General features: G+C 38.5%; 4 protein-coding genes across 7 annotated transcripts in view; 1 reads left to right on the top strand and 3 right to left on the bottom strand.

The window, feature by feature from the left end:
- LOC109850136 (putative uridine kinase C227.14) overlaps positions 1-5,512 on the bottom strand; it is an 8,298-nt gene extending 2,786 nt beyond the window's left edge. Inside the window, exons 1-8 of one of the 4 annotated variants that reach the window (XM_020420068.1) lie at positions 5,357-5,512; positions 5,094-5,227; positions 4,968-5,011; positions 4,721-4,807; positions 2,735-2,912; positions 1,105-1,135; positions 965-1,023; positions 709-771 (exon numbers count right to left, since the gene is read on the bottom strand). In XM_020420068.1, the coding sequence (XP_020275657.1) occupies positions 709-771; positions 965-1,023; positions 1,105-1,135; positions 2,735-2,912; positions 4,721-4,807; positions 4,968-5,011; positions 5,094-5,227; positions 5,357-5,408 (648 nt within the window). In that variant the 5' untranslated portion in view covers positions 5,409-5,512. Of the gene's footprint in view, positions 1-697; positions 772-964; positions 1,024-1,104; positions 1,136-2,734; positions 2,913-4,720; positions 4,808-4,967; positions 5,012-5,093; positions 5,228-5,356 lie in introns of all 4 variants that reach the window. The other 3 variants (XM_020420067.1, XM_020420066.1, XM_020420065.1) reach the window with 3 other exon arrangements.
- LOC109847808 (protein CLP1 homolog) lies at positions 7,448-9,939 on the bottom strand. Its single transcript, XM_020417048.1, has 6 exons — positions 9,793-9,939; positions 9,035-9,415; positions 8,873-8,941; positions 8,523-8,618; positions 8,188-8,393; positions 7,448-7,642 (listed from the first exon to the last, which is right to left on the bottom strand). Exons 1-6 carry the CDS (start codon positions 9,937-9,939, stop codon positions 7,576-7,578), a joined length of 966 nt encoding a protein of 321 aa, XP_020272637.1. The 3' UTR covers positions 7,448-7,575.
- On the top strand, positions 32,033-32,791 carry LOC109847807. Its single transcript, XM_020417046.1, has one exon. It carries the CDS (start codon positions 32,033-32,035, stop codon positions 32,789-32,791), a length of 759 nt encoding a protein of 252 aa, XP_020272635.1.
- LOC109847806 (uncharacterized mitochondrial protein AtMg00810-like) lies at positions 37,733-38,540 on the bottom strand. Its single transcript, XM_020417045.1, has 3 exons — positions 38,425-38,540; positions 38,145-38,270; positions 37,733-38,090 (listed from the first exon to the last, which is right to left on the bottom strand). The coding sequence occupies exons 1-3, from the start codon at positions 38,538-38,540 to the stop codon at positions 37,733-37,735; spliced, it is 600 nt and encodes a 199-aa protein (XP_020272634.1).

Here is a 72,089-nt window from a genome sequence, read left to right as displayed (position 1 = left end):
TTTTGATAGATTTTGCTTGAAACAGAAGAGGTTGCAAGTTTGAGTCTCCCAACATATTTAGAGGGGTTCATTTTCAGATAATAGATGAGCTGAAAGGATCATGTAACTCATTATTCGAAAAATAAAAGTCCTTCAGTTATGTTTTATTCAACAAAATCCTCTGTACAAATGATATTATACAAGGTATCACATGAAAAACAGGTATAAAAATTTACTCATAAAAACATGCATAAAATCGAGATAATTAATGGCTTTTGATTCTTTCCAGTTAGGAAAGCCGTGGAAAGCCCAAAATTATGAAATTTAACAGTTCTCATAGAAAACATTTTCAAACATATAAAATAAAAACTGTGAGCAGCCAGTTTTATGGCAAACCAGTGACGCACCAGCAAGGGGGCTGGAAAATTTGCCTATCCTATTACCACAGATGTATGAATTTGTAAGTGTGTGTGTGTATTTAAGACTCATTATATTGGATTGAGAATCTATAAAGACTGACCCCCACATTAATAGTTAATAATTCATGTGTAAAAAATTGAATAATAAAACACGATAAGGTAAGCAAAGATTAGCTTGACAGTTTGTGTAAGATAATTATATTATATCATGTCAGAGCTCTGATACATAATAAAACATAGGAAGAAAATTTACAGGCTGAAGTTAAGAGAATACAGAAGAAAGTAATAAAGTTACCTACTTAAGACTCACAAATACATCGTTTTCAACAGGATCGCCGACACCATGATCAAATGATGGAGCATAAACTGATCCCTGATAAATCATTCAGCATTTCAGATAATACTTCAGATAAATCCAGTTTTGATCATGACTTCTAAATGTTGTTCCTGTAAATTTTGCTGAAGGGAAATTTTCTAGTTACACCATGAGCCCAAGACATGGATAAAATTTTGCACAGTAATCCCTATCGTACAGAAAATAAAAGCATGTATTAACAGAAAATCACCTCATTTCTGATGGAATGAAGACATTTTAGGAGCAGCTCAGGATTGAATGTCCAAGGTGCTACATGTATCAGTTGCAGCATGAGAACATCCGTCCATATAAGATCCTTAATTTTCAGTGGTTATTTTAAGAAACTCTCACCTCCTCTTCTAGCATGGGCTTCTTCCGGGTTCTAACAATAAGAAAACAACAATTCAACTGATTGAAAAGGTATAACAAACTTACATATAAAATAATTAAAACAATGAGTTTACAAAAACAATAAAGCTTTCGACTAGGCATGAGTGATCAAATAGAATAAAGCTCCTCGATAGGAACCTATACCCCAAAGCTAACATAGTATAACCCAATTGAGACATTGTAGAAAAAGCTAAACTTCTTTTAATGTCTCTTTGAGCAACAGTGAAAGTTGCTCCTATAGTACTTTTATTACGTCTATTAAAGAAATAAGATGCATTATGGAAGGTATAACTATGAAAAGAGGATGTAGCCTAACTACAAGAAAAATTCCCGCTGCTTCCATAGTAGCAGCATGTATAAGAGCCGAAATGGGAGTGGGTCCTTCCATAGCATCAGGTAACCATAGGTGAAGGGGGGTTCATAATCATGAGTGCCACTATAGTTAGTGAAAAGGCATCCTGCAGTCACCCAAGATGTCTGGAATTTTGATCTTTGCTGATAAAGAAAAAAGAGAGGGATGGAAACCAAAAAATGAGGAAAGAAGCAAGAAGAAGGAACTTTACGATCTACTAAACTTGTCCATTTCAGATGTATACTGCGTGTACTGGCTCTCTTAAGAAAAATCGTCCACTTGTTGAGAAGCTAAAAAGAACTAGTTCCTTTTTCCAAGCCATTATGCAATTAGGAGTTAGGACTCATCAAACATGAAGAACCGAGTTAACTGGTATAGCTAGTCCAATTATTGATTTACGTACAGCTACAGTGATAGCTCCAGATGTTCAGTTTCCACTTTGTTCTTAGAATTTGATATGCTTTTTTTAAAGAGTTATATGTTCCACATTTATCTAAGACAAGTCTTATACGTGTTGCCTTTGACCTGTTTGTTTATTTGTTTGTCGTCGCACATCTTCATACCCTCTCTTGTTTAGCACTATTTTTTTTGTCTATCAATTTTCATGAAGTATTTACACAATATTTAATTTACAGAATTTACTTACTTAAATTATCATATTAGACATAAGTCACATAACTACTAAAAAATTTATATGAAGCTGCAGAATTTATCTTATATAAAGCTTGGGATCAGAAAATCTCATAAAATTACGTACAGCTACAGTGACAGCTCCATATGTTCAGTTTCCACTTTGTTCTTATACTCTGATTGCTTTTTTTTAGACATATAGGTTCCACATATGTCTATAAAAAGATTTTTTTTAAGAGAGAAGTCGAAATGCTCCATCAATAAGTGTACGTTATCCTGTTTCTCGATGGAAGTTTAATTCTCTCTTAAAAGAGGTCAAGTTCCTTACTCGTGCCTTCCATATTTGAATTTTCATATTTATTTAGCTAAATCAGTAAATAATTTTCTCGACATATATTTAAGAATTATGGCGTATATGCTCTGTATATGATACTTTACATAAATCTAAAACTAAAATTCGATCCAATACAATCAATATTATCTTTCAACTATTAATAAAGTATTAAATGAATTTTAACAGTTCACCTTTATAGAGATAAATATTGAAACTGCCAAAAGTTAAAAACATTTATCACAACATTTGATAAAGGAATAGTAAAAAACACTAACCTCCATAACATCCAACTGGGAGCGATACAGATGAAAACCATCCATGGGAAGCACAGTAGCAATGTCATCAGATTGTGTGGAAGCTTTCAGGGCCCATAGTTTGTTCAAACGGAAGACTACTTCAGATGCTACTGTTGTCTTACCAGCACCTGGAGGACCAGCCAAACCAATGATGTACCTGCAAAAAGTCAAAAAAAAATTAGATATTGACCAAAAAAAAAGTAATATTGGTAGTAATTTTGTGCTATTTAAATCAAGATGTGGGTTCATTTGAGAAAAAAGATTAATTAGAAAAGATGAGGAAGAAGGGAAAAGTTTGGTAGGATTCAGGATTGTCTTTTATCCTCCTTTTTTCCTTTTTTCCCTTTTGAATATCCATATCCGCTAAGGGAAATAAAACAACAGTAACAGAGTCTCTATCCCGAATTTTGGGGATCAGTTAAGGCTAGTGTTTTTAAATATTCCTGGCCAACAATAATAAATTAGCAATGTATTTAACTGCTAAGATAAAAGGGGGTTTTGAACTTCTACTGCAACATAAGAAAACACAACAAAAACCAACCCCAAGAAGCATGGTTATTTACAGTAATGCAAGAAGGTTTTCAATATTTGAAATAGGCACAGCAAAGTTGTGTCTTTTTTAGGGAAAAGCAGCGTCATAGCCCTTATTAGTATAAAAGTGAAAGAACAACTTACTAACTACATGGTTGAAACTGAGAGATACGCAAGCAGAGCACAAAGTTTGAAGGGATAAAAAGGATTGGGACAAAAGCATTTACTTGCTACACACGTTATTGGAAACCATCACAAATTTCATTCCAAAATATTCATGTTTGCATCATTATCATTTGAAAAATAAAACACTAGTCTTCAGATGTGTTTGTGCATAGGGTGAATTTCAGATAGACCCCCTGTAGTATCGCCCAACTGCGGATAGACCCCTTGTAGTTCTATTGGTGGGGATAGACCTCCAGTACTATTTGCCCAAGTACGGATAGACGCCCAAGGCGCACTTTTTTTTGACTCGTTTAAGAGTAAATAAAACGGAAATAAAAAAAATAGCATATAGTTTTCACACACACCAAATCACAAAATTGTATGGGTGGATTTTTTGGTTGCAACCGGTGGGGATGGAGTGGGGCTGTCCTCTATCATCCTCTTCTGAACTTTTTTATTTTTACTCTTTTAAGAGTCAAAAATTTTTTCACTCAGGGGGTCTATCCACACAATAAGAACTATAGGGGGTCTATCTGCACTTAACCCGTGCGTTGGACAAATAAAATAATGGTAGCATCATGGCATTACAATTAGTCATATTTAGAGAAAGTCTAATAATGTAAATCAGCACGTATTGTGGCAAGCACTTCCATTACAAAATTCCTTCTGAGGGCTTCATACCATTCCAAAACTTCATACGTGATATTAGGGCCTGTTTGATTCAATAGAGGCTAGGAATAGGATTAGGAATCCTATTTTATTTATGGATTCCAACCTAATCCATATAAAATTTATAGACAAGTTTTAGTTTTATGGAATCCCATTTTTTTTGCATTCTATGTTTGTTTCACCCAAAGGATTAGGAATCTCACTTTTATAGAATTGGTCCAATTCCTAATACCATGTTTGGTTCAGAAAGAATTGGGAGAGGTGTCAGAAATCGGAATAAGAATTGGAATAAGAATTGGAATAAGAATTGGGAGAGGTGTCAGAAATCGGAATAAGAATTGGAATAAGAATTGGAATAAGAATTGGGAGAGGTGTCAGAAATCACGCCCAATTCCTCTCAAAAAGAACGGATTTGGGTTTCTTAAAATTACCACTGTTTGAGCCACTTTATAGAATAGCAATTCTATAAAAAAATTTTGAACCAAACTCAGGATTAGGATTCAGTTGGATTCCATTAATTACGAAAACGCCACTGTCAGGTCCAAATATCATTCCTATTCCATAAACTTGGTGAAACAAACAGGCCCTTAACAAACGTACTTGGACTTGAGATTGTCGGATTCCGCCAAAAGTGCCACCTTAGGAAGAAGGCGTTCAGCAAGAGAGTCGTATATTTCTTCAATGGACCTTAAAGAGCAAAGTGAAAAACAAATACATCAGCAATCTATCCAAGATCAAGGCCAAGTGTAATTTTTCACCTGATATTCTAAGTTTCTCAAATTAAATGAAATGCTCAACTCTTTGCAATATGTAACTTGCTCTTACAATATCAAAATCGACACGATACCTGGCTTCTAGCACTGGAATCTCTTGCTTCTGACTACACAAAACCTGACAAAAATATATACATATAAAAGAAAGTAGACAAACATTTTAGATACAAACGAAATAGAATCAAAATGAAAATATTCACCATCTGCTTGTTTTGCTTCTGCTTCGCATTTAGAGACCAAATATGACCTGAAAACGATTTGGTTGATTTTGTTGCCAAAGAGGAATACCATGGAGAGCACTTGCACTTGATTTGTTGCCTCAATCGATGTGAATCTATTAAAAAGATGGGATTTTTAGGGCAAAAGTTCAGAAATTGACTATAACCGATGATTAATTGGGCGATAGATAAAGGAATCGCTAGTTTCGCATTGGATTCGAAAGATTATAAATTAGAGAACCTACCAGAGGAATAGAGATTGGAGATTCCCTTCGAGTGTGTGAGTGACAGCTCCATTGATTTCACGCAGAGAGGAGAGAGAGAGAGAGAGAGAGAGAGAGAGAGATTTACTCTGACGCAGAAAAAAGAACGCCTATAATTTAGGGTGATTTTATAAACTTTTGATAGATGTGGAGGTTTCCGTGGTAAAACTCTAATGTTAGAGCATCTCCAATGGTATACTGTATAGTTAGAGTCTCCAATGGTATACTGTATAGTTAGAGGGTTTGACGAGAATATTCTTCAAGATTCCTTAAATATAGAGGGTTTATAAAAGTTGTGCTCCAATGGTATACTCTATATTTATATGAATTAATCTATCATTAACAAAATAATGATGTAAATAAAATAATTAAAACTTATCATTTTTTGTACAAAAATTATACCTTTAGAACCGTCTCGCCGAAACATTTTAAATGAGATTAATATTGAATATTTTTAGAGTCGTTTTTAAATTAGTTTATTTTAATAGAATAAAATAAAAATATTCATTAATAAAATAAATACGTGGGGATCTATATAACCCGCCCCAAAGGAACTACATTCAGAAATACAGAAATTACATTATATAACTAAGATAGGAACTACATTCAGAAATACATAAATTACATTATATAAGTAAGATACGGTAACAACAGTCTAAAATTCCGGTAGGTCATTTCCATAGCTACCGGTGCCGTACTGATACCCTGACGGACCCCAATATCCAGTTCCTCCTGAAACATGGGTTGAACTATCAAATTGAAAATCACCGCTATTTCTGCTAATGATTTGTTGTTTTTTCCTCTCAAAAAATGCACATTCCCTTACATCAACAATCTTACTCAAATCAATTGATAATATTTCTCTATCCTCACGATCACGCTCAAGAATCTTACTCAAATCAATTGATAATATTTCTCTATCCTCACGATCACGCTCAAGATGAAATTGTGCACGCTGTTGAGCCAATAGTTGATTGCGTTGTTCTAATTGTACAGCCCGTTGATCTAATTTTTTCTTATCATTTTCTAATTTCATCATCATTAGTTGTTGCATGGTTTCCCTTCCAAGCTCACGTTTTTCCTGCATTTCTTTGATATTCTTAAGAATATCAACATCACACTCAGATGGGGAGATGATCTTTCTCTTCGCCTTTTTCGTCTTTCTTCCAACGGGTCGACTTGATGAGGCGTTGGTAGGAGATTGTTCATCACCCATCAGATTAATGCAGTCCATTGAGTTCGACTCTGATCCTTCGGCATTTGACATGGTTCCAGACACAGTCATCTTTGAAGGTGTAGGGTCAGCCCACTTCTCAGCATCCTTTAGAATATGCCATATGTGTTCATATTGAAACTCTTTTTTATCTTTAGATTCTTGCTCATACAGAGCTTTAGCTTTAATAATCTAATATAAAAAAGTTAGAAATTTTCAGGATAACAAAATATGATAAATTTAAAGTTAGATACTTACTATATCCAATGATAACAAAATATGATAAATTTAAAGTTAGATACTTACTATATCCAATTCAGAAGCACCACTTGGATTAAGCCGCTCGATCTGTCGAATGCAACCCACTTACTATATCCAATTCAGAAGCACCACTTGGATTAAGCCGCTCGATCTGTCGAATGCAACCCCTGAACAAGAAACAGAACTTTTAGCGACGGACAAATCCGTCGCTAAAACTCGAAAATTCGTCACTAAAACCTTTAGCGACGGAAAAATTAAAATTTCGTCGCCAAAATACCGTAAGTACAGTGAGGGTAGCTAAAATGACCTTTGGCGACGGATTTTCCGTCGCTAAATTTCAACGACGGAACATTACCGACGGCTAATCCGTCGCTCTATTTTTTAAAAAAACAAAAAAACATTAGCGACGGATTTTCCGTCGCTAAAAACAACATTAGCGACGGATTTTCCGTCGCTAAAAACAACATTAGCGACGGAAAATCCGTCGCTATAACATTTTAAAAAAAAGAAAAATTATTTTTAAAAATTAAAAAAACATGTATTATAATATAATAAATTTAAAACCCTGTTCAATCAGCCGTATAATATTCATTCTCACGTATATATAACACAAATATTTTAATAAAAATATCCCAACATAATAAATATTGTTTATACATCACACCATGATAAGTATTATTTATACAGCACATACTCATTCATTGTTTTCAAAGGTAAAAAAAACAAATCAGTCCTCCTGATCATCATCATCATCATCCTCATCACCAGTTCCACCTGCAAATATAAGTCTCGGCCTGCAAATATAAATCAAACGTTAACAACATGGCATGACATGCAAGTATAGAATTAAGATAGAGTATCATGGCATATTCTTATGTATTACATGTTTCGGTTTGGTTTGCAGGGGTGGGTGGGTTTTTCACCAAACTATCATAAACTTCTTTAATTAGTGAAAATTAACATTTATTTTTTCCCACACTAAACTACCATGCCTTGACGGTAGTTAGGGTCCAGACATGTTTTAGAAATTTTGCTCTTATGTACTTTGTACTTTACCAAAAGAGTTTTTCGGGTTAGAGTAGATAGACATTATTAAGCTTATTTTAGACCTTTGTCCAAGACATAACGCTGCTAACAACAATTTCCAGTAATTCATGGTATTTTCCCACAATTGTGAAAGTGTATGATAGTTTGATTTAATAAAAACGTTTTATAGTAGTTTTGTGCAAACCCCTCAAAGTTCATGATAGTTCAGAGGGATTTACCCTATAAAATGCATCATATATACTGAGCAATATATACCGCGATAAAACAAACAAGTTAAAAGTTAAAACCTTACCTAGGAGTTGTGTGCCCATAGAAGTACACTAATGGCATTTCAATGGGAGTAGCAGCTATAAATCCAGGAATAGTGATCGACCCCTGACCAATATCCAAATCCACGAATGTTGGTTTCCAACCCTGCTTACTAGCCCAGCTCAAGAGCATCCTACACAGGCTACTCTTTCCTGAATCAGTCGGCCCTACAACAATCACCCTTGGACCCTGAAACACAAAAATTTAATCTTTGAAATCAATAACACAGATTTCACAAAATTGACCGAAGACTCCCAATCAGTTGACAGTCTTAAGTGTCCAAAAAAACAATTTCTGAGAAAAATTCGACTATAATACCTGTGAATTACCCACATCGCTGCTTGCTGCAGCCTTAGCCCTGGACCTTCGCACATCGAGTATCGCATGAACATTTACATAACTAACCATAGGAGTCTACAAAATTAGAGCAAACACAATAAATTCCAAGGAAAAAAAAGGAAAAAAGGCAAATTTTACAAAATCATGCTGAACTTCAGTGATGTTCCACGAAATGATATTACAGTTTCAGTTCCGTAACTCCAAAGTTCTTTTCAAAAGTTACAAGTTTATTTTTTCCTCTTTCTAAAGAACAACACCCCAAAGTTTAAGGCGGTTTTGTGAAATTAACCCAAACAAAAAACAAAAGATCAAATCTTTAAGCAAATCACCTCATCAGCAACATACTCAACATCACTGATGCCTTCCAATTCCACAGTCGCATCATTCCACGTAAAAACCTAGGGGGGAAATCCGAATTTATTTTTTTTCCCCTCAAGAAAAAGGGGGTAAACAAGCAAATAATAGAATTGAGAGGGTTTTTTTAACATTACAGCGAATTTGTGTCTGGGGGGTATGGAGAGCCAAGTATCGGGAGGGAGCTCGGTGCCGAAGATCTCGGCGGTGCCGGAGAGTAATCGGATCCGGATTTGGGTATCTGGTCCGACTTCGACCCGAAGTCCGATTTGACGCGAGATCTCGCAGCTTCTGGAACTCAGGGATGGAGTCTCGACCGGAGACGGGGAGATGGTTGATACTGGCGGAGAGAAAGAGAGAGGGAGGCAGCGGCGCGGCTCGTCGGTAGGGCGGCGGCGCGGGTCCGGCGCCGGCGAAGAGAATGAGAAGGGGGAGAGGGGGGGATGAAGAGAGAGAGAGAGAGTGGGAAATGGGAAATGAGAGAGGGATTTGGGATAAATCCCTCTCTCGGGCCCGGGCTGTCCAAATTTTTTGGGCACGCCCGCACCCAAATTTTTTTCCCAACAATTTTCTTTAGCGACGGAATTTCCGTCGCTAAAAAGCTTTTTAGCGACGGAAATTCCGTCGCTAAAGATCCGTTGGTAAAGTTAAGGAGACGGAAAAGTTCCGTCGCTAAACATGATTTTTCCGTTGGCAAAAAAGTTTTGCCGACGGAATAATAGCGACGGAATTTTCCGTCGCTATAACATGACTTATAGCGACGGAAATTTCTGTCGCTATTAGTCCGTCGGCAAAACCCCATATTCTAGCAGTGCTTATTTATGACTTTCTTAATTAAGTCCCAACGACTTTCAAGTGACCTTTGGCTCCTTTGATCTCCACCAAAATCTTTTACATTCTGATGATAAAGAGTTGTGATCCTCACCCACATTGTTTCCTTCCTCTGATTAGTACCTAAGATTGGATCTTGGGACACGTTAAGCCATGCTGAGCATAAGACTTGATCTTCTTTGTGGGAGAATGCCTTTCCTCGAGAAGCCATATGAGTTGTGAATGAGAAGAGTTGTTAATGAGAGAATAAGAATATGTGTGAATGCATTGCTTAAATAGAGGTGAATGAGATTGGAATCCAATACTGGGTAGTGGACAAAATGATTAAAGTTCAGATGAGATTGGAATCTAATGCTGGGTAGTGGACAAAGTGATTAAAGATGAGATGAGATTGGAATCCAATGCTGAGTAGTGGACAAAATAATTAAAGTTCAGATGAGATTGGAATCCAATGCTGGGTAGTGGACAAAATAATTAAAGTTCAGATGAGATTGGAATCCAATGCTGGGTAGTGGACAAAATGATTAAAGATGAGATGAGATTGGAATCCAATGCTGAGTAGTGGACAAAATAATTAAAGTTCAGAAGAGATTGGAATCCAATGCTGGGTAGTGGACAAGATGATTAAAGATGAGATGAGATTGGAATCCAATGATGAGTAGTGGACAAAATAATTAAAGTTCAGAAGAGATTGGAATCCAATGCTAGGTAGTGGATAACATGATTAAAGTTCAGATGAGATTGGAATCCGATGCTGGGTAGTGGACAAAAATGGTAAAGATGAGATAGGATTGGAATCCAATGTTAATAGTGAACAAGTTGATTATATATGAACTCTAAGTCTTCCCTAAATTATACAACACTTTTTTCTTAACATATCCAAAATGAATTTTGGTGCTGGACCATCTTCTAAAATTTGGGGCTCCTCATCTTCTTCTTCCGATGGTGAAACCCTTGATTTCTACTTTCAAGATTGGGAGCAGGAACTAGCAGAGATGAAGGAGGAGGAGGAAATCTTAAAACAATTGCATGCTCGTCTTCAAGCGAACGAGCGGCCAAAACAAAGAGGATCGATTCCTGGCCATGTGATGATCAATCGCGGAAGAGAAGAAGGTAACTCTAGACTTTGGAATGATTACTTTTTTGAGACTCCCACATATGGAGAATCTATTTTTCGTAGAAGATTCAGATGTCGTAGGAATCTATTCATTCGCATTGTCAATAGAGTAGCAGATCATGACAACTTCTTCATGCAGAAGAGAGATGCAACCGGTAATTAGGTTTATCTACCTTGCAAAAAGTAACAGCTGCACATCGTATGCTAGCATATGGAACATCGGCAGATGCAACCGATGAATATATTAGGATTGGTGAGTCAACAACAATAGAATGTCTGAAGAGATTTTGTTGAGCTGTTATAGAGGTTTTTGGAGAAGAATACCTAAGGCACCCTACTACGAGCGACATTACACGTTTGCTAAAGAAAGGTGAAGAGAGAGGGTTCCCAGGAATGTTAGGTAGTTTAGATTGTATGCACTGAAAATGGAAAAACTGTCCAACTGCTTGGGCAGGACAATACTCAGGACGTCAAGGAAAGCCAACAATTATTTTAGAAGCAGTAGCGTCATATGATTTATGGATATGGCATGCTTATTTTGGATTGCCAGGATCCAACAATGATATTAATGTGTTACAATCATCAAATTTATTTGATAAACTTGCACAGGGTACTGCTCCTCCGGCTAATTACACTATATTAGGAAAGATTATGATACAGGTTACTATTTGGCCGATGGAATATATCCTAAATGGTCCACTCTTGTACAAACTATATCCCAACCCCAAGGACCAAAGAAGCAGTACTTTGCAGCCATGCAAGAAGGATATCGAAAGGATGTGGAGCGGGCATTTGGAGTACTTCAAATACGCTTTGCCATCATCAAAGGATCAGCACGGTTTTGGGATAAACGGGTGCTACATGACATCATGACTGCTTGTGTAATACTACACAATATCATTGTGGAGGATGAACGTGAAGAAGAACTAGATAATGTTGATTCAACTCAACCTTCAAATGCTGACGAGATGGATGACAATGACGATGAAAGATTAAGACGATTCCTCGCTCGACATAGGAAAATCCAAGATCGGGAGGCTCACTTTGAACTTCGGAATGCACTCATTGAACATTTATGGCAAAGACATGGTAATGGAATGATGTAATTTTTTTAAGGAATGATGTAATTTTTTTAAGCTTGATGTATTTTAAATTCTCTGTACTTCAACTTTTCATAATGATAAATTTTAAATTAATATTAAAAGTTTAAAATTTAGGCTCATTTTGAAGGTTTCGGCAAGACAATTTTTTATGATATAATTTTTATTTAAAATAGATGAGTAAATTTAAAATTATATTAAGTTAAATAATTAGTTTAATTATATTCAAGGATACAATTGGTATTTATGAAAAGTTATAATGAGATGGGAAGGCAAAATTGGAATTAAAATCTATGAATAGTATTATAGAGGGATCCCTCTATATTACCCCAAACCCTTCAAATATAGAGGGTTACTGTAGCACCCTCTTAATATAGAGGGTGCTTCAGTTGCACCATTGGAGCCAATGGTACTCCATTTATAGAGGAATGGAGTACCATTGGAGTTGCTCTTAAGGGGGTTTCCTGATATTTAGTCTTTTATAAAGGAAAAATTTTCAAAACAGTCCCATTTTGAAAACTAATCTCAAAAAACGACCTCATTTGAAAATAGTTGTCAAAATCGACTCAGTTTCAGCTGTCGGGCTGAAACTAGGTTGGTTTTGATAAAAAAAGTTTGAAACTTCACCAGACTTCAAGTCCTGTGAAGTTTAGCAGATTAATTAAATGCCTGCTAAACTTCATGAGACTTCAAGTCCCGTGAAGTTTCATCAATTTTTTGTCTAAAAATCGATGAAACTTCATGGGACTTCAAGTCTCGTGAAGTTTAGCAGCCATTTACTTAAACTGCTAAACTTCACGGGACTTCAAGTCCCGTGAAGTTTCAAAGTTTTTTTCGTCAAAACTAGCTTAGTTTCAGCCCGACAGCTAAAATTGTGTCGGTTTTGACAATTATTTTCAAATAAGATCGTTTTTGGGAATTATTTTGTAAATGGGACTGTTTTAAAATTGGCTAAAATACCAAATTGGTATATTTATACGAACGCTTTTGTCAGTTTGGTATTTTTAAAAACTCCAACGACGACAAGGCATTAAAGCTCGTACTTTTTGTCAATAAGGCACTTTTCTCAAAACTCCGATGAAAATTTTTGCATTTAACCCCTTTATCTCCTAAAATTATTAAATTTGTGCCCTCTCTCTCCTCCTCCTCTCTCATTCCCCTCTCCACGCAAATGCAAACAAGATTTGGATGGGTTGCTAGAAAATATCTGGATGGAGAAAGGGTGGGTGATCGCGCTTCATGGGGGAGATGGCGACATTCCCCTGACGCTGCCCCTGGAGCGGAGGATCCCGAGGGAGGAAGCCCTCAGGCGATGCATGGACCTCGGAGTCGCCGCCCTCAAAGACAGCGCACCCCTCTCCGTGTCGTCGAGCTCATGGTATCCTCCTCTCTCTCCTCGATCCCTCTTATTATTACTACTACTACTGTTGCTTCCTTCTCCTTGAACAACTTTGATTTTTTTAATAATTTTAAATTTATTTTAATGTTGCAGGTCTGTGAGTTGGAGGATTGCCCGCACTTCAATGTTGGGGTAGGCTCCGTTTTGACGAGTGCTGGCACCGTCGAAATGGAGGCGTGAATCATGGACGGAAACACTAAACAATGCGGAGCCATGTCCGGCCTTTCCATGGTCGTTAATCCCATAACCCTCGCCCGGCTTGTGATGGACAACACCCCACATGTTTACCTCGGATTCGATGGTGTCGAGGTTTTCGCGAGATATAATTTAGGGAGAGGGGAATGGGAGAGGAGGAGGAGGGGGGGAGAGAGAGAGAGAGAGAGAGAGAGAGAGAGAGAGAGAGAGAGAGAGAGGGCACAAATTTAATAATTTCGGGAGATAAGGAGGTTAAATGCAAAATTTCTCACCGGGGTTTTGAGAAAAGTACCTTATTAACAAAAAGTACGAGCTTTAATGCCTTGTCGTCGCCGAAGTTTTTAAAAATACTAAATTGGCAAAAGCGTTCGTATAAATATACCAATTTGGTATTTTAGTCTTTAAAATTTTATCCTTTTATAAACTTCCTATTCTTTCGAACCAGAGCCCACAAATTCTTTACAAATAGCAACAGCATAAGTTTTCAAAACCCCTTGAATCGATTTTACGTTCGATTTAATATCAACCGGTTGATTCTCCCCTTCGTTTCTCACTGAAAGATCCAATTTTTCTTTATTTAAACGACAAAATAGGTTATTTCTATTGACTCTTTCATGCAGTTTTGTATATATAAAAAATGAGCTTGATTTCCCAAAATGCGATCTCTATCAACGAGATGAAGAACCATACGACGAAAGGAAACAGAGGAACAGAGGGATTGACGAGAACTCAAGAATGGAGCAGGAGAAGGAGATGAAGAGGCTAGAAAGCTCTCTGTTTGGAGCTCTGTATTCTCTGAAAGCACCCTAATGCCACTAGGAAAGAACCCTAGAGGGGGAGTGAATAAGGTTTATGCTAATCTAATCCGATTAATACCAAATTAAAACTTATTAATAAATATATCCTAGCAAGAATGATATATTGCAAATATATGTGCAAGGATATACAAGTAACACAAGGATAAACAATCCAAACTAGATAGTGGGCAATATAAGCAACAAGCAATATACAAAGGCGATATAAGATATGAACATAAAAATAAATGCGCCAATGCAATCACAAACAAATGATATGTTCACGGAGTTTGGTCCCCACGATCTACGTCTTCGTTCCTCACCTCGAGGAGATCTCCACTATCATAACTGGATTTTCTACGCTCACCTGAATAACGTTTACACCTCACACTCGGTTTCTAGTTCACCAAAAACTTTACAATCTCTTACAATATAACTATACTAACTATCACCTCAAGTGTTGGTCTCTAGCCTGTGTCTCCCTCAAGTGTTAGGAATTACAACCTCTCTCTAGGCATTACCACCTACCCCACTCCTCTTGGGACGACCTCGTCTCTCACCACATACTCCTCTTGGTGTACTGGTGTAATACAAAGTGAACCTCGCAATTTAGCACAAATACAACAAATTTGTTCTCTACAATGGATGAAAACTCTATGTAGGCTCACTCTCTAAGTCACACAATCCCACAACCCAATTATACAATGTATGAAAATACAATAAACTCAATGGTTGTATGTGTAAACAAAGAGTATCAATAAAAAAATTAAACTCAATAATAAAATCTAACTTATGGAAATTAGAATCAAAACAATAAATAGCTAGAATTGAGTTTAAGGAAACTTCTCTATAGATGACAAGAGAGAGGGAGAAGAGTGATTGCTCAAACACCAAAGGATGATCTCCACTTGCTCTTGTGAAATTCTCTTCACAAACCGAAACTAGAAAAATGCTTAAAATCTTTTTAAACAAACTTAAACCAAACTTTAAACCCTTGTTAAACTTTCTTAAAACATTCTCTTGGTTGTTTTTGGTCTGAGGTATGAGGGGTATTTATAGAGATCCCAAAACACAAGAAAAACAAAGCAAAAAGATCAAAAACCCAAAACAGGATAAGGCTAGAAAAAACTAGCTGTTACAGCATTAGTTGACTGACGACTTTCATCAGTCGACTGATGAGCTGACCGCTAGAGGTGTTTCACAGCTCATCAGTTGACTGACAGACTTTATTAGTCGACTGATGACCTCATCAGTCGACTGGTCAGTCAACCAAAATAAATAAAAAAACTTTTTGTTATTCCAGACACTTTCTTTAGTCAACACATCAGTCAACTGATGTCATCAGTCGACTTACCAGTCGACTGATAACAGGTTATCAGCCTGTTTTGAATAGTAAAACTGATTTTTAAATTGGCTTTAAAAATAGCAAACAAATTCTAAAAAATATAAAACTTTGGGAAATGATTGTAGACATGATAATATACATGCTACAAAAACTGGTTTATAAAAAACACATCCCAAATAAGAAATCTCTTCATTTTACAAAAATGTCCAAAACATAAAAACTTGATAGGCATGAAATTTGATGTTTTGACATAAACCAAAATTTGAAACTATGTAAAATGATTTTTGTTTTGACATAAACCAAAATTTGAAACTATGTAAAATGATTTTATAGACTTGATAAAAAGTATAAACTATAGTTGTTAAGTTTTGAAACTATGTAAAATGATTTTATAGACTTGATAAAAAGTATAAACTATAGTTGTTAAGTCTATAAACAAAAAATATAATATTTTTCCAAATATAATAAAATATGAAACATATAAAAGTGTATATGAATATATAATTATTTCATATCTACATAATTAAACCAAAAACCAAAACTTGTATATATATAACTATATATAAATCCAAAACGTGTACGCGTGTATATATAATATTGAGCTTAAAGTACTGTCACATATAATATAAAAACCTAAACTAAATTATCCAAGCTTGATCTTGATCTTCAATAAGCTCTTCTTGGTAAACTTGCGGATGAAGATTGAACTTGGATCTTCAACTTGAATTGTATGACTTCACTCCATAATTTCGCCAACCTCCTTTGGATATGATTGTGAATGTTCGATTCCATCCATCCTCCAACATATTATTTGCCTAGAATAGATATAAAACACAAATACTAGACAAACAACATTAGATGTAAATTATTTATAAATCATCATCAAAACAAAAAGGACCCAACATTCTCTCCCAGAGTTAGGAAAGGACGCTAAAGATGGAGGGAAAAAGGAAACTGATCATGATGCGCCTTCTTGTTTCGTGGACAACTCAATTGGTGACAAGATGTTTGTTTGTGTATAAAGAAAGAGATCTTGGATGCTCAAATCAAGGAAGAAGAAGATGTTAAAGATGTGAGAAAGCCGGTTTGGATCGATGAGGAGGAGGAGGAGACGACATATATTAATATAATGAAGGTTAGAAGCCTAAGGAAACTGAGACGAGGAGCTTAGGCGGATATTAATATAATGAAGGGTATACCCTTTTGGTTTCTCCTGGAGCCAAGGAGCTTATAGGGACTTTGAATATGAATGGAACGACTCGTTCTTTGGCTTTTGTTGATGGTGGGCAGCACTTTAATGAGCAATGGTGGAGATGGGAAGGTCTATAGTTGGGATCTTAGAATGAGGAGGTGCACTCACAAGGCAGTTGATGAAGCTTGCATCACTGGTTCGGCTTTGTGCACTTCACCCGACAGTACTTTTTATGAAAATATCTATGGAAGGGAATGTTGTGCGCAATGGAACTCAAGTCACACGAACAAGGACGAGGAAGATCACAATCAAACAAGCTAAACACAATACCACAGCAAGACAAATATATTTTACATGGTTCGGTAAGTTGCCTACGTCCACGAGGAAAGGAGGGGGGAGTTATACTATTAGAAATCAAGAGAATACAAATAGAGTTACAAATCTCACCAAAAACCCTCAAACAAAGCTCTCTAGATCTCTCACAAATCTCCCACAATTAGATGCAACAATCCTCTCTCAAAGACTGCTCAAAACGTTCTTGCTTAATCCTAATTAATCATTTTAGGATAATATACAAACAGCAAATAAAACGGGTCAAAACCCAAAGCCCAGCTCAGACCCGCTACGCAGTCGACCCTCTCGTGGTTGTTGCGGTCGATCGCAAGGCAACGACAGAAACAAAAAATCCTACAGGGTTTGGCCGGTCGACCGCACGTGATGCCGTGATCGACCGCCAAAAGTCTAGAGACATCCCAGGTCTCGTGCACGTTTTCGGTCAACCACAGCTGGTCTCGTGGTTGACCGCGAAACTTCCTGGCAGTTTTTCTGTCGATTTTCCTGAGCTTTCTTCAACTGTTCACCAATCCTTCAAATCTCCACCTTGGTGAAGTTTCTTTCAAAACTAAACCAACACTAAATCATCCAAATATCCCACTTGTTATGTCCAGTACGAAGTGGAATCAACCCACGACAACAGACTCAATCCATAACAAGTCAGGAACCCAAACGAGAGCTCAAACAATCTCTCCCGATCGAAATCAACAAATCCAACCGGCTGCATTAAAAAGATTACCTATGTATCATCTTGCCTAAGGAATCAAGCCGAACGTGGTTCACCCAAATAGCCTCCAAAGGCCCTCAACAATGAAGAATATTCAATAGCTTCAAACAATGACCAAATTTCACACCTGAAATAACTTTGGTCAACATATCTGTAGGGTTGTCTTTCGTGTGGATCTTCTCCAATATGACGTCTCCATCATCCAAAACATCACGAACAAAGTGGAATCTAATATCAATATGTTTCGTGCGTGCATGATAAACCTGGTTCTTCACCAAATAGATAGCTGATAAGCTATCACAATATACCCAAAGGGTCTCCTGTATAATCCCCAAGCCCTCTAACAATCCATGTAACTACAAAGCCTCCTTCACAGCTTCAGTCACCGTCATATACTCTACCTCTATTGTAGAGAGAGCCACTGTAGACTGAAGTGTACATCTCCAATATACCAGTGCTCCTACCAATGTAAACACATATCCTGAAGTAGACCGATGCTTATCAAGATCCCCGCATAATCTGAATCCATGTAGCCAATACAATTATACTCATTCTTCTCATCCTTCAGAAAAACCAAACCAATATCCATGGTGTCTTTAACATATCGTAGAATCTACTTCACGGCCTCCCAATGACCCTTCTCGGGATCGTGCATGTACCTCGATATCATGCTCATGGCCTGTGATAAATCTGGTTTCGTACACACCATCGTGTATATCAAGCTACCCACTACACTGGAATATGGAACCTTCGACATGTAATCTCTGTCCTCCATTGAAACAAGTGACATATTAGCTAAAAGTTTAAAGTGGGGAGCCAATAGACTGCTAATTGCCTTTGCATTACCATCAAAGCTAAATTTCTTCAACATCTTCTACAGATAACTCCTCTGTGTAAGCTTCAATCTCCCCTTCACCATGTCTCTCTTGATCTCCATATCCAATATCTTCTTAACTTCTCCAAGATCCTTTATCTCAAACTCGAATGACAGCTCCTCTTTCAACTTTCGAATAGCCGAAGAATTCCTAGAAGAAATAAGCATATCATTAACATATAATAGCAAATATATGTGCTCACCATTCTGTAGATTGTGCATGTAAACACATGGGTCATATGGACTCCTTATGTACCCTTGGCCAATCATGAAGCTGTCGAATCTCTTATACCACTGTCGTGATGATTGCTTCAAACCGTAAAGAGACTTCTTCAACTTGCACACAAAATCTTCCTTTCCTGTAGCTTTGAATCTTAAGGGTTGTGTCATGTAGATCTTTTTATCTAAATCTCCATGTAGAAAGGCTGTCTGTAATGACCGTGAATTTTTAATACTAGTTAAAATAAATTTTTGGTATTTTAAAATATTTAATTATTATTTTTAAAAGAGTTTTTGTATTTCTCAATTTTCTAGAATTTTCTACGATTTAAAAGTCCAAATTTTATATTTATTTAAATAACTTTGATATTTATAAATTAACTTAGTGCAGTAAAAATTTCTAGAATTAATTTGTTGTGTTATTGATACTATTTTGTATTATTTTAAATAATATGTTGTATTATTATTACTATTACGTATTATTTCATGTATTATGTTGTATTATTAATTATGTATTATTTATATAATTTATTGTATTATTTCTACTGTTATATATTATCGGTTGTTTTAGTATAACTGGTACATTTTATCACGTAGATAATTATCATATAATTATTTTATTTTAAATATGAGTAAATTATATTTTTTATTAATTATTCTTGTTTAATTATATAATTTATTGTATTATTTATTCTATTGCGTATCAGCTATTGTATTAATACAACTGCTACGTTTTTATTTGTAGATAATTATTCTATAATTATTTTGATTTTTAAATATTAGTAATTATTTATTTTAATTAATTTTCGTTTAATTCCCTAACCCTAATCCCTCTCATATATATATATATATATATATATATATATATATATATTATATATATATATATATGTGAATGCTTAAATTATGTGTGTGTGTGTTGGTGTGTGCAAATTCTGTTTGTGCTGGTGTTGTGCTTGTGTGATGTGTGTGTGGTGTTGGTTTTCTCTCGGTTTTCAAACCAACGCCGCCCCTTGTTACATTTCTGCTCTCTCTCTCTCTTTTCAGTTCATTAGCAGCCGCAGCCGGCCCACCCCCGTCGTTGTTCTCTTCCCTGTCGGCCGTTTGACCAACGACCTCCTGATAATCACCTCTCGACCAACGCTAAACTTCCTGGCCCATCCTCTCGTTCAAACCCGACAGCTAGACAACCCGTCCTCTGAGCCCTTACCCAGGCCCCGCCTTCCGACCGCTCCAGTCCCCAGATTCGACCCTAGGCATCGAGTTCCGATTAAAGAACCCGGTGTGCCTAAACACCATCACCTACTCCTCAATCCCAACCCTAATAACCACCGACAAAAGCCCCTCTCATGTCTCCCCGCCTTCTACCCCTTACAAGAAGCCCCAGCCCCGTCGGCTGCTGCATATATCCACCAGCAGCCGCCCCACGACACTCGCCAAGCCTATGTCCTCTAATCAACCCTTGCCCCAGTTCGACTGGCCGACCATTAACCCCGCTGCCCCCATCTCGCCGACCCGCCTCCAACCCAACCTCCAGCAACCCGTGCCTCGCTAAACAACCCTTTGACAATCTGCGCCACCCAATCATCGTACCTGGAGCTTACTGCTTCTGCCTTTAGTTCAGACCCATCGTCGTAGGCAAGATCTCACTTCACTTTGACTTGTTATTTTATTATTTATATCCGTTATTGATTAGTTGCTTAGATTATGTCGTGATATTGATATTATCTGCGTGGGCTTATGGATGATTAATATTAATAATGATATTATGATAAGTAATTTAAGATATTGATATTATCTGCGTGGGCTTATGGATGATTAATATTAATAATGATATTATGATAAGTAATTTAAAGGAATAATTATTTTGTGTAAAATATGGATGATTAATATTAATAATGATATTATGATAAGTAATTTAAAGGAATAATTATTTTGTGTAAAAGTAGGAATAATTATTTTGTGTAAAAGTGGTTATTTTGAGATGTTTTTAGATTATTATGATGAGAAAATAGATTATTTTGGAAAAGGAGTTGCTTTGAATAATTATTAAGATAGATAATTTAAAATAATTTATTTTGAAAAAATGGGTTATTTTGAATTGTTAAACTATTTTGAGAAAAGATTATTTTAGAATAATTATTATTAATTAAAAGAATTTATTTCGATAGGGAAATTATTTTTGGATAATCATATTAATTAAAAAGAATTTATTTGAGAACTGGATCATTTGAGGAAAATTTATGATAAATTATAAGAAGTTATTTTAGAAAAAAAATTATTTTTATTTAAAAGAATTTATTTTGCAAAACAATTATTTATTTTGAATTAATTTAGTTTATGAATGTGTGATGGATGATTGTTGACCGCGACATTTTATGTGCAAAACAATCGTCGATTCCATGATTCTTATTTTAATTATGCGGTATGCTATGACACCGTTGTACATGATTGGTTGTTTCATTTATTATTTCTTATTGTGTTTGAGAACTCTTAGTAGTTCATGACTTAGTGGCCTTGTGCGTCATGAACAAGTCCTAGTGACATGTGTGGGTGTGTTGACTGAATTTAGATGGTGAACCAGAGATATTTTGGACTTTTGTTGACTTAGAAAAACAAGAAGAGTTGGGATGAGAAAGTCTTGGTTCGCATGATCGAATATGATTGTTGACTTATCTTCCAGACTCGCACCAGTGACCTGTTTCGTCCTGGGGTTGGTTTGTTGGACCAAATGACCTGTTTCGCCACTTGGATTCGTGATTTGTTTCGTCACCTGAGCTTTGCCTGAGTTTAGACCAGGCCGAGATCAGATTGTGTGTAGTCATTTAGCCGCCTGTTTCGCGGAATTGGATGCTCGTAGGGGATTGTGAACAATCAGTCTTCCGGTAATACGAACTTAGACATATTTGAGAGGTGGACCAGTGAGTTTTAGGATGGCTAGTATTCGACCCTGTTACCGTGTGCAGATAGTCTTATGATTATCATGTTTTAGTAGTATTTGCATGTTGATTTTGTTGGATTTTCAGTTGCACGTTCTTTTATCATTTTTGTTATCGTATCGTTTTCCGCTTGGGTTTTCATTTGTTCTATTTGTTTGTGGGATCTTTCCGTGTGCCATACACGCTGACGTACACTTGTTTTCTCTGGTGTATGTTAGACTTAGAAGAAGAATAGGTTCAGCTTGGAAACACGTCAGAACCAGAGGATCCTCTGCAGGAGTACTTTGCAAACCGAGCAAAAGAAGCCGAAGCTTAGTTTTTACCTCTAGTTGTTCGATGGTCTTAGCTTACTTTTGTAGCATTTCCTTTTCTGCTTGATCATTGTATTTTATATTCTCTAGTATTCATTTGTTCAGTTGTGTATAAGGGCATGTTGACCCGAACATTATGTCTTGGATGATATTTCTTTTATTATATGGATCATTTTATTCTGAGTTTGTCTATTATATTCTCGCTATCAGTGATCGGGGACCTGTGCCTTTGCATTTATTTCTTAACGCTTAGCGTATAAGGTTGTGGATGAATGTTTATTTTTATTTATTCTTCTTAATCTAATACGTCGCGGGTTTTTTACGTTCCGATTCCCGGGTATTTTTGGAAGCTGGGCATGATAGATTTTCTTGGTGGTCCATGCAGGTTACAGTCCCGAGTTCCTACCAGTGAGAATATAACGAACAATTTAGATGCATATCATATTTCATCCGTAAGACTATAGTTAGCCCTTATCCTATCATCTCGACGAATTATGTCCTAGTCCCTACCTTATCACTTTTTGACTCCGGAACTTACCACTGTTCCTTGTTTCTTGTCTCCTCTGCTTATGGATATCGTTTTATTTCTGTCCTTGGGTTCTTATTATAATTCCGATGACGGAATTTATTTTAAGCGGGGTAGAATGTAATGATCGTGAATTTTTTATACTAGTTAAAATAAATTTTTAGTATTTTAAAATATTTAATTATTATTTTTAAAAGAGTATTTTTATTTCTTGATTGTCTAAAATTTTCTACGATTTAAAAGTACAAGTTTTATATTTATTTAAATAACTTTGATATTTAGAAATTAACTTAGTGCAGTAAAAATTTCTAGAATTAATCTGTTGTGTTATTGATACTATTACGTATTATTTTAAATAATACGTTTTATTATTGTTACTATTATGTATTATTTCATATATTATGTTGTATTATTAATTATGTATTATTTATATAATTTATTGTATTATTTCTACTGTTGCATATTATCGGTTGTATTAGTACAACTGGTATGTTTTATCACGTAGATAATTATCCTATAATTATTTGATTTTAAATATAAGTAATATATTTTTTTTATTAATTATTCTTGTTTAATTATACAATTTGTTGTATTATTTCTTTTGTTGCGTATTAGCTATTGTATTAATACAACTGGTATATTTTTATTTGTAGATAATTATTTCGTAATTATTTTGATTTTTAAATATCAGTAGTTATTTATTTTAATTAATTTTGTTTAATTCCCTAACCCTAATCCCTCCGGCGCCCCAGCCTCCGTTCGGCTGCTGCTCTGCAGAGAGACACAACAGCAGCGCCCGCGACAGCTGCCGCCGCAAGGCCTATGTCCTCTTCACCCTTGCCCCAGTTCGCTGCCGGACGCATAAGCCGCCGCTGCCCCCATCTGCGCCGACCTCCGCCTCCAATACAAACCTCCAGGCAACACCGTGCCTCGCTAAAAACCTTTGACAATCTGCGCGCACGCCAATTCATCGTACCTGGAGCTTAGCTGCTTCTGCCTATTAGTTCAGAACGCCATCGTCGTAGGCAGATCTACACTTGCACTTTGACTTGTTATTTTATTATTTATATCCGTTTATTGATTAGTTGCTTAGATTATGTCGATATTGATATTCAATCTGGGCGTGGGCGTATGGATTGATTAATATTAATAAAGATATTATGATAAGTAATTTAAAGGAAATAAATTATTTTGTGTAAAAGTAGGAATAATTATTTTGTGTAAAAGTGTTTTTTAGATGTTTTTAGATTTATTATGAATGAGAAAATAGATTATTTTTGGAAATGCCTCACCATCACCACCTCCTCATCCACCCCAACAACCACCGACAGCCCCTCTCACGCTGCCTCCCTCTCCTCCTAAAATAAGAAAACGTTCCACAAAAACTAGAAACTAAATTGAAACAGAACTCTTCGATGCGCAGTTTGAGCCTACAAACAAATTCCTTTGACTTCAAAGCTCGATTGGAGCCATTTGACTTGTAGAGCAATTCCCGAGCTTTTTGAAAACATATAATAATAGTAATTCTATGGAGGGAATCAAAAGTTATGGTCCATCGAAGTTACACATTAAAATCTGACCGAAAATCATCCTCTTTTCTTAGATCATCCGTGTTTCGCACGAGCCGATTTCTCCCAAAAGGCATCAACAACGTCCTCTGCATCATACAACCTCATAAGATTGATTCAACCTCATTAGATTGATTCATTGATTAGGATATGGAAGGGAGTTATAGAATACCATAGTTTAATACTGTTGGTGTTGATGAACCGCAAAACTTCTCAACACCACTTTAGGGTCTTGTTCTTAATGACAAAAAGATAAAAGATAATCACACAAAGAATGGACACAAGGATTTACGTCGAAAACCCAAACGGGAAAAACCACGGGTTGAGCTCGGAGCTCGGAGGATAGTTCACTATAATGGAATTAACAAATGGGTATAAGACATACACGGGACACCCGACAACGCCCACTTCCACACAGCCCTCACACACGCTCCTTTTGTATTAACTCAACACTAAAGATCTCTACAACACAAGAGACTCTCATTCACTCTAACTCTCTATATTTTTAAGATAACAAGTAGAAAACTTTGATTACAACTCCACAATGAGAGCATGCTAATTTATAGGCATTGATGAACCTTCTAGTCCACCTTTTCATCTTCCAAGATGCTTGGGAATACACAAATCTGTTTAGATTCGGATATGATACTTTAACTGATCATAACTCCATCAATACTACTCTGATTCCTATGATTCAAAGTTTGGAGTAAACTATGCATGCACCTCTATAATGTTTATGTTTTCGAGGCAAATAATGATTGCATCATGCCCGAAAAGACCATGTACAATTGTATCTACATGTAGAAAATTACAGCAATAACTGAGTTGGAAATTGAGCCAACTCTAACAATCTCCACCTTGTCAAGATATCCAATGCCACTCGAAATTGTAAGCTTCATCTTTGGAGCATTAGTCTTCGGAATATGAGTTTTCGGAATGTCAATCTTTATTTGAATCACGAACACTTGTCTCCTAAACATGGATCCTCAGAATCTAAGAAGTTAGACTCCGGAACTTCAGAGCAAGTCCTGCTCTGACTTCAGCTGCTTCACCTTGATGAACATCAACTCATCTCTCTGCACCTCTGGTGACTAGGTGCACTCATGAGCTAACATATCGTCAAATTTAGCAGACTTAAGCAATGCTTGAACTTCTCCGCCGTAACTGGTTTAGTGAGAAAATCTGCTGCTTTCTCATCTGTATGAACTTTCTTCACATCAACCTCTTCTGTCATGAGCCAATCACAAATCCGATGATAGCACACTTCAATGTGTTTTGTCCTTGCATGAAATACCTGATTCTTTGCAAGACAAATAGCACTCTGGCTGTCACATTGAATTCATGAAATACCTGATTCTTTGCAAGACAAATAGCACTCTGGCTGTCACATTGAATTTTCACAGAGTTTTGATTTAGACCCAAATCACTTGCTAAGCCCAATAGCACTCTGGCTGTCACATTGAATTTTCACAGAGTTTTGATTTAGACCCAAATCACTTGCTAAGCCCATAAGCCATATGGCTTCCTTCGTAGCTTCCGTTAATGCAATGTACTCGGCTTCTGTGGTAGATAAAACACTGATGGATTGTAGCATGGATCTCCAAGATATGGGTCCTCCACTGCAAGTGATAATATATCCCGTTGTGGATCTTCTCTTGTCTAAATCTCTTGCGTAATCAGAATCGACGAAACCAATAATGCACACCTCTTCATGTTGTCTTTCAAACATAATCCCCTTGTTTCTGGTGCCCTTCAGGTATCTAAGAATCCATTTAACAGCTTGCCAATGATCTTTACCTAGATTTGACATGTACTTTGACACCACACTCAAAGCTTGCGAGAGATCTGGCCTTGTGCATACCATTTCGTACATTAAACACCCGACTGCACTTGCATACGGAATCTTCTCCATTTCTTCAACTTCAACTTCTGTAGATGGTATCTGCTTTGTACTTAAGTTGAAGTGAATAGCTAATGGAGTGGACACGGGCTTGGAATTGATCATGTTGAATCTTTCAAGAACCTTTCCAATGTACTTGCTTTGAGATAAATATAATCTCTTATTATCCCAGTCTCTTTTAATCTCCATTCCGAGAATCTTCTTGGCAGCACCAAGATCTTTCATGTCAAATTCCAAACTCAACATTCCTTGAGTTCATTTATTTTTGACATATCTCGACATGTAATCAACATGTCATCCACATACAATATCAAAATAATCATGTGTCCATTATCAAATGTGTGCGAGTAAACACAACAATCATACTCACCTCTCTTGTAGCCAATTCGGAGCATAAAGGAGTAGAAGCATTTGTACCATTGTCTTGGAGATTGCTAGAGCCCATACAAAGACTTCTTCAATCTACACACAAAGTCTTCTTTTCCTTCTTCCACAAATCCTTCTGGCTGAGCCATATAGATGTTTTCCTCCAAATATCTATGAAGAAAAGCTATCTTCATGTCGAGTTGTTCCACCTGCATGCCATGCTGCGCTACAAGAGATAACAACACCCAAATGGATGTATGCTCGACCACTGGAGAGAAATTTTCACCATAATCTACACCTTCCTTTTGCAAGAACCCCTTCACAACTAACCTTGCCTTGTAGGTAGGAGCCTCTACTTCATTGATGTTTTTCTTCTTCCGATAAACTCACTTGATGATCTTTCGATCTTGCGGTTTCGGAACTAACTCCCAAACAGAGTTCTTATGGAGAGATTCAATCTCCTCCGACATAACACCTATCCATTCTTGCCGCTTATCGTTTTCCATGGCTTATTTGAAAGTAGAAGGATCTTCTTCGCTAAGTAAGAGTGCATAGCGGACTGCATCTTCCCATCCGAAGCGTTGAGGAGGCTTGATGGTTCTTCTCTATCTTAATTTCACTATGCTTGTAGGTTCTGCATGAACCTCTTCGGCTTGTTGCTGCTCGTCATGCTGCTCCATCTCATCTTGACTTTCTGGAATATAACCTTCCATTAACAAAGGAATTTCAGTACGCCAACAATTCTCTTTACTATCCTCATCTTTGTTAATAGCTTTAGCTCCAAGTCTTTCATCAAACACGACATCTCTACTCAGCACTTTCTTCTTGTTTTTCAGATCCCATAGCTTGTAGCCTTTCACCCCCTTCTCGAAACTGAGAAAATGCACTCGAGTGACTTTAGTTTCAACTTGTTCTGTTCCTCACTCGGAATATGAACATACGCCTTGCATCTGAAAACCTTCAGAGTAGAATAGTCAACTTTTTTGCCCGACTATACTTCTTTGGCACATTTGAAGTTCAACAACTTAGATGGTGATCGATTAACCAAGTAGGCAACATGGTTAATAGATTCAGCCCAAAAAGACCCGGGCAATCCTACATGAAGTCTCATGCATCTTTCTTTCTTCATGAGAGTCTGGTTCATCCTTTCTGCCGCCATTCTGTTGTGGAGTTTTCTTGGTAAAGTATCGTGTAATGCCTTCTTGCTTTCAAAATGCTAGGAATCGCCCAACATGATATTCACCTTTGTTGTCACTTCACAAATACTTGATATTTTGTCCAGTTTGGTTCTCTATTTCCACCTTCCATTCTTTGAACTTCTCAAAGACCTCAGATTTCTCCCGCAAGAAGTAGACCCAAAATTTTCATGAATAGTCATCCATGAAGGTGACAAAATAGTGAGCACCACCATGAGATTTTGTCGGTGTTGGCCCCTATACATCGGAGTGAATATAGTCAAGAATCCCCTTTGCATGATTCTCCTTGTTTGTAGCTTGAACGAGACCTTGCATTGCTTTCCAAGTACACAATACTTGCAGAAATCCAACTTGCAAGTCTCCATGTTCTTCAACAGCTTCCTCTTGTGCAGCTCCTCCATAGCCCGCTCACTCATATGACCAAGACGAAGATGCCATAGATGAGTCGTGTCTTTCTCAGAGTCAATCTTGGAGTCCTCTTTAGAAGTTATGGATACAACAACTTTACCTGAGATAGTATCTCCTAGAAGCTTGTACAAGTTGCTGGGAAGCTGCTCTCTTCGCATGATGACCATCGAGCCCTTTCAAATCTTGATCTTGCCTTTGCCTGAAAAGTAGGTGAGGCCGTTTGCATCTAGAGTACCCAAAGAAATTAGGTTTTGCTTTAGTGCAGGAACATGTGGCACGTTGCTGAAAGTGTGAATGATGACATCATACATCTTCACCTTCACTGTGCCAATGCCGATGACCTTGCACGCAACATTGTTCCCCTCGAGGACTTCACCTCCTTCCTTCTTTTCATATGTGTCGAACCAAAACCTGTTTGCACACATATAGAAAGAGCAACCTGAATTAAGAATCTAAGAATTAGAAATGGTTTTACCCGACGAAATCGAAAGAAGCTTGGCACTATTCTCCGTGGCAACTCCAGCTATAGAGGTGGTTTTAGATTTATTCCCTTCTTTCTAATCTGCCTTGAACTTTCTGCAGTTCTTCTTGAAGTAGCCTTTCTTATAGAAGTAGTAGCACTCATTGTCTTTATGGCTCTTGGATTTAGATCTCCCGCGGTTGTCCAATTTGACACCTTTCTTCTTGGATCGACCCTGATCGTTCAACCCCTTGATGAGTAGGTCTTCATTTTTAAGCCAGCTTTGTACTCTTGTTCATTTTGATATGAGAGATGATGTCTTGAACAAACTCTTCAAACCAAAGAGTCTCCTTGCCAAACATGAGTGTGGTCCGGAAATGTTTGAATGACGACGGTAAGGATCGTAGCAATAGCAAAGCTTTATCCTCTTCTTCAAATTTGACCTCCACTTACAACAAATCCGTTATACAATGGTTAAACACATTAAGATGCTCCATAATATCATCTCCATCTTCCATACGAAGATTAAACAATTCATCTTTGGTTAAACACATTAAGATGCTCCATAATATCATCTCCATCTTCCATACGAAGATTAAACAATTCATCTTTTAAGAAATCATCTCCATCTTCCATACGAAGATTAAACAATTCATCTTTTAAGAAAAGCTTGTTAGAGAGAGTTTTTTTCCATGTAGAGATTCTCTAACTTCTCCTATGTGTCTTTGGAGGTAGTCTCCTGCATCACGTTATAGGTGACTTCGTCGGATAAGTGCAGCTCAATCGAGCTCATCGCGTTGAGGTCTGCCTTGTTCTAAGCCTCCATGGACATCGTCTCCGGCTTGTGCTCAACCCCCATAATGCACATGTGTAGATCTTGTTGAATCAAGATATTCTTCATCTTGTGCTGCCATAGTGTGAAATTGCTTCGCCCATCGAATGGCTTCAACTCAACCTTCACACCGCCGATTATCGACTTGTCTTCAACCATTAAGAACACCACAACCTCATTCTGATACCACTTGTTGATGTTGACGAACCGCAAAACTTCTCAACACCACTTCAGGGTCTTATTATTAATGACAAAAGGATAAAAGATAATCACACAAAGAATGAACGCAAGGATTTACGTGAAAAACCCAAACGGGGAAAATCATGTGTTGAGCTCGGAGCTCGGAGGATAGTTCACTATAATTGAATCAATAAATGGGTACAAGACACACACGGGACACCCGACAATGCCCACTTCCACACAGCTCTCACACACTCTCCTTCTATATTAACTCAACACTAGAGATCTCTACAACACAAGAGACTCTCATTCACTCTATCTCTCTATACTTTCAAGAGAACAAGTGAAAAACTTGGATTACAACTCCACAATGAGAGCATGCCAATTTATAGACTTTGATGAACCTTCTAGTCCACCTTTTCATCTTCCAAGATGCTTGGGAATACACAAATCTGTTCAGATTCGGATAGGGTACTTTGACTGACCATAACCCTATTAATACTGCTCCGATCCCTACCAAAGCTTGGAGTAAACTATGCATGCACCTCTACAACTTTCATGTAGAGTTCCGAGGCAAATAATGACTGCATCATGCCCTAAAAGACCATGCAAAATTGTATCTACATGTAAAAAATTACAGTAATAATTGAGTTAAAAATTGAGCCAACTCCAACAGATACTATAGTGATTGATTAGGGTTGTGAATGCTATTCATTGTTAATGGCCTGCAAAGGAGTTTTCTAGTTTGTAATATTTCATCGCCAACAATGCTAGATGTTGCTGATGAGTTGGCTGTACACAAGCGTGATCGTGCAAAGCGTCCAAGGGCCAGCGTTTGGTATTTTGATGCAAGTCGTTATCTCATTCTGATGTTTATCATTTTTGGTTTTTGTTTTGTTCGGTGCTGTCAACTGGGTACAGGCTTTTGGATATAGCACAAAGCATATACAAAAGGACAGTGAGTTTGTGTGGGGACTTGCGAAAATAATAAGGAATTAAAAAAAAGATCGTTTTTAGAACTTTATTAGCAAAATCGATCTTTTATAGATTTAATTAGCAAACTTGATCTTTTCGGTCGATTTTACAAAATAGATTTTAAAATACACGGGATTAGTAGTCTCGTGTAATTAGTGCTATCTAATCACATGCTAATTAAACTTTAAAAAATATACGAGACTAATTAAACTTCACTAAGGTGCAATTAGGCACCACAAAGTACACAGGACTAGTAGTCCTTTGTATTTTAAAACCTCATTTTTATAAATTATGGACAAAAAAAGTCGATTTTGCTAAGTATATATCAAAAAGAGATCAATTTGATTAATGCAGTATTAAAAATGGTCATTTTTTTAAATTCTCCAAAGAATAATCATGGACTTGTTAGAACTGTTGGCAAGGCCGCTCTCTAAACGTGTCAGCAACAACAAATTAAACTGATGCCTTTGTGGCTTAGGGGCTGTTTGGTTGCCTAAAAAAAGAGGGAAATCAAAGAATAGGAAACCTATTTCTAAAAAAATTTGTTTTAAAATTGTTTGGTTGGCTAAAATAAAGAAGGAAATCAAAGATTAGGAGATGAGTTGTCACATTATTATTGGATGATGTGAGTGATTTTTAAAAAAAAATTGTTTTGAGGTTGTTTGGTTGGTTAAAAAAATAAGGAAATAAATTATAAGAAACATATTTCCTGTAATAGGTTCTTTTCTTGTATTTGGTTCATTCGTAAAAATAAGAAAATAGATGAGATGAGATGAGTTGTTATTATATTATTGGATGATGTGACCCACACTTAAGGAAATCGATTTCCTAGCTTTTTTGGAGAAAATGAAATGTTAATGAGATGAGATGAGTTGTCACCATATTATTGGATGATGTGAGTGATTTTTAAAGATGAGATGTGATGAAGATGAGATGAGTTGGATGATGTGATTCATTTCTTGTGTTTGATTTAATTTTAGAAGATAATATGAGATGAGTTGTGGGATGAAAATAATATTTTATTGGATGTTATGGTGAGTTTTAGGGATGGAAATGGATGAAAATAATATTTTATTAATTTTCATGTACCCTTTTCCTTTTCTTGATTTTTAGGAAACCAACCAAACTGCCCCTTAGCAGAAAAGTGCAGACCACGGATAAGTAGGAAACTCAGATATCTGTAATGCTGTATGGATTGTCAAACATATACGAAGCAAATGAATAGCGTCATCTTATTCTGAATTTGTCTTATGGTCCTCATTCTAACAGGCAACAACATCCTCATTCATGTCACAAGTATTATGAACTCTTCTCTATGAGTTGAAAAGATCAAGATATTTTAACTGGTATGGATTCTATCTCTATCATAAAAACTCTTCTCTATGAGTTGAAAGGTGATGACAAATGGCAAAATTTTCTACAGTCTGTAGTATCCTTTTGTGTGAAACATGAAATTGATATACCCGATATGAGTTCTCGTTTTGTGAAGGGCACAGGTCGTTCTTGTCAGCAGAGTGATGAAATTACAATTGAGCATCATTATCGCTTTGATATATTATATGAAGTTGTTAACACACAAGTGATGGAGTTAAGTGAAAGATTCTCCGATAAAGCAGTAGAACTTCTAAGTCTTAGCTCTGCTTTGGATCCAAAAGATTCTTTCAAATCATTTAAAGTTGATGACCTTTGCATGCTTGCAAAGAAATATTATCCCCAAGATTTTAGTGAAATGGAGATTAATTATCAGCTGAGGCATCAATTGCAACATTATGAGCATGATATGCGGTGTGATCCTGATTTTCAAAATATTTCTACACTCTCAGGATTATGCCAAAAGTTGGTAAGTAAAGGAAAATCCAAAAGGTATCCTCTTATTGATAGGTTGATTCGGCTCGTGTTGACTCTTCCTGTTTCGACTGCAAGCACGGAAAGAGCATTTTCGGCAATAAAACTCATAAAAACATCATTGCGCAACAAGATGGGAGATGAATTGCTTGCTAATAACATGATACTTTATATTGAAAAAGAAATTACTTCCAGCCTCGACACAGAAGAAATGGTAGAGGAGTTTGATTCACGACATACTCGTAGAGCTCGACTTAAATAGATACTTATGTTTCTGGTGTATCTCATATTTTGAATGTGTATAATGCAACTTTGTCTTTTTTATCAATATCTAATCAAAGCGCTCTTAGTTTGTTTAAATTTTTTTTGCTTTGTTATTTTTTCGCCCAGGGCAGAAAAAATTCCTGGCTACGCCACTGCTAACAGCATCCTCATTCATGTCACAAGTATTATGAACTTGTCGTACATATTATTTTGGTTTGTTTGGTATACATATATTTTCTGTTTATGCGCTCTTCGAATATGTTAACCTACCCTAGTATAACAAGAGAGGTGATTGATTATATTTCTTTATGGATTATAACTTACAGATTATCTATTAACTAATATATCAAATGCTTATTAAGAAAGAGACGATGAGCACTTCTTTTTGCCATGTTATGAGAAGAAAAAAATAGAGACTTTTTTTATCAATTAAAGTAAATAGTTTGAGTGGTAGATTTTTTCTTAGATAAATTAACTTTTTAACTTTGAAATTTAAAATTAAATAGCTTCACCAACAATCCCTCCTTTACAAATGTAAATAACAATTTATGATTTTTAAAAACTAAAAATAGGATTATATGATGATATTTGATATTTAGTAGAAAGAGGTATAATTGTCAAAGAACATAGGCGGTGTTTGGTTCTTTGTGGGAAAAGGAGTGTGACTTCAATGTCACGAAATTTCAACCATGTCTCATGTTTGGTTTATTCGGGATTAAGATACAGATGGGAATAGGATTTCCCTCTAAACTCCAAATTGGGTAGTTAAAAGTTCTAGTACCATCCTCTAGTATTAAGGACGTGTGACATCTAGGACCATTATACCCGACTACCTTTTGTCTTCCTCACACCAATAATATTTTATAATATCATAATATAATATGTTACATTAGACTGCCATTTGTAATTTTTAGAATCTTTTGGGGTGGTTTTATGAATTTTAAAATTTTCAGAGGAATGTTTGTGGTTTTTGAAGCTATTGGGGGGCTGCTTGTAGTTTTCCAAAGTTTTGGCGATGGTTTATAATTTTTGAAACTTTCAAAGGAGGTAGTTTAAAGTTTTCAGGATGCTGTTTTATAAAACTTCCATTGGGTTAATTGTAATTTTCAAAATTTTTAGGAGATTATTTAAAATTCTTCAGGGGTTGTTTGTAGTTTTGAAACCTTCAAGAGGTTGTTTGTGAAGTTTTAAAGGAGTTCTTTGTAGTGTATCTAAATTTTCAGCGAAGTACTTATTATTTTCACAATTTTCATGAGGTTAGTTGTAAAATTGTCCAAGGGCTATTGGTAAAATTTTCTATGGGAAGTTTGTAATTTTTGAAACTGTCAGGTGACTAAAAATTTTTAGGGATCGTTTGTAAAATATTGGGGAGCTACTTGTAATTTTTAAACTTTTTAGAGGATTGTTTGTAGTTATTAAATTTCCTAGGAATTGTTTGCAATCTTTGGATTTTAAAGGTGCCAGTTTATAATATTCTAAAATTTAAGGTGTTATTTGTAATATTTGTTATTTAAGGTGTTTATTTATAATTTTTAAATCTTAAAAAGTTGGTTGCAACTTTCATTAGGTTATTTATAATTTTTGAATTCTTTTGAAAGGTGTTTGTATTTTTTGAAATTTTCAACGGGTTGTTTATAAAGTTTTAAAGTGTTATTAGTAATATTTAGGAGTTTTCAACAGTTTGTTTGTTATTTTCATAGCTTTCGTGGGGATAGTTGCAAAATTTTTGAAGGGCTATTTGTAAAATTTTTAAGGGAATATTTGTAAGTTTTGAAACTTTCAAGGGGTTGCTCATTGTAAAATTCTTAGGGGCCGGGTTGTTCATATATTAGGGGGCTATTTTAATTTTAAAACTTTTTAGAAGACTATATGTAAATCACATATTTTCTAGGGATTGTTTGTGACTTTTGGATTTTAAAAGGCATGGTTTATAATTTTCTTACTTTTATGGTGCCATTTGTATTTTTTAGGAGATTTTTTTTCTTCAGAATTAACCATTTAATTAGGAAATAAATATTACACATGTGATAATGATAAGCGGGCAACAAGCTGCGCTGCCAATCCTTTCTGAATTGTAAAACCCAACCTACGAAACACGTACTCAGCGGACCCTGCTATCGCCACATTCTTATTCATGAATTTTTGTACCCTCCTGAGGAACTCCGCCGCATCAGCTACAAGGAAACCAAACGTATCGAAAGCGAACGGGATGAAGTTGTGGTGGTTGTCCTTGCAAGCTTGATCATGTTTGTCCACCTTTGCTTCTGCTGCTCTATCTGCTGCATACCCAACCTTGAACTCTCCATTACCAAACCCCACCAACGGAGACACCCCTGTGAGATCAACACAAGCGTGCTTCCCCCCGCTCCAATTGTAGACAAGAACGTCTGCCGGCCTTAGAGTAGATCTAGCCTCTCCAGGAGGAGTAAGGAAGTTAACCGGCACTTCCTTCTTTGATGAGATCCCTGCTCTTTGGAGGATATCATACAAGACATCTCTGACAAAGTCGTGCATGTACTTGAACCCCGGCTGCTTCTGACAGTGGATGGCATGCTCTCCAAAAGTATCCATCTGCGTTCTACGACAAACTGGGCACACTGTCCCCCTCCACGAACAAAGAAACCAATAACCTGTACCTGAGGATGGCTTGGTACTCCCCCGGAGTCATACGCTGCCCCAATCCCTCAATAGGCGTGGCCAACAAGAAATCTTGGGCGTGCTTTGCCCGCAGACACTCAACAATCGCAACCTGCCTCTCTGAAAGGTCAAACCCCGTCGATAGATCTCTACAAACACCACCATAAAAGATGTCTGCCAAGTAATGCATTGGTTTTGGGAGGACAGACCCTTTAGTGGTGATTTGAAGAAGGTCAACCTCAGGTAGCTTGGCTTGAAGAAAGGCCCGGGCGGAAGTAAAATGCCCACCTAAAGAAACCTCACCACAACCTCTTAAAATGTGGTCTTGGAGCTCGATGGAGTGAATCCGAGAGGCCACAAAAGAAAACTGTATGGCATCGGCCGCTGCATAGACCCCCAACCCGCCCGCCTTGATAGGTAAAGAGGCCAGCCTTTATTGTAGATCCCCAAAGCCTGGGCCTTCAGATGTGACAATACTCTCGACTGACCTTCGAAGCGCAATATCAAACTTAGTCGCCGCCTGAGCAAAGAGCTGTGGCGGGCAAGTCCTCAAGGCAAAATATAACTTGGACAAACCCGCACACGCCCTCAAAAGGACGAGCTCGCACTGTGGATCCCTAAGTTGGTCCAACGCTTCCATTAACTGAGTCGCCTTTGCCACTTAAGGGATTTTTTGCGATTTTCTGATTTTTCACTGACCTATTTGGAATTTTTGATTTTTTAATTATGGATAACTTTAATTTGATTATATTTGCTAGATGAAGATAAGATTAGAAAGTGGAGATTTTCTAGTTATTGGTGTTTTAATCTGATAGGTATTCTTAAGTAAAGACAAAATTATGTGTACACGTGTCAGTTTCTCATAGAATGGATGGCCACGTGATAGATTTTTTTACACATGGCATTTTGCACCTCCAGTACCAATTTCTCTTTTTTGTCAAGGAGGGATATGATAAAAAGTGAGTGCGTGTGCGTGTGTGTTGTGCATGGAAAACAAAAGTACTGGTATCATCCTTCTATCTACCTGCCCGAGGCAGCTATTAGTATTCTCATACACGTAGCTGTTTCTTCACTAAGTGCTGTTAAGATCTTAAGCTTATATATTAGACGAGTTAGCTCTATTTCATCAGCTTAGTCCTTGTTTGTCTGTGATATTGCAATTTGCAGCTTTGGGAACATACAGAAGAATCAGAGAAATATTATAACATTGAGGTATATGTGTTGAAGGCTTGAAGCTGAATATTCTCTTTAAAGACAGTAGACAGTTTGCTATAGATTTTATTTACTGGTGTTCTAATTTCTAAGTTCTGAAATTTTCTTGCAGCTGGACAATCATCAGAATCAATTTTATTCAGGTAGGTAGTCGAAGCCGCAATTTTTCATGCGGCGGGACAATCATCAGAATCAATCAATTGAGGTGAATCTCTCGATTTGTCCTCTATCTAATTCTTCTACCAAATAATTTGTCTTGCAACAATCATAAAGGGTTGACGTTATCTCTATTCCTGTTGTCTTCACGTGTCCCTCAGCAGTTAAGAGTTATTCGTAAGTTTTTGAATAACAACCATGAATAGATATTCAAATCGATAAGCTCTGGAATGCAAATTTGTTGGACAAAAACACTATTAAAACTCAAATAAACATATAAAGTATAGGAAGGCTTGTAGGGAGAAGCAAACAAGATTTCGTTAATCTCAGGCTTAATTAATTTAGCTACAATAACTTGCTACATTAACTGCTTAAATAGTTTAGCAATCTAATATTACAAATTCTAATATGACATGAACTTCTAAAAGATAAAACAACGATATACTATAGATAAGATATATGAACCAATTCATAGTAGAAGTAAACTCTTATGGATAGAACTAACTACTAATGATAACTTGATTGAATTTGGAATAGTTTCAACATTCCCCCTTAATCCAAATTCTGTAAAGTCTTCAATCTCATCGCGTGCTTCAACTTGATAAATACTTCAAACTTCATGGGCTTCATGAGGATGTCCGCAACTTGATCTTCAGACTTGCAATAAAGCAACATGATCTCGTTCTTCTCAACATTGTCTCATAGAAAGTGGTAACGAGTATGAATTTGCTTGCTCCTTGCATGAATGACTGGATTCTTTGTCAAATCAATTACGGACTTGTTGTCAATATAAATCTTTGTAGGACTTTCAACTTGAATATTGAACTTGACTTAGCACATTACGCAACCAAATTGCTTGACAAGCACTCCACGCTGCTGCTACATACTCTGCTTTACAAGTTGAGAGTGCAACAATGTACTGCTTTTTTGACAATCATGAAAATGCAGTGGAGACAAAATTGAAAATATAGCCAGAAGTACTTTTGCAATCATCATGATCTCCACTCCAATCACTATCAGAATAGCCTACAACATCACAATTGTTAGATGAATAATAAAATAAACCATGATCATAAGTCTCCTTTAGGCACCGCATAATTCTCTTTGCAACTTGTAGATGGGATTGGCGAGGGGCCTCCAAATATCTACTGATTAGACCAACTCCATAGGCTACATCTAGCCTTGTACATGGGAGATATCTTAAACTCTCAACAAGTTGCTTAAAATAAGCAGGATCAACTTGTGCACCATCAACTTCTCGAGATAAGTTAGTACCAACCTCCGCAGGAATTCTAACAGTATTACAACCAAACATCTAAAACCTTTTCAATAACTCTGTGCAATACCTCTTTTGACATATGAAAACCCCATCATCCCCTTGAATCACTTCAGTACTAAGAAAATAAGACATCAAGTCAAGATCTGTCATCTCAAATTCATGCATCATCGACTTCTTAAAATCTTCAATCATACTAATGTTATTGCTCGTAAAAATCAAGTCATCCACATAAAGGCATGATACTATCACCAGAGTTGTTTGTCTTCATATATAAGGCATGTTCGGAGGGGCACTTCTGAAATCCACTTTCTTGAAAAAAAGAATTAATTCTTTTGTTTCATACTCACGGCGCTTGCTTCAGCCCGTACAAGGCTTTCTTTAACTTGTATACTTTATACTCACACCCTTTCTTGACAAATCCAGGTGGTTGCCTCACAAAAAACTTCTTCTTCAAGTAACCCATTAAGAAAAGCTGACTTCACTTCTATCTGATGAATATTCCAATGTTTCTGTGTAGCCAAGGCAATTATTAGTCTAATAGTTTCAACCCTAGCAACATGAGAAAATATCTATTGGTAATCATAACTAGGCCTTTGCTCATAGCCTTTCGCCACCAATCTTGCTTTATGCCGCTCAACCTCGTTGTTCGCCTTAATCTTTGTCTTAAAAACCCACTTCACATCGATTGCTTTATGTCCTTGCGGATAGACCTAAGCATACGGTCGGCTGTTTGGTTTTTGACCTAAATAATGCCAACCGAATTGCACCGACATTCTGCTAAGAACCGAACCGCACCAGGTGACTCAACTTAGGTTCGGGTTGGTGCGGTTTGTTAGTTTGCACTGGGAATAATGACAACTTATGCATTTTGATATATAAACACAAATGCCACAGCAAGCACCTACTGCTTAGTACTCAGAAATCAGTATAAACATAGGCATTTCCATTTTCACTCCACCATCACATTGATAAATGACAACTTATGAACTTTAGTGCACTCATATCACATGAAGGCTTTTCCATTGCACAAGAATTATGAAAAAAATGACAAACAATATCATAAAAAACTAAATAATTTGCATGAGATCAATGATCATTAGTCTAAATTAATCATGCTATCACAGACTCAAATTCCAAGAGTAGACAAAGAGTGAAAGAGAGGAAGTGCGGCTGGCGGCGGAGTGCCGAGTGAGAAACTACGGAGTGCGGACAGAGAGTGAGAGAGAGGAAGTGCGGCTAACGCGGACTGACGACGAAAGTGTGAGCGCGGGAACTCGTTGAGGCGAACAAGAGAGTAGGAACCAGAGAGCAAGTCGGCTAGGCGGAGTAAGTGGGGCTTGGATTTAGGGTTTAGGTTGAGATTTGAGGGAACGGTTCGGGTTTCTAATGGGTACGGATTAAAAATTAAAAGGTTATTAGTTGCGGTCGGTTCGGGCGGTTCGGGTTGAAATGTTTTTAACCCGACCCGAACCAACCTACAAACAAAAGCGACCCGAAGTGCTAATTTCGGGTCGGTTTGGTCGGTTTTTTCGGTTTGGAAAGAACCATGCACAACCCTACTTGTGGGATATTAGTAAGCTCCCATGTGTTGTTCTTCTCGATCGTCTTTTTCTCTTCTTTTATTGCATTTATCCACTTAGGATCTTGAATAGCCTCTTCAAACATAACTAGCTCATAATCTGTAAACATTGCAAAGTGCAACATATTTCCATCTGCATCAATATCATAATCTGGAGTTACTTCATAATCCTCAAAAGAACTAATGCTTGGCGATTTCTTCTTGGTCTTTCAACTTCTAATGAAACTTGTGTGGTTGGAGCTTCAGGAGCATTGGACAGTAGTGCTTCTTCAGTTGCAACAGGGACACCTTCTTCAAGAATATCAAATAGAGTACGCCATGAATTGTTTTATGCTTCTAGATCCCAAGTCCAAGCTTCTTCTTCAACAAACATAAAATTTATGCTTATTGTCACCTTTTTTGTAGCAAGATTGTAGAGTTTGAAGCCTCCGGACTTGTAGCCAATAACAATTATCTTCACGCCTTTGTCATCAAGTTTCTTTCATCTTTATGCTAGAACATGAGCATAAGCAATGGAGCCAAACACTTTGAGATGTCTTACACTTGGCTTATAACTAGTCTACACCTCTTTAGGAGTGAGATTATCAACGCTCTTTGTTAGTAACCTATTCAACAAATAAATAGTGCACGAGACAGCTTTACCCCAAAAATAATTTGGCATACCTTGGCCTTTAGCATGCTTCTCACCATGTCAAGTATGGTCCTATTTTTCTTTTTAACAACGCCATTTATGTTGAGGTATGCAGGGAAAATTAACATCACGCTTTATTCATTGTTCTTCTGCAGGGAAAATTAACATCACGCTTTATTCATTGTTCTTCATAATACTTTGTAGGCGTCAAAAATTGCCTATGGGTTCCCACACACAGCTCGAGATGAAAAAAAGATGATGAATATTATTATTCAAGTTAAAAATGATTATCTAAGTTAAAGAGGATCATTCGATGCTAAAAGGAAGCAAAGGAATATGCGAGGTAAAGAAGTGCACAAAGTGGAAGAAACGCGTGAAAATACAAAGCGGGGAAGCAACAACGAGATTTAGAATGCATGGTTTGATATAATTAAAATTCCGACCATGATTTGCTTCGAATTTGAAAAATCTTAAAAAATAAAAGCTGTAGGTCTCTTTGCTAATTTTCCAACATAACTTAAATCACCTCATTCTGAGATCGGATAAGAGAATTAAAGCTAAAATACCAAAGATAGTATAAACTATCTCAGAAAATCTGAGTCACCTCAAAGTGACTCGGAAATTCCGAGTCATTTCGAAGTGACTCACACCTAGGTCATCTCCTGATGTGTTTTCTAATAATATTAGCTTCTAGAACTCCTTAGGGTCATCCATAAACATGTAAGGTTATCCTTAAACGTGTAGAAGCTGTTCCACAATCGAAAACCCACCTAAACGGATAATAACGATTGTTCTTCGATCATATCTACAAACACGACATTTAGAATCTATAAATACACCCCTAGAACCCTTATAAAGGTAGATCTAAAGGGATCCATGAATTTTAGAGGAGTTAGGGCGAGGTTCTGATGAATTTGAGAGAGGCTAGCGAGATCTAAAGTTTTATCCTTCCTTGAGATCAGACTTTATTTTGATATCAAGAAGAGTAGTAATCTTACTTTGTTGAGATTATTTACTTTAGTGGTTGTTTTCTTTGTGAAGCAAGAGCATTAATCTTTTATTCCGATCAACCGGATCTAATCCACGGTGGTCCACGGATAAACCCCGACACATGCAAAGATCCCACACAAGCAGCGGGTGATAAATATTCTCTACGTGTGTTTGAAAAGAGTTGTAACCTTTTTATTTTCATTGTGTAATAAAGTCTTATAAAAAGACTAATTTTACTTTGAATCTATAATCGATAAATGTGTAATGGATTCGACAAATAAACCAACTTTCGTCACAAACACGTTGGCGACTACAGTAGAAGTCAGCAGTCTCGTTGTCGAGATTGTCATGTCGTAACCGAAGATCAAGATCCTAGTTGTTTCAGCGGTCGAGTACGAGTTTGACAAAGCCAAGTTCGAGAAATATTTCTCCTCATCTTCATCAAAATCCTCCTCTTCCTACAAATATGGAAATATATTGTCTTTGAAGGACGTGTACTCACTGATGAAGGCTACAAGTGACTCCTCTCCAATCAAGAAGTTATCCAATCAAAGTACACCAAATATGACGAAAAGAGCTCGTCAGAGGCGACGCCAATGCTTAGCTCGTCAAATCGCAAAAGCATTGGAATAAGTCGATGGAGTTCGATATTACGCAAACTTAGAGTCCAGGAGACGTCAAGCAATCGAATCACTTCAACAACATGTGGCTGACAAATCCTCCAAGCCATCGACGGAAGAATGGATCCTTGTCAAAAGAAATCGTTCAACCCAGAAGGAGCATATCCAAAGGCATCGTGCACGTGCCGCACATGCTCGCACACTTTTGCAAAAGGCACAAGGCATGAAGAAGGAAGAGGTGGCCAAAAAACCACCAAGACCACGCTAAGTCTGGAGGCTAAAGTCTAAAACAGCATAAAAAATAACTCTAATAGCGGCCGAAAAGATTAGAAGTCCCGAGCCACTTTAGGGTGACTCTCTCTCCATGCCCAAGTCACCTCAAGGTGTCTCGCGCTTAATTCGCCTCCCGTAGTCGTTTCTCCACTTTTGTCAAGCCTCGTTCCTATTCCAGTTGATCTCGTACGACCTATCAAAATTCAAGGTTACGATGGCAGACTATCTTGGTCCTTCGCACAAAGATCGAGGCAAAGCTCTGGTGAACAAAACCTGAGTAGTTCCTCAGGCTGGGGGTCATACAAACACTCTCATCTAGCCAAAGGCCGCTCAAAGTTGTCTCGCTATCTCCAAACAAACCGGAGTACCTCATTGTACATGTTCGTGCACCATCCACAAGAGGACTCCTGGCGTCGATCGCCTGGGGGTTCGTATTGAAACCCAAGAGCCCATTAAGGTTCCATGCTTGTAAGGGGGTGGTTCTAAACGTACGACTCCTGATGTGACATTGGATCATTCAAAGGCGATAATAAATCATCCTGAGAATGTCAACAAGGTTCATCATCCCCAAAAGAAGACGTGTCCGTCAAAAAAAGACAACGTTATACTTGGGGCATCATACCAACAAGTGATGGATTGCTCCAATAAGCTGCACCATCAAGCTGGAGATGTGAACAAATCCTAAAAGGAGGGTGTCTGAGAAACCAGCTCTCACTGTCCATACGGGAGATCTATCAGGGAAGTATTATCAAAATGTAGCTACCCCAAGACCATTTCACAAAGGGTCCCGGTATTCGAGAAACTTGCCACCGAAGCGTTGAAGCCTAAGCCAAGATGTTTCCATGAGAGAAAATCCATCATCCAGGATGATGAATTCCCTGAAGTCACCATCAATATGGTTGACAAAGGAAAGTCTGTGATTGCTTCAAATGGCTCTAATCCCAACTTTTCTTCTGGAAGAAAAATCAATTTAGGGATAGCCCAATAAATGTCTCGGCTCCAGCTAGAAGCCATCAGATATAGGGATTACCCAAGGATGCATGAAGAACTATCTTCGAAAGACGAACTATCGGATACTTGATCTACAATCGTCTCCAATGATATAATATTTAGCATGATAGAAGTAAGGGAGTCTTTTACAATCACTCCTGACCTAGTGGCTCAAATGCTTCAAGAGGCTTTAGCTCGACAGCGAGAGGAACTCATAGCTGAAATGAAAATGGAGATAGAGTTGACCATGCAGCAGATGAGAGAGTTACAGGCTCAACGACTTCAATCACCACCTGAGTCCAGTCAACGGGCTGAATCTAGTCGCTGCACTCAGAATGTCGTAGTTGACAGCGATCTAGAAGTGGACGAAGTCATCATGGCTGATGCACCTCTTAAAAATACTAGGAGTGACCCAATCGCATCCCTTAGTAACACCAGGGGTTGTTCAATTGCACCCCTCAATATTGCTGGGGGTGGTTCAGTTAATCTTTCTCGACATCCTCCAAAGAAAGATGCGGGCAAGGATAACAAGATGGTGCATGAGCTGGAAGATAATCTCAACACCTTGTTATTAGCTCAAGAGGTGAAGATGACTAACATTCCGTGTCCATATCCAAGAGAGTGGGATTCAATCCCGGTGAAGTTCAATTTAGTTAACTTCATGCCATTTGACGGGAAAGGTTCACCCACTCAGCACCTAATTTATTTTAAGTCCCACCTGGGAGTGATCTCCAGGAAATAATCCTTGATGATTCGGTCATTCGTAGGTACCCTTCATGGGTGGCCTTCGATTGGAATCGACATCTTAAGTCGAGGAGTATAAACAGTTGGGACGATATGGAAAGCTCGTTCCTCAACAATTTTTTTAATGATGACACCAAAGTATCGATCAGAGATCTTCTAGATAAGAAGCAGAAGGACGGTGAGTCAGTTGACAGTTTTGTTAAACGCTTCCACAACAAGACAATGAATTATAAGGATCCTGTCACAAAGGAGTTCATCTTGTAGACATACCATAATAATCTTTCTATTGATGTCCTGAAAGCCTTGTGGGTCGTACCATCCAAAACTTGGAAATAGTTAAAATTGCACGGTGAATAGGCTGAATGCTTTCTCAAAAGGAAGAAAACCGAAAGAGGCAAACCGACGGCTAAAGCACCTACAACTACTGTCGACATTCATCAAAAACAACCTTAGAAACAACAAGGGACTCTTAATCCAAAGTTCTAGGAGGAGTATTCTTTCGAAGATGATGAAGTTCTAGCCATCTTCAAGTACCTCCTCGCCAACAATAAAATCAAGCTACCACCGATTACAAATCAGGAGGAAGCAAACAAGATTTTGGATCCAAAGTATTGTGCATATCACAGGAGGGTTCATCACCCGACCAAGGCTTGTATTACTCTGAAAAATAGCATTCAAGCCTTGGTTGACACCGGTATCATGATGGTAAAATAAGCCAAATGAGAACAAAATCCTCCAACAGGTATATGAGGTTAAACTGCTCCCATACTCTAACGGGTATATAAGTATAAACTGTTTCCCCAATCTCTAACGAGTATATGAGGATAAACTGCTTTCTTTATTTCTAACGTGAAGTTTCTGGAGAATATTACACATAATATTCTTAAAGATAACCCGAGATCGAAAGATTGTTTAAGTCTACGCTCAACACGCATTGTCGGGTAGCCTATTCCTGTAACAATGACAAAGTCTATATATTCAATATTATAGAACTAAGTCTAAGAGAGTTAACTCTTTTAGCACAACGTTACATACGGAACGGACTTAGACAATCCGCATGCTAGCCCGACTCAAATCATAGTCGGTAGAAGCTTAGCAAATCCGTTAAAAACTGAGCGTTTGCCAAAAATCCTATAAGTACGATAGTCACTGACGTACCAGTTTTATCAGTTAGTCTCGTGACTTACGCACCCGGGATGACATCAATTCTAGCCGAAGCCTCCATGAGGAACTTTTAAAGCATTCGCAATGGTAGCCGTATCAGCTCTAATAGCTGATCCTACAACTAAAACACCACTATGGTTAAGCAAATAACTAGAGGGACGTAAGGGTAAGATCCGTACCTACAGATGAACCAGCATCAACGGTTGGTCCTGCAACCTCTACACTTGGGCCTACCATGCGTTATAATGTAAATTGGGCTGAACTGTGTAGACTCCAGTAAACGTATGAGTATAAATTGTATTAATATCAGATAACATGCTACAATGAAGGTCAATGCCGATCAACGTAGCGATAGATTCACCGAAATAAGCCTCAGAAAAAATTCCAGGTCAAAGGATAATCCCCGGGAGTTCAATCGTGATTCAGATACAAATTCTCGATGAAGATGATTAGTTTAACATCGATTCAATGATGTGAGCTAATTCAGAAATCAACACACTGGTTTTCAGTTCAAGATTTTGATAATGGTCAGACGATAAACGTAGCACCGGAAGAATTTCAGACTATTCGATAAAAATACTGAATAGGATGAAAGCTGAAGAAATTAAAGCATTGAATGCTAAGCCCATCATATCCAAGGTATTCTAGCATTCTCTATAAAAGAATAAGACTAAAACACTTTGGAGGGGGTATCTGTAGATGTTAAAAATTACCTATGGGTTTCCGCACGCAGCTCATGATGAAGAGAAGATGATGAACATCATTATCCAGATTAGAGAGGATTATCTAAGTTAAAGAGGATTATTAAATGCCAAAAGGAAGCAAAGGAACGTACGAGGTGAAGAAGCGCACAAAGCGGAAGAAACACGTGAAAATACGAAGCGAGGAATCAACAATGAGATTTAAAATGCATGGTTCAAGAAGAATTGAAATTTCGACCATGATTCGCTTCGAATTCAAAAAAGCTCAAAATATAAAAGTTGTAGGTCTCTTCGTCAGTTTTCTAATGCAACTTGAATTATCTCATTCTGAGATTAGACGTGAGAATTAAAACTAAAATACCAAAGATAGTACAAACTATCTCGGAAAATCCGAGTCTCCTCAAAGTGACTCGGAAATTCCGAGTCATTTCAAAGTGACTCACGCCCAGGTCAGCTTCCAATGTGTTTTCTGATAAGATTGACTTCTAGAAATCCTTGGGTTTATCCATAAATATATAGGGTTATCCTTAAACGTGTGTAAGCTGTTACACAACCGAAAACACACCTAAACGGATAATAATGGTTGTTCTTCGATTCTATCCACAAACACGATATTTAGAATCTATAAATACACCCTAGCACCTTCATAAAGGCAGATCTGAAGGGATTCATAAATTTTAGAGGAGCTAAGGTGAGGTTCTGATGAATTTGAGAGAGGCTAGGGAGATCTTGGCGAATTCCTGTGCATAAAGAGTGGATTTCGAGAGATCTGAAGTTTCATCATTCCTTGAGATCAGACTTTGTTTTGATCTTGAGAAGAGTAGTAATGTCACTTCGTTGAGATTATTTACTTTTGCAATTATTTCCTTTGTGAAGCAAGAGCATTGATCTTTTATTTCGATCAACCGGATCTTATCTATGGTGGTCCTGGTCCACAGATAAACCCTGGCACAGACAAAGATCCCACACAAGTAGCGGGTGATAAACATTCTCTGCATGTGTTTGAAGAGAGTTGTAACCTTTTTTATTTTCATTGTGTAAGAAAGTCTTATAAAAAAACTAATTTTACTTTAAATATATAATCGATAAATATGTAATGGATTCGATATATAAACCAACTTTCGACGCAAACATACTTATTGAATTCATTAGAAGTATATTCGAGTCTGCCATCTGTTCGTAGCACCTTGATAAAGTAATCGCTTTCCTTCTCAACCAAGAATTTAAACCTCTTGAAACAATCAAAGATTTCATATTTTTGCTGCAGAAAGTAGACCCATTTTTTTCTTGTGAAGTCATTAATAAAAGTAATAAAATATCAATTATTGTCATTGGATATAGTGTTCGTAGGACTGTGCACATCTGAATGGATGAGCTCAAGAGGCTTCTTTGCATGCCAAGTATTTTCAATATTAAAGGGTAATTTATGTTGCTTTCTAAGAATACAACCTTCACACAACTGCTCGGGATGATCTACAACGGGCAAGCCCCTCACCAAATTTCTTTGAGTAAGCAACTTCAAACTGCGAAAGTTTAAATTTCCAAAATAAAGATGTCATAACCAAGACTCATCTTTCATAATAGCATTGAAGCAATGATAAACATCGTTCTCGATGTCAATTCGAAACATGTGATTATTTGTCATATGAATTGTAAGGATAAATACACCTCTTTTATCAAAGATTAAGAGTTGATTACCAGAAAACGCAGATCATACCCCTTTTCAAGAAGTTGGCCCATACTGAATAACTTGTTCTTCATATTTGGCACATAGAACACATCAGAAATAAACTTATGGTCTCTGTTCTTTAACTTGATGAGAACTCACCCTTTTTCCATAACTGTTATAGTGTTGTCATCAGCAGACTTGACTTTGGACCACATCGACTCATCCAGATCCACGAACTACTCCTTCTTTCTACACGTGTGATTAGAGCACCAAATGTCAAGAGACCATTTGTTGTAATTTGATTCTTCACCGGTTGCCGTTACCATCACAAAGTGTGGTTGTCTGCATCACCTCTTTCTTGTGCAAATTAAACTTCTTCTCCAGATTGAGAATTATTCTGGTACTTGCACTCCTTTGCATAGTGGCTATATTGTGACATATATAACACTCACTTTTGATTTATTAAAATTTCCTCTGTGACCTTGACCTCGACCTCTATAATTTAAATTTGATTGATAATTGCTTCTCTGATTGCGTCATCTCTTTGATTATTATTGTAACTGTCGCGTCCTTAACTATTGTAGTATCCACATCATTAGTTGTTGTAGTTTATGTATCCTCATCCTCTGCCAAAAAAATTTCCTCTTCGCTGGTCTCTTTTGTCCTGCGTTCCTTTGTTATTTTTTTATGGAAGCTTGACTTTGAAAAGATTTCTTAAAGGGGTTCTCAGTTGACCTCTCATTCATGAGTTGCTCATGAACTTGTAGGGTACCTATCAACTCATTAACTATCATCTTGGAAAAATCGTTTGATTCTTCGATCGCCACCACGATATGATCAAATCTTACTATAAGAGATCGCAATATCTTCTCCACAATTGCTAAATCTGCAACCTTCTCCCTGTTTATTTTTATTTGATTTGTCAAAGAAAGTACCCGAATCACATAATCTGTAACACTTTCAGAGGGTTCCATCTGTGAAAATTTAAATTAACGTCTCAATGTTTGAAGCCTAATTTTTTTCACCTTTCAACTTCATGGTACGATGTCTCCAAAGTATCTCATGCTTGCTTTGCCATAGTTGCTTCTTTGTTCTTCTCAAAAACTGAATCATTCACTCCTTGATGGATGTAGAATATGTTGAGTTCGTGATGACTCAAATCAGTTAAGAAGCAAGATTGGGTTTGGACTCTAATTAGGATTAGTATACTATCCTAATTAGGATTGGATTGAAGGAATTAATTGAATTAGGAAATCCAATTAGGATTCAAGTTAGAGTTCTAATAGGATTGAGTAAAATCAATCTCAATATATATTTATCAATCCATGGGTTTAACAACAACAAGAAAAAAGAGAGATCTATATTTCACCATTGTTAAGGGTGTGTAGTTTCATCCTCTTGTAATCTCTTCTCAAAAGAAATAATATCTTCCCCCTTCTCCCCATGGATGCACACGGATCATCTTGATCCTGTGAAACCACGTTAAATTTTTTTGTTTGCTGTTTCTCTTGATTGGTTGGTAGATTTGGGGTTTCTTGATTGTTTAAGTTATATCTTCCGCGGCTTGCATACTCCAACAATTGGTATCAGAGCTACTATGGTGACCAAGATGACAACAACCAAGTTCGAGGTGGAGAAATTTAATGACAAGTCAAATTTTCTCTTGTGGAAGATGTGCGTCATGGCGTTACTCGTGAAGTAAGGGGTCCACCGATCCCTAGACAATTTTGAGAATAAACCATCCACTTTGGATGAAGATGAGTGGAAAGATATGGATGTCCACACAAAGGATACGATTATCATGTACTTGTCAGATGACGTGCTCTACAACGTTATGAATGAGGGCACGACTGCTGCTATTTTGTGCAAGTTGGAAAGCTTGTATATGACAAAGAGTTGGAGGATTGTCATCTCGATGCTTCAGAATAATGAACTTATTAGGAAGACAGACACCATGGAGGAATCTTCAGGTCTAGTGGACAATGTAAAGAAAGGAAAGTCGAAGGGCAAGGAGCCTATCAAGGCTCAAGGAAATTCTAGTTCTATCGTCTGTTTTTGGTGCAAACGACCAGGTCACTTCAAGAAGGATTGCAAGTCATACAACGAGTACTTGAAGAAATAGGATGGCGGGACTAACAACACTAAGGGTAAGGACAACCATGCTGGTGTTGTAGAAGATCTCTATGATGTACTGACTGCGGAGTCAGGTACGGGCAAGTATACCGATGATTGGTTATTTGATTCAGGATGCACGTATCACATGTGCCCAAAGAGGGAGTGGTTCAGCACTTATGGGCCTATTTCTGGAGGATCGTCTCTCATGGGGAATGATGCAGTGTGTCAGATTGTTGGCATTGGGAAAGTTAGGATGAAGATGCACGATGGACAGGAAAGGACTCTCTCTAATGTTTGGTATATTCCGGACTTAAAGAAAAATCTTCTTTCGCTGGGAGCTCTTAAGGCTCAAGGGTGCAAGTTCAGTGGTGAAGGTGGAGCTATCATAGTCACCAGGGGCGCTACTACTATTCTAAAAGGGGAGTGCATGAGGAACTTGTATAGATTGGTAGGCAGCATCATTGAAGGCAAGGTTTCAGCTACAGCAGAGAAGACTGATCGATTGAGACTTTGGCACATGCGTCTAGGACACATGAGTGAAAGATGTCTACAAGTACTCCACGACAAGGGCGTGCTTTCAAGAATAACTCAATGCCAACTTGACTTTTGTAAGTATTGTGTTATGGGGAAGCATCGTAGAGTATCTTGCTCTACTTCACAGCATAATTCCAAGGGGTTGCTAGATCTTGTCCACACTGATGTGTGGGGGCCCTCACCAAAGGCATCCATTAGGGGGTGTCAGGTATTATGTTAGCTTCATTGATGATTTTTCCAGGAAGCTTTGGGTCTATTTCTTGAGGTAGAAGTCTGAGATTTTTAAGAAGTTCAAGGAGTGGAAGGCGTTGGTGAAAAATCAAAAGGGGCTAAAATTGAAAGTCTTGAGGTCAGATAATAGGGGTGAGTATACCTATTTGTCAGAAAATTGAGAAGAAAAATTAAGAAATAAACTTGTATTAATCTCCCTAACTAACTTAGGAAAGAATAAATATAATCTCTCTTTGTAATCTCTCTTTAACTGACTTAGAAAAAGAAAATACAACTTTTCTTATCGGTTTCTCGATTTACAAAAGAGAGAAGGAATCGACGAAGATCATTCCATTTGTTTAAAACTGGGTTCTTCTTGGTAGCGATGGGAGCTTGAATCTTGTATCCCGTTGACGATCCGAGCACCTCGCTTCGTGGAACGTTAGTCTATTCCTCTTGACTTGATGTCGGGAAGAACTTGTAAGGCAAGTTTTAAACTCTTAACAAGTTTAAGAACTCTGTACGAGTTTAAAAACTCTGTAAAAGAGTTGGTTTTAGAAAGGAAATTAATCATTTTTAACTAAAAATAATCCAGTAACCAATCTCTAAGTTCTTCAACCGTAACACGGTTCAAAAAGCCAAGGCAAATTGCTCCAAAGCTTCAACAAAAGCCTTCACAAAAGCTCCAAAGAGTGCCGACCTCCAGGATGATCCCCCCTTTAAAAGATCCTTTTGTAGCTAACTTTTCAACTATTTATAGGGGTTTAAGGGGTGTAACCGATCTCTTAAATCACTCCTTAATAAGGTTTAATACCCTTAATACGTGCAAAATGGTTTTAGAACCGTTTAAAATGTGTTTGAATCGGTCAAATGCGAGGTTGATGTTCTGGAAGTGACCTTCGCGTCTAACTAATGAAACATGGAGTTAAGCTTCGTGTTTGAAGCTTAGAATGTAGTAGTGAGCTCCATGTTTTTAACTCAGACTGCGGTAGTGAGTTTTGTGTTTTGAACTTGAAACGCGGAAGTGAGCTATACATTTTAAACTTGATATGCGGGGATAACCTTCGCATTTTGGTTTGAAGAGATTGTCAATTTGTAATCTCTTTTTTTTTAGTGTTGTAAGGATCGACATCTTGTAATCCTTGTATTTGGCTCTTTAAAATATGAGAGTCATCAATTTGTAACTCTCGTCTGTTATTGTGAAAGTCATCAGATTATAACTTTCATCTGTTGTCATGAAAGTCATGAAATTGTAACTTTTGTTTGTTGTGGTAAGAGTCGTCAATTTGTAACTCTCATTGGTTAATGTGAAAGTCATCAAATTATAACTTTCATCATTAGTGCTTTATGGGAATCAACTATTTGTAGTAATTTTTAGACAGCCTACAGAAACCCCTCTAAAGTTTTTGAAAGTTCGCAGTTGACTGGAACTAATTTTCTAAATACTTTGGATCTCGATTTTGATCTTGGAACTGTTGATTCCTTATTATAAAGGAGTTGTTCACTACATCTCCTTCGAATGCATCATGAACTTAGTTGAAGTGATTTGCCACACAAGACCCATGCGAGGGTGAGCGTCATGCTTCAGCTTCTGAAATGCGGGGGTGAACCTCACATTTGGCTTCTGAAATGCGGAGGTGAGCCTCACGTTTATCTTCTAAAACGCGGATGTGAGCCTCACATTTGGTTTTTGAAATGTAGAAGTGAGCCTTGCGTTTTGCTTCTGAAACGCATAGGTGAGCCTCGCGTTTGGCTCCTAAAACACGGAGGTGAGCCTCGCGTTTTGCTTTTGAAACACGAAGGTGAGCCTCACATTTGGCTTGTGAAATGAGGAAGTGAGCCTCGCGTATTGCCTTTGAAACACAGGGGGTGAACCTCGCATTTTTATTTCTGAAACACAGAGGTGAGCCTCACGTCTTGAGTTTGGAACACGACGATGAGCCACACATTTGGAGTTGAGAACGCAGGGGGTGGACCCTCGCACTTTGGAATTGGAATGTGGGGATGACCCTCGTTTTTTGGTTTGAAGAGATCGTTAATTTGTAATCTGCTTTCTAAGTCCTGCAAAGATCATCATCTTGTAATCCTTGCATTTGGCTCTTTGAAATATGAGAACCATGGTTGTGCTTCTGAAACGTGGGGGTGGACCCTCAGGTTTTATTGCTTTGAAACACGGAGTACCTTCGTGTTTTGATTTTAGAACGTAGGGGTGACCCTCGCGTTTGGAATTTGGAACACGGGGATGACCCTCGCGCTTTGACAATAAACCCTTGCTATTCCATTGAAAAGAATTAACAAGTTTATGGGGGTATAACTGTTAGAGGTGTGGTTTTAACATAATAGTAATTTATGGACTTATCATTCTATTGAAGAGGATTGATAAGTTGATTTTATCATCAGAGGTGTAGTGTTAACTTGATGATTTTTATTCTTATGATTTGAACAAGATTTTTGTGGATTTATCATTCTATTGAAGAGAGTTGATAAGTTAATTTTATCATCAGAGGTATAATGTTAACTTGATGATCGATGGACTTATCGCTCTATTGAATAAAGTTGATAAGTTGATTTTATCATAAGAGGTGTGGTGTTAACTTGATGATGAGTTGATTGTCAGAGGTGTATTGTTAATTTAACAGGATTATGTTGCGATTTGAGTAATTTTGTGGACTTATCATCCTATTGAAGAGGATTGATAAGTTGATTTGGTCGTCAGAGGTGTGTTATTAACTTGATGGGGTTGTGTTACAATTTGAGCAACTTTGTGGACTTATCATCCTATTAAAGATGATTGATAAGTTGATTTAGTTGTCAGATATGTATTGTTAACTTGACGGGTTGTGTTGTGATTTGAGCAACTTTATGGACTTATCATCCCATGAAGAGGATTGATAAGTTGATTTGGTCGTCAGAGATATAATGTTAACTTGACGGGATTGTGTTGCGATTTGAGAAACTTTATGGACTTATCATCCTATTGAAGAGGATTGATAAGTTGATTTAATTCAGAAAGCTTGTTATATTAAGAATGAGACAAGCTGAATTCAAACTTTGCGGAGGTGTTAATCGTCAGGAGTGCAATGTTAACTCGATGATATTTTGTGAATTTTGTAGTTGACAGAGGTGCCTTGTTGAGCCTGTAAACATTTTTGGCGGTCTTATCATCTTGTTGGATAAGATTGATAAGTTGATTTTGGTAGTGGTGCACGTTGATGTGCTTATACTATCAGAGGTGTTTTGTTAACTTGACAGTTTTGAGAATCTGTTATTCTGTTTTAGAAATAACAAATAATTAACCCCCAGTCTTGACTGAGACTTAGCAGTGGAAGAAAAAGGGATAGATAGGGTATGCTGCCTAGTAGACCACTATACATCAAGTCATTCAGTGATATTGGAGTATAACAACTATGACCAGAATAGAGGCGTGTCACATGATAGGCCACTATTAATGAATAATGTCATTTGGAGGAATAACGATGTGAAAGTAATTAAGTCATTCAGTGATATGAAAGTATGATGACTGTGATTAGAATAGATGCACATCATATGGTAGGCCACTATTTGTCATAAGGGTTTAGAGACTCGACTATCAGAGGTAACTGTTAACGTGATAGTTTTGTGAACCCGCCATCCTATTGAAGAGGATTAGTGGGAGAATTTGGAGGAAATAAACTAGCAGAGGTATATTATTAACTTGATAGTTTTGTAGACCCGTCATCCTATTGAAGAGTATTGGTGGGAGAATTTGGAGGAAATGGACTATTAGAGGTGTATTGTTAACTTGATAGTTTTGTAGACCCACTATCCTATTAAATAGGATTGGTGGGAGAATTTGGAGAAAATAGATTATCAAAAGTGTATTGTTAACTTGATAGTTTTGTAGACTCTCCATCCTATTGAAGATGATTGGTGGGAGAATTTGGAGAAAATGGACTTGATAGTTTTGTGAATTCGTTATTCTGTTTGAGAAATAACAAATAATCAACCCCTAATCTTAACTAAGACTTAGCAGGGGATGAATGGAGCTTCATGATTTTCATGAGTAATATTTCTTGAGAAATTTCCCGTTAATTAGCATCATGAGCCTATCACCTTTTTGATTAATGAAATAACAATCTCCACTCGAGTAAACTGACTCTACTATGAAGGATCCTTCCCATTTGGGATTAACTCGGCTGGGAAAGGTTTTTATAGTTGATAGAGGTGTTTTGTTGAACATGACAACTTAGAAGATTCACTACTCTTAATCCAAGGGATTCTAAGTAACCAACCCCCAGTCTAAAACGAGTTCAATTTGTCTTTTTAGACTTAGCAAGGGGGAAAAGGGGGGACTCATGATTTTTGTGGGCAATATTTCTTGAGAAATTTCCCATTAATTGACATCATGAGTCTATCGCCTTTCTGATTAATGAGATAGTAAGCACCGTTCAAGTAGACTGACTCTACTATGAAGGGTCTTTTCTATTTGGGATTGAATTTCCCTTTTGTCTTATGTGTCATGATCATGAGTCATTTGACTGCTAAGACACAGTCACCTTTTTTGAAGATCCTTTCTTTGACCTTTCTGTTGTAGGCTTTTGAGATTCGAGCTTGGTATAACTCAATCTGTTGTTGGGATTGAAGCCACTTGCAAGACCATTAGTTTGGCAGATAATATGTCATCGATGTGACACTTTGGACTCTAAACTTGTTACAAAATCTCTGGAAACTGTGGCTGATGAATTGAGTTCCATTATAGTGGAGTATTCATCTTAGTACGCTAAAGCAATAGATGATGTGATATTTGATCATGTTTAAAGTCTTGACTTCTTTCAAAGGAATTGCTTTTGCTCACTTAGTGAAGTAATCGGTTACTGCCAAAATGAACTAATGTTCTTTAGATGTCGATAGGGAGATAGATCTAACGATATTCATTCCACACCTCTCGAATGTTTGAGGAGACGCACCGGAGGGCTTTCCGTTTGACATAGCCACTTCCTTGGGATCATCGGGGTAGTATGCCGTACAAGACATAATCGACGAGTTGGGAATCACTGTAAGCTTCAAGGTGTCAAATATAGATTTCCTCGGCCAATTGCATTCTTAGGTGCATGGCTCAGTTAAGAAGAATCCTTTTGGAATCACGAATTCAATTGGGGATGTGCAGAGCTTGACTATCAGAGTTGTATTGTTAACTTGATAGTGTTGTCCTTGTGACAACTCCAATGAATTCTAAAAAATCAACCCCTACTCTGGAAGGATGATGTGCCCACATGATGTTGAATGACTTTAACTATCAGAGGTGTATTGTTAACTTGACAGTGTTGTGGCCTTATCACTTTCAGTCTTGACCCTGCTTTCTTCTTCAGCTTTGATCCTGGTAACAATCTCTTAAGCATATTCACCTTGGGAAACTAGTTATCTCTAGGAACGGCACTCTGCAACCCCCATTTGGGCCAGGAGGTTGGTCTGCAGGTTGTGTTGATAGGTTTCCACCAATGTAGATTGTATCATACCCGTCGGACATTGAAGAACCATGCTTTCAGAATCTCTCGACAAAGGATTTGATAGGCTCTCCCTTCTTTTGCTTAGTAGAGAGAAGGATAGGGATAGAGACTTCTATGACATCTTCAAAGAATCTTAGCATGAAGAGTCTCTCTAGATCTGCCCACTTTTGGATACATCCGGCAGGCAATTTCATAAACCATTCAAAGGTAACCCTCTTGAGGGTGCCAATGAACAACCGGATTAGTATGACATTATTTGATATCACATTCCCAGTGTACGACTTGAAATAGTAGATATGTTGGTTCAGTGACCTTGTTCCATCAAAAGCTTGTAAGGTCGGAACTTCGAACTTAGGAGGATAAGGGGTTGCATTCCATTCGGCAAGATAAGGCCTAAAAACTCCCTCATCTTGGAGCTCGCGTCTACTGGCAATAGCATTGAGATGGGCTTGCAGTTCTTCCATTTTAGCTGACTGAGAATTCTGCTCATCCTCGGCATCTCTTCCTTCTTCAAAGAAAGATTCTATGTTGTGAGCTTCTTGCTTGGAAGTCTCAATTGCTTTTTTCCTTCCCCTTCGATGAAGATGATCCTGCTCTTCGGGAAGATTTGCGCTGGGGTGGAGAATTTGTTTTTGGGGAATTAGCCCTGTCTGTGAAAATTTGAGCCGTCAAGACCCGGAGTTCATCGATGGCCTTCTGGTGTGCTTTGAGTATGGCTTGCTGCTCATCATGTCTCTTCATAAGATCATCAAGATGTCCTATCATATAAACGGAGCTCTTGTGTTTTGCAGAAGAGCTAGAAGATTGAGATTCTGTAATGGCTGAGTGTTCATCATCAGACTCAATTCCTTTAGCCAACTTCTAGTAGTTGACATGAGGTATGACTCCATTTCGAGCCCGAGTGTGCTGATAGATTCCATCAGACTCACTCAGGATCTCTTTCAAGCCAGAGGACTGATCCGTCTCTGCCTCATCGGAGGTAGGGATTGATGATCTCCTTATATTCACCAGGTTAGAAGTGACTCCAAAGTACTCTTCTTCCGAAGTCGTCTCTTCTTGTGGGAACGTCATCATTTACTGGGTAAAGTGACGTTTGTTAATTGGTCGAACACCGATAATTTGGTCACATGTGAGTAGCATTGACATTCCGATATGACCGCATAAATCAATTGTTCACATTGGCATGAATGAGCGACTTGTTGTACCGATCTTTCTCTCGATATGAACACTCTCAAGTCTGTTGCAGAGGCTCGAGATGAGTTACTCACTGAATATGAGGTTTGAATTAGAACCCCCTACTTATGATTGGGCGGAACTGACTCTTGGTGAACATGAATCTTGTTGAGATACCTTGAATTCGTGGACTTCTTATGTCCGCCCATCACTCTAGTCGCACTACGAATAACCCAGTACAGTATACATCAGGTTCTGTATTAGGTTTTATCACTTGGGCCCAAATCTATTGTTTGGACAACTGAATGGGAGGGTCGCGTTTGGGTAACTGAACGCGAGGGTCATATTTCAGAAACTGAATGCAATGGTCGCGTTTGAGAAACTGAACATGTGGGTCACGTTTTGATTGAGTAACGCGAAGCTCAGGTTTGCGTTCAACGCCGACTCGAGGCCCGTGTTTTGTCTATGGAACGTGCCATTGAGGGTTATGTTTAGCTTGGCTTTTGTAAGGGTCATGTTTGGGCACATAAACACGAGGTTCGCATTCTAAAGCAAACACGCGGAGCTCAGGGTTGCGTTAAGGCTCACAAACGCGAAGTTCACATTGGTTGGTGGTATGAGGAACCTTAGTCTCTTTGGAGACTTTGTGGATCTTGCACATAGGTTTTGGGGCTAAGGGATTCGGAGGAGAGGAACTCCTCATATTTAGCTTGGTCTAATTCCGCAGTAAGAGTTTTGATCGTCATTCTTGCGAGTTTGGTGTTAGATTGCACCATCACTTCTTCATTAGTGAAAAAAGTTGGTCCCTAGCGGAGTCACCATCTTTTGTTTATCAAAAAAGTGAGAAGAAAAATTAAGAAATAAACTTGTATTAATCTTCCTAACTGACTTAGAAAAAGAATAAATACAATCTTTCTTTATAATCTCTTTCTAACTGACTTAGAAAAAGAAATTACAACTTTTCTTATTGGTTTTCCGATTTACAAAAGAGAGAAGGAATCGACGAAGATTCTTTTCTTTGTTTAAAACTAGGTTCTTCTTGGTGATGATAGAAGTTTGAATCTTTTATCTTGTTAACGATCCGAGCACCTCGCTTCGTGGAACGTTAGTCTATTCCTCTTAACTTGATGTCGGGAAGAACTTGCAAGGTAAGTTTTGAACTCTTAACGAGTTTAAGAACTCTGGACGAGTTTAAGAACTCTGTAAAAGAGTTGATTTTAGAAAGGAAATTAATCCTTTTAACTAAAAATAATTCAGTAACCAATCTCCAAGTTATTCAACCGAAACACGATTCAAAAATCCAAGGTAAATTGCTCCAAAGCTTCAACCAAAGCCTTCACGAAAGCTCCAAAGAGTGCCGACCTCCAAGATGACCCCCCCCCCCCCCTCCCCCCTTTAAAAGATCCTTTTGTAGCTAACTTCTCAACTATTTATAGGGGTTTAAGGGGTGTAACCGACCCCTTAAATCATTCATTAATAAGGGTTTAATACACTTAATACATGCAAAACGGTTTTGGAACAGTTTAAAACGTGCTTGAATGGGTCAAACACGAGGTTCACATTCTGGAAATGACCTTCACGTTTAACTAATGAAACATGGAGCTGAGCTTCATGTTTGAAGCTTGGAACGTGGTAGTGAGCTCCATGTTTTGAACTCAGAACACAGTAGTGAGCTCTGCGTTTTGAACTTAGAACGCGGTAGTGAGCTTCGCGTTTTGAACTTGAAACGTAAAGATGAGCCCCATGTTTTGAATTTGAAACGCGAAGGTGAGATCCGTGTTTTGAACTTGAAACATGGGGATAACTTTCGTGTTTTGGTTTAAAGAGATTGTCAATTTGTAATCTCTTTTTTCGAGTATTATAGGGATCGTCATCTTGTAATCCTTGTATTCGACTCTTTAAAATATGAGAGTCGTCAATTTGTAACTCTCGTCTGTTGTTGTGAAAGTCATCAGATTGTAACTTTCATTTGTTATCATATAAGTCGTGAAATTGTAACTTTCATTTATTATGGTGAGAGTTGTCAATTTACAATCTCATTGGTTAATGTGAAAGTCGTCAGATTGTAACTTTCATCATCAGCGCTTTGCGGGGATCGGCTATCTATAGTAATTTTTAGACAGCCTATAATACCTCTAGGGAATTTAAAGAGTACTTGACTAATGAAGGCATCCGACATCAGTTAAGTGTGCTAGGACGATTAGAACAAAATGGAGTAGCTGAACGCATGAATCAGGTATTGATGGAAAAAGCATGCAGTCTTTTGCTACAAGCAGACATGTCCGAAGATTTTTGGACAGAAGCGGTAAATTATACGTGTTATTTGATTAACAGGTCACCATCTACATCCGTTGATCTTCAGATCCCATAGGAGTATAGCAAGGAGAATCAGTTGACTACTCGACTTTACGCATATTTGGTTGTCCAGCGTATAGTCTTGTACATAGTCAGAAGAGAAACAAGCTGGAGTCCAAGTCTAGTCAATGTATCTTCATAGGATTAACTTCTTGAGCCAAAGGATACCGGTTATAGGATCCTGAGACTCATAGTGCCTTTTCTAGTAGAGATGTGGTCTTTGATGAAGACACTATCATGTAGGCAGATTCGAAGACAGAAGACAAGGCGCAAGGTGGAGCTCCAGATGCTTCTACAGATTCTTGTGTACAAGAGGTGGAGTTTTTCGAAATCCCTGCAAGCCCTAGTGGGCCTAACAATGAGACTCTAACCGGTGATGGAGACAGAGCTACTACACAGGAGGAACAGCCAATAGCATTGAGACTCTCGAGCCGTACAATGGTGCCACCTACTAGATATTGTTGGGAAGACGATGATCACGTATCTTTTGCTTTATTCACAGAAGCTGGAGACCCATGTAGCTACAGAGAGGCCGTTGAAGTAGATGATCATGACAGGTCGATTATAGCCATGGAGCAAGAGATGGAGATTTGGGAGAAGAATAAAATGTGGGTTCTGGTTAATCTTCCAAGTGGCTCAAAGGCGATTGGCTGCAAGTGAATCTTTCGGAAGAAAGATGGTGAGCAATTCAAGGCAAGGTTGGTTGTCAAGGGATATGCTCAAAAGGAAGGAGGTGACTACAATGAGATTTTTTTCTCCTATAGTCAAATATATGTTTATTCGTTTGTTGTTGGCTATTGTTGCACAATATGATTTAAAGTTGGAGCAGATGGACGTTAAAACAACATTTCTGCATGGGGAATTGGAAGAGCAAATTTACATGAAGTAGCCTGAGGGATATCTCTGTGAAGGTGAAGAGGACAGGGTTTGTCTTCTTAAGAGGTCTCTGTACGGGCTCAAACAATCTCCGAGGCAGTGGTACAAGCGCATCGACTTATTCATGATCAAGGTCGGCTTCAATTTATATGGGTATGATGATTGTGTCTATTACAGACAGACTGGGCATCCAACATATTTGTTGTTATATGTGGATGATATGCTGATAGCTGCAAAGGTGGGCCTATTATTTTAGTCTTTGGAGGATAAGGGGTCCAAGAAACTACAAGGATACATCGATGTAGATTACGCAGGCGACCTTAATCAGCGGAGGTTAACGATAGGGCATGTATTCATAGTTTCTAACTATGCCATTAGTTAGAAGGTTGAGTTACGGGAAACTATGGTTCTTTTGATGACTAAGGCGGAGTACATAGCTGCAGTTAAGGTATCGAAGGAAGCTCTGCCGTTCTAGGGTTTGGTCAAGATGTTTGACATCATGCAGGATTCAGTACCTATTCATTATGACAATCAGAACGCAATTCATCTTGCGAAGGATCAAAGATATCACAAGCGAACAAAGCACATTGACATCAGGTATCACAGGATTCGAGAGTGGATTGACAGGGAAAAAGTGATCGAATTGGTGAAGATCAGTGTTTGCGTTGGAAATCGATTTCATTGCTGAATCCATTACAATTGTTTATTAATTACAGGTTCAAAAGAGTGTATCTTTTTATAAGATCTCTCGTTACAACGAAATAAATTATAACTTCCTAGAAACACATTTAGAGGACGTTTATCACCCGCTGCTTGCGTGGGATCTTTACTTATGCTAGGGACGTGTTAGTCCGTGGACCGTCACGGATCAGATCCTATTGACAAAATTAAAATTCAATGTTCTTGCTTCACAAAGGAAACAATTACAGAAGTGATAATCTCGACCAAGCGAGATTACGACTCTTCTCGAGATCAAAACCAAGTTTGATCCGGAGGAAAAGGGAAACATGGCTCAAATCATTCAAATAGCTCCCTCTTTATGTTGATGTTTGCAAAGATCTGCTATCTCTCCTTTGAAATTCGTGGATCACTCTTCAATTTGACAGCACCTCACCTAAATTTCTGATTCCCCGTGTATAGGGCCCTAGGGTTGTATTTATAGGATTCGATTGTAGCATTTTAGGATAGGAATTGATGATTTGACCTTATTCTTTATTAACAACTGCTTAACCATATTTAGGAATAGCCTCAAAATAGTTGAGAGGCTCTGAAATGAACAAATCTTGAGAAAAACCATCAAAAACACGTTTTGGGCATTTCTGGGCGCAAGCCACACCGACGGTGGCTGCGGCACTTGTGCCGAGCCACCCTAGGTGGTGTCTGTGCCAGTCGAGGGTGGCGTCGCACAGTGCAAGCCACCCTGGCTTGCCATAGAGATTGTTTTTTCAGTGCGGAATCAGGCGTGCCAGAGGCTATTCCTGTCTCCGTGTTGGACTTGTTTCGTCATTTATGTGCATTTCATCATTTTGTTGACTTGTACGCTTCACTGATTCGCTTTATACATTTCATTAACTTGGAGGTGGTTGATGAGTACGCGGGCCAATTGGAGGTGGCCGGTGAGCACGCGGGCTACTTGGAGGTGGTTGGTGAGTATGGGGGCTACTTGGAGGTGGATGGTGAGCGCGCGTTCCGGTGGCTTGTTGCTACGTCATCAACTGTTCGCCGCTTCGTTATTTTGACGACTCGTCGCCACGTCGTCTGACAGTTCATCGCTCGACGGATCATCGTCTCGAGCGGTGTTCAGGGATCTATAGGTAATTTTTGACGCCTACTGTAGATACTAAAAAATACCAAGGAATAAAGTAAGGTCGAACCTCGCTATAAGCATGATGAGGCTCATCATCATAATGAACCTCATCTCAGCCAACGAATCTTATCATGATGATGAACATCATTGTAGATGAAGTGCATCCGCAGACGAACCTCGTCAAATGACACCTCACCCCTCAAAAGACAAACTTCGTCATTGAAGATGAAGTTTGCCCAGAAACAAAGTTCGTCATTGAAGATGAAGTTCGTCCAGAAATAAAGTTCGTCATTGAAGATAAAGTTCGCCGTTACCATTATTGACGAACCTCGTGTGTAGCCGAACCTCGTCTGTCATAATTTTCAGAGACTACATTTATGGAGGTTAATGACCAATAACTTACTCATTTAAGGATAGTTAATGACCACTAACTCACCCATTTAAATGGGAGTTAATCACCACTAATTCCCTCATTATAAGGGGAGTTAAAACCCATTAACTCACTCCATAATGGTCCTAATCCTATAAATAGGCATGATCAACATGAAAGGTAGGGGGGAGATTGAGAGGCTAGTCAAAAAGCCTATCTCTCCTCCACTCTCATGGATCTTCATAGATTATTGGCTAATCATTTAGTCTTAGAGCGTTGAAGCTCATAACAAGCATGACGAGGGTCATTACAATGACAGACCTCGTTTCAAACAACAAAGCTTGTCGTTGGAAACAAGATGTGAAGCTTGTCATTAGAAACAAGGTTCGAAGCTCATCATTGGATACGAGGTTCGGAGTTCATCATCGGAGGTGAAGTTCATCAATGAAAACAAAGCTTGTCATCAGACTTAAAGCTCAAAGACGAGGTTTGACAAAAGTAAAGTCACAAGATTTACTACGCAGTTAAACTCAACTATCAAAGATGAAGTTCGTTAGTGAAGATGAAGTTTGTCAGACAAAATCAGTGAAGATAAAATTTATCAGAAGAAGCTCGCTTACTGCAAAGTTTGCCTTATAAAATGAACCTCGCGGCGTATCAAGGCTCGTCCAATTTGACGAACTCCGTGTCAATCAAAGACGAGGCTTGTCATCCACATGAGATTTAGTTGTAATGGCTTCGAAGATCTAGTCAGCCATGTGGGTTAATCTTCAGGAGCACGTTACGAAATATGCTAATTTGGAGGAGGCAGTTACGTCCCTCTACCCGTGATCTTAGCACGTCGGGTACGTGCTTAAACCATATAAACAACTATGGATAGTTACAGAGGAAAGGGTTGGAACGTTCGAACTTTTAGACTCTTAGCAATTTAGACCTTAAGAATCATTAGAGATCAAAGCTCATGCATATAGATCTAGAATTTGAACCTTGATTCTAGCATTCTAACGAGCGTCAGAAGCTTCAACAATCTTGTTCTGATCATTAACGGGAGGCAATCTCAATTCAAGCAATGGGGGAAGTATCCTTTTGCTAACAAGAACCCACGTTAAACAAGAAGGAACTGAATTAATCTTCTCTTCATTTGTAATCGAGAGAGAGTGTGAGTGATTGTAAGGGTTTCGTACCAAGTGATCGAACCCAGTTTTCTTAAAACAAAAGAATCAATCCCAGTCAATTTTTCGACCCTACAAACGATGGTGACCATAATGGGTGTAGCCATTCTTTCCGACAAGATGGTGGTGGCACAGTCAGACAATATTGTAGTTGGAACCAAAGTTAAGACCCTAGTCATCGAGTTTGACCAGACCAAGTATGAGGAGTTTATCTCCTCTGGTAAGTCCAGTCCCACCAAGGTATGAAAGTGTCGTCGAGTCTCTTATGAGACTTCAACCTAAGTGACTTCTAATGATTCAACTCGAGTTAGCCTCAAGGAAACGTTTATGCCCCTAAAAGAGGAGGCTCCAACAACTAGCCGTCAGGCTAAATGATTGTTAAGCAACCTAGCCGAACTTTGGCTTCTACTAACCAAACCTTGGCTTGTGATAATGAACCTCGCCCAGCTTTAACCGAAGCGAGTTTCTGTAAGTCCACTTTTGAGACGTGCGCGACAACATTAGCGCCAGAATCAAGCTCGCCATAGGGCTCGAGCCTTGATCTTGCTAGATGGTTTCCTCTATCGATCGAGAGCTAACAGCCCAAGGTCAATAAGTCTGACGAGGGTCGAGTGGCCGAGGAACATCAAAATGACGGAGCTCATCCCTGTACTCGAGCAGGCTTAGAGAATGAACCTCATCCACAAAGTGAGGTTCAATCAGTTTAGCAAGTGGTTCATTCTGAGGTTCATCAAGAGAGTAAACCTCAAATTAAGAACGGACCGAAAAGGCGAATGCACTAAGCTCATTCTACCAACAAACCTCGTCATAAACACATGAATGATGAAGTTCATCTAGCTATCCAAGTTCATCAACCTCTGTCATTTAGAGGGTCTCGCTTAGGTAAAATTAAATCGACAGAGCCCGCTGGGGGTAATTCTACTGTTGACCTCCGTGATTATCTCAAACGCAAACACAATATGAGTCAGATTCAATCTCATTGCTGCTGTGAGAAACTTATCTTCACAGTGCTCTCCCAATGCCCATGTGGGGGTACCAGCACACAAGTCTATAGTCATTGAACAACTGATAGAGCCTTCAACGATTCTTTCATCCAGAAGAAGATACTTTCATCCTAAAAAGTGTAGACGGTAAAAATTACCGTCGCGAATTTGTACATGAATCCTCCCGCGAATCGGAACCGCTCACTTGGGCTCGCTGGCGCGAACCCAAACCGCACGAGCCCCATAATTCGTCCTCATGAGCCAAAGTCATCTAGATTCGCCGGTATGGCTGGTTCGCTCTCATGAGCCAAAGTTATCCAGATTAGCCTGTGTGATCAACTCGCATGCATGAGTCAAGATCATCCAAATTTGCCCGCTTACTCGACTCGCCTGCACGAGTCGAGAGCCAAATTCGTACCTGACGACCTTTCCACTGCATACAGGGATGGGCTTTCCCCACTTCCCGTGATGTGAGGGGAGGGCGCACAGTACTCTAAGTCCGTCGAGTGGCCGCTCACAGTACGAGTGATCGGACAGGCGCCAAATCAGCCTGCACACTCATAAATACAGTTCACCTCGCCCGTCCGAGTCGAGAGCTAGATATGCCGGCATTCGGCGAGCTGTCGAAACCCACTCGAGTACTGGGCACCCATCTTCCCACTTCTCGTGATGTGAAGGGAAAGAAGGCACAGTATTCCAGATCAACCTGCGCCCTCATAAATGCAGTTCATCTCGCCCGTCCGAGTCGAGAGCTAGATCCGCCGGCATTCAGCGAGCTGTCCAAACCCACTCGAGTACTGGGCACCCATCTTCCCACTTCTCGTGATGTGAAGGGAGAGAAGGCACAGTATTCCAGATCAACCTACGCCCTCATAAATGCAGTTCACCTCAAGGTCTGGATTCGCCGGCATTCAGCAAGCTGGGCAAATACACTCGAGTGTTGGGCAGCAGCTGTCTGACATATGAGAAGGGGCCTTTTCACTCTTACGTGACATGATGTGAAACACGGCCCCTCGAATGACCGCTCATAGTACGGGTGAGCAGCAAGATACCTCTCAACAGTACATGATCACATCCCATGATTGAAGGAGCGACCAAGCCGTCTCTCCTCTATTTAAGAGCCTCTTCCAGCCACAAGGCATAGGTTCAGAAAAACGGTAAGAACATTCAGCATAGAGCGATTCAACGTTCAACAGTTCGCCCGTAGCTAATTGATTAATCCAATCAGTTAACCGAACTACTAGCTCTCGACTCCCGGTTGGGTCGACGACAAGTTCGTTGCATAACCCTTGCACTGTAGCGTCCTCTGCTAGTTCTGAGCCCTGATCGCCGTCGAACTAGGAGATTCGAACTCCATCTACCCGAGCCTCTACTGTGTACTGAAGCTCGCCAGCAACCTCGGTTGAACCGTCCAAGGGAAGCAGACTCGGTGTGAGAATCGAGAGAAGCATCCTGTAGCTATCGAAAGTCCCCACATTAAACAAGGAGGGCATTCCCTCCGTTTCTGTTGTAATTTCGATTAATTAGTTTGTAATAAGTTGTTCTTATCAATACAAATGGAATCCCTATTTTCGAGAGATCAAAATTTACACCTACAAAAAGCAAGCATCCTAAAATCACCATGTCGAAGTGACAATCAATATGGTTGGTAAAGGCAAGGGTAAAACCCAAGCCGATTCTTCTGAGTCCTCCAATCTTGAGTTTTCCCCAGGATTACGAGAAGCACTCATTGAAAGGCAGGGTGTTTACCAACACACCTGTACCCATACAAGAGCAAGGATCTCATTGGATTATCAAAAATTAGCGGGTATATCCTATGATGTCGATAAAGAGTCTGAAAACTCTGTCATTGCAACATCCCAACCTTCCAGCACCGATCAAAGTGAGCAAGTGAACACTCACATGGCCGGGAATGAAGAGGAAATGATAAGAAGGCTGGAAGAACAACAAGCTGCTCTCCTCCAATAACAAGAAACCATCAGACGCTTGGAGGATATGGTGGACAAACTTCTCAAGGGAAAGAAGAAGAAGAAAGCTACCGCCGAATCCTCAGGATCAAGGCGCTGACGACCTTCACCCAGTACTCAGGAATCTAGCCGTCGAAATCAAGATGGCAATAATAAAAAAGATGAGTTGGAAAAGATTTTTGATATTCACTCTGAATCGTCCGAAGCTGAATCCAACCCTCGCAAGAAAGAGCGAGACCAGAAGTTGGACGACTTTCAGAAGCAGCTTGATGCTTTGAAGCTTCATAGACACTTCAGAAAACTGGGGGTGGTTAGACCGTGCCCTACTAAATGGGATGTCATCCCCTATCCTCCGAAGTTCAAGCCACTCAACCTCCTACAGTTTGGTGGTAAGGGGTCTCCTACCCAGCACATATACTACTTCCAGGTGCAAACTAGACACATAGTGGGGAATGATCCCATTTATGACTCGACTGTTCATAAGCACCCTCAAAGGAGTCACTTTTGAATGGTTTCACAAGCTGGAACTAGGCTCTATCAAATCTTGGATGGACATGGAAAGGTTCTTCATGGCTAAATTCTTCGACGATGACACAGAAATATCTATGGCCACCCTGCTAGCTGAAAAGTAGAAGAAGAAAGAGTCTGTCAGTATTTTGTCAAGAGATTTAGAAATCGATCACTGCATTATTGTGATCAAGTCTGTAAAAGTACGTTGATCGATATGTATCGCAACAATCTCTCGATCCATATTTTATCCAAAATTGGTGCGGTGAAGATCCAAACGTGGAAAGAGCTTGTTCGCCAAGGTGAACAGGTTAAAAACATGCTGAAAAGGCTAGATGCTGAGGAGCTATGTGAATCTCGAAGAGGGGGTAACCAGAGCAACTTCACCCCTCAGAAAAAATCAAAATGAAAGGAGACTTTTGCAGTGGAAACCACATCCTCCCCTAAATCTTCTTCGAAGTAGAAGGGCAAATCTTCGGATAGCTGCTTCTAGTAGAAGTACGACTTCAACGATGAGCAGGTCATACCAATCCTCAAGGCCTTGATTAAGGCAAAGAAGATCAAGCTTCCAGAATCACTGCAACCTAAGGAGATGTCGAGAATGGATGATCTCAACTACTATGCATACTACAGGATGGTTTATCATCCCACCTCTAAATGCTACACCCTGAAGGATAAGATCCAAGTCCTATTAGATACAGGAGTCTTTACCCTTCAATCCTGATTTACAACTATCGCTGGAGTAGGGGCAGTCATGGTTTCTCTGCAAAACCATGTACTACCTCAAGCTTTCTCTCTGATGGAACCATGACGACCCGAAACTCGTCATAAATCAACTCTAAGGTGAGTTTGAAATCAGACATGAGCATCTGACCCTTTACCAAAATACTATCATGTTAATGATTACCTCTGATAGTCACTTCCTCTAATTTCCCTTATCAATCCTCTCCAATAGGATGGTGGGCCCACAAAACAATCACGTTGATAATTACCTCTGATAGTTAACTCTTTATACTTTGTCATGTAAAGACCTACCATGTGATGTGCTTCTATTTTATTTACAATCGTTATACTCCCATGTCACTGAACGACTTGATATCCCTCGTCAAGTAGTGTTCTATTATGTGATGAACACCTACTTGTCACTCGATTAAGATAATGATCTACCATGCGAGGATTCACTATCTGGTCTTTTTCGAAAGTTCTATCTCCATAGAACGGTTGAAGATAATGGCCTACCATGTGATGTGCTACTATTTTAATCACAGTCGTTATACTCCCATGTCACTGAACGACTTGATTTTCCTCGCCAAGTAGTATTCTACCAAGCGATGAATATCTACTTGTCACTCAATCAGGATAGTGATTAACCATGCGATGATTCACTACCTCATTTTTTTTCGCAAGTTCTATCTCCTAGAATGGTCGTTAATAGTGACCTACCATGTAATGTGCCAATATTCCAACCTTTATTCCAATCATAGTCATTATACTCCCATGTCACTGAACGACTTGGTTCCCTCTAAAATCTCCCACCAATCCTTTTCAACAGGATGGCGGGTCCACAACAAAACTATCATATTAATTGTTACCTCTGATAGTTAATTTTTCTCCAAAATCTCCCACCAATCCTCTTTAATAGGATGGTGGGTTCATAAAATTATACTTTGTCAAGTAGTGTTCTACTATGTGATAAACACATACTTGTCACTCGATCAAGATAGTGATCTACCATGCGATAATTCACAATCTGATCCCTTTTGAATGTTCTATCTCTATAGAACGGTCAAAGATAGTGGCCTACCATATGAAGTGCCTCTATTCTAATCACAGTCATTATACTTTCATGTTACTAAATGACTTGATTACTTTCACACTGTCATTTCCGTAAACGACCACTTCTTGAAATAGCAGGTCTACCATGCGATGAGCCTCGCTTTCAACTTTTCAGGTTGAGCTGTTACACTGAATGGAACAACCAAACTTGATTACAACTTAACTGTTATAATCATGCCTGAACACTTAATCCAACGTTTGAATGGCTAAGGATAGAGGAGAAATCTTAGCATTAAGCCTAAGAGAAATTCCTCGACAACTTATCATGCTAGGGTAAAAGCATGGCTAGTCCAACTCAAACGGTAGTTGGTAAAGACACATCAAGTCCGTTGATAGCTGAGGGTTTGCTAAATTGGTAAAGACACATCAAGTCCGTTGATAGCTGAGGGTTTGCTAAAAATCCTAAGTCCTGATTGTCAATCCCACATGGGTCTCATCAAGTCCGTTGATAGCTGAGGGTTTGCTAAAAATCCTAAGTCCTGATTGTCAATCCCACATGGGTCTGACGAAGCCCACACCAAATGATGAGACTCAAAGAATAGCCGGACTTCATCTTGAAGTATTAAGGTTCGCCCAGAAATGACAAACTTCACCTACAATCATGAAGTGCACCCCAAAGCATCGAACCTCGCCAAGAGACCAAGCGCGTCGTGCAAACCAAGTTCATCATAGTCGAGAAGGGTCAAAGTATTTCAGACTCATACAACCTAATTTGGATCTAAAAACTTTGAAGGGGGTCTTGTAGAAACTAAAAATGCCAAGGAATAAAGCAAGGTCGAACCTCGCTACAAACATGATGAGGCTCGTCATCATAATGAACCTCATCTCAGCCAACGAATCTCGTCATGATGATGAACATCATTGAAGATGAAGTCCATCCGCATACGAGCCTCGTCAAACGACACCTCACCCCTCAAAAGACGAACTTCGTCATTGAAGATAAAGTTCACCCAGAAATAAAGTTTGTCATTAAAGATGAAGTTCGTCCAGAAACAAAGTTCGTCATTGAAGATGAAGTTCACCGTTACCATTATTGACGAACCTCGTGCATAGCCAAACCTCGTCTGTCATAATTTTCAAAGGCTACATTTAAGAAGGGTTAATAACCAATAACTCAACTATTTAAGGAGAGTTAATGACCACTAACTCACCCATTTAAATGGGAGTTAATGATCACTAACTCCCTCATTATAAGAGGAGTTAAAGCCTATTAACCCACTCCATAATGGTTCTAAGCCTATAAATAGGCATGATGAACATGAAAGGTAGGGGTAGATTGAGAGGCTAGTCAAAAAGCCTATCTCTCCTCCACTCTCATGGATCTTCATAGATCATTAGCTAATCATTTAGCCTTGGAGTGTTGAAGCTCATAACAAGCACGACGAGGGTCATTACAATGATGGACCTTGTCTCAAACAACAAAACTTATCATTGGAAACAAGATGTGAAGCTTGTCATTGGAAACGAGGTTCGAAGCTCATCATTGGATACGAGGTTCAGAGTTCATCATCGGAGGTGAAGTTTGTCAATGAAAACAAAGCTTGTCATCAGACTTAAAGCTCAAAGACGAGGTTCAACAAAAGTAAAGTTACAAGATTTACTACGCAGCTGAACTCAGTTATCAAAGACAAAGTTAGTTAGTGAAGACGAAGTTTGTCAGAGAAAGTCAGTGAAGACAAAATTCGTCAGAAGAAGCTCGCTTACTGCAAAGTTTGTCTTATAAAACGAACCTCGTGGCATATCAAGGCTCGTCCAATTTGACGAATTCCGTGTCAATCAAAGATGAGGCTCGTCATCCACATGAGATTTAGTTGTAAGGACTCCGAAGACCTAGTCAGCCACATGGGCTAATCTTTAGGAGCATATTACGACGCATGCTGATTTGGAGGAGGTAGTTACGCCCCTCTAACCATGATCTTAGCACGTTGGTTTCGTACTTAAACCCTATAAATAGACATGGATGGTTACAGAAGAAAGGGTTGGAACATTCAAACTTTTAAACTCTTGGCAATTTAGACCTCGAGAATCATCAGAGATCAAAGCTCTTGCGTATAGATCTAGAATTCGAACCTCGATTCTAGCATTCTAACGAGAGTTAGAAGCTTCAACAATCTTGTTCTAATCATCATCGGGAGGCAATATCGACTCAAGTAACGGGGAAGGATCCTTTCGCTACTAAGAACCCACGTTAAATAAGGAGGAGCTGAATTAATTTTCTCTTCATCTGTAATCGAGAGAGAGTGTGAGTGATTGTAAGGGTTTCGTACTAAGTGATCGAACCCAGTTTTCTTAAAACAAGAGAATTAATCCCAGTCAATTTTTCGACCTTACACTTACATATACCTCCTCCAAAGTGTTTTAGTCTCATTCTTTTATAGAAGAGCCTGAAATACTTTAGATGTGATAGGCTCAACCTTCAATTAGCGTAAAAGGACCTATAACTAGCTTTGATTCTTGACTTCTTCAGCTTTTAGTCTATTCAGTATTTTGTCGAATAGCTAAAATTCCTATGGTACTACGTTTATCGACTGACCGTTGTTAAAGTCTCAAACTAAAACTGGTGCATTGGTTTCTGATTTTAGCTCATGTCATTAGATCGACGTTGAACTATTATCTACTTCAGGGATTCGTATATGAATTACAATTGAACTCCCTAGGATCATCCTTTGACCTGGAATTGATCCGAACCATATTTTGGTGAACATGGTCGACGCATAGACTAGTGTTGACTCACAGTTACGCGTTGACCGACGTTGACCTTCATCACAATGTGTTGACCGATGTTGACTCACGATTATGCGTTGACCGTGTTGACTTTCTTTTGCAACATGTTCAAGGTCCTTTGTGGAAACTTCAGCTGGAATTGATGTTCTCCTGGGTGTTCAAGTCACGAGACTAACTGATAAAGCTGGTGTATCAGTGACTATCATGCTTATGGGATTTTTGGCAAACCCTCAGCCATAAACGGGTTTGACGAGCCTTTACCGACTACCGTTTGAGTCGGGCAAGCATGCGGATTGTTTAAGTCTGTTCTGCATGTGACTTTATGCTAAAAGAATGAACTCTCTTAGACTTGATGCTATGATATTGAATACATAGACTTCATCATTTGTCACGGGAATAGACTATCCGGTAACGCATGTTAGGCGCAGACTTTAGGATTTTTGGCAAACCCTCAGCCATCAACGGATTTGATATGTCTTTACCAATTACCGTTTGAATCTGGCTTGTATATGAATTATCTAAATCTGTTTCACATG

The sequence above is a fragment of the Asparagus officinalis genome, chromosome 7 (assembly GCF_001876935.1).
Source record: "Asparagus officinalis chromosome 7, Aspof.V1, whole genome shotgun sequence".
Lineage (NCBI taxonomy): Eukaryota > Viridiplantae > Streptophyta > Magnoliopsida > Asparagales > Asparagaceae > Asparagus > Asparagus officinalis.
This window is presented reverse-complemented; position numbering and strand designations above follow the sequence as displayed.

Excerpts from the sequence above, each read along its gene's own strand:
- LOC109847808 (XM_020417048.1), bottom strand. The coding sequence starts at position 9,939 with ATGGCTTCTCGAGGAAAGGCATTCTCCCACAAAGAAGATCAAGTCTTA. Across the intron at positions 9,416-9,792 it reads CAACTCTTTATCATCAGAAT|CCCGGGCCCGAGAGAGGGAT; the intron begins GTAAAAGATTTT and ends AAATTTGGACAG. Across the intron at positions 8,394-8,522 it reads GCGATGTGGGTAATTCACAG|GGTCCAAGGGTGATTGTTGT; the intron begins GTATTATAGTCG and ends TTTGTGTTTCAG.
- LOC109847807 (XM_020417046.1), top strand. The coding sequence starts at position 32,033 with ATGGATTCTATCTCTATCATAAAAACTCTTCTCTATGAGTTGAAAGGT.
- LOC109847806 (XM_020417045.1), bottom strand. The coding sequence starts at position 38,540 with ATGGGTTACTTGAAGAAGAAGTTTTTTGTGAGGCAACCACCTGGATTT. Across the intron at positions 38,271-38,424 it reads TACGGGCTGAAGCAAGCGCC|TATGATTGAAGATTTTAAGA; the intron begins GTGAGTATGAAA and ends CAATAACATTAG. Across the intron at positions 38,091-38,144 it reads GTTTTCATATGTCAAAAGAG|AATTCCTGCGGAGGTTGGTA; the intron begins GTATTGCACAGA and ends TAATACTGTTAG.